This window comes from Saccoglossus kowalevskii, chromosome 7 (genome assembly GCF_978046115.1).
Source record: "Saccoglossus kowalevskii chromosome 7, keSacKowa6.1, whole genome shotgun sequence".
Lineage (NCBI taxonomy): Eukaryota > Metazoa > Hemichordata > Enteropneusta > Harrimaniidae > Saccoglossus > Saccoglossus kowalevskii.
The window spans coordinates 2416739-2488827 of record NC_140647.1 but is presented as its reverse complement, the minus strand read 5'-3'; positions in this window follow the sequence as shown (position 1 = coordinate 2488827).

Genomic DNA, 72089 nt, shown 5'->3' with positions numbered 1-72089 from the left:
AACATATGTATACATAGCATATCAGCGATATATGCGATAACAACTACATATGTATACACAGGATATCAGCGATATGTGCGATATCAATTACATATGTATACATGAGATATCAGCGATATGTGCGATAATAACTAGATATGTATACATGAGATATCGGCGATATATGCATAATGACTACATATGTATTCATGAGATATCAGCGATATGTGCGATAACAACTACAAATGTATACATGAGATATCAGCGATATGTGCGATAACAACTACATATGTATACATGAGATAACAGCGATATGTCCGATAACAACTACATATGTATACATGAGATATCAGCGATATATGCGATAACAACTACATATATGTACATAGGATATCAGCGATATGTGCGATAACAACTACATATGTATACATGAGATACCAGTGATATGTGCGATAACAACTAGATATGTATACATAGGATATCAGTGATGTATGCGATATCAACTACACATAGGATATCAGCGATATATGTGATAACAAATACATATGTATACATAGGATATCAGCGATATATGCGATAACAACTACATATGTATACATATGATATAAGCGATATGTGCGATATCAACTACATATGTATACATGAGATATCATCGATATTTGCGATAACAACTACATATGTATACATATGATATCAGCGATATGTGCGATATCAACTACATATGTATACATGAGATATCAGCGATATATACGATAACAACAACATATGTATACATATGATATAAGCGATATGTGCGATATCAACTACATATGTATACATGAGATATCATCGATATTTGCGATAACAACTACATATGTATACATATGATATCAGCGATATGTGCGATATCAACTACATATGTATACATGAGATATCAGCGATATATACGATAACAACAACATATGTATACATAGCATATCAGCGATATGTGCGATATCAACTACATATGTATACATATGATATCAGCGATATATACGCTAAAAACTGCATATGTATACATATGATATCAGCGATATATACGCTAACAACTACATATGTATACATATGATATCAGCGATATATGCGATAACAGATACAAATGTATACATAGGATATCAGTGATATATACGATAACAACTACATATGTATACATAGGATATCAGCGATATGTACGATAACAGATACATATGTATACATAGGATATCAGCGATATATGGGATAACAACTACATATGTATACATAGGATATCAGCGGTACATGAGATAACAACTACATTTGTATACATAGGATATATGGGATAGCAACCTACATATGTATACATAGGATATCAGAGATATGTGCGATAATAACTACATATGTATACATATGATATCAGCGATATATACGCTAACAACTACATATGTATACATATGATATCAGTGATATGTGCGATAGCAACTACATATGTATACATGAGATATCAGTGATATGTGCGATAACAACTACATATGTATACATGACATATCAGCGATATATACGCTAACAACTACATATGTATACATATGATATCAGCGATATATACGCTAACAACTACATATGTATACATATGATATCAGCGATATATACGCTAACAACTACATATGTATACATAGGATATCAGCGATATATACGCTAACAACTTCATATGTATACATAGGATATCAGCGATATATACGATAACAACTACATATGTATACATGAGATATCAGCGATATATACGATAACAACTACATATGTATACATGAGATATCAGCGATAAGTGCGATAACAACTACATTTGTATACATGATATATCAGCGATATGTGCGATAACAACTACATATGTATACATGAGATATCAGCGATATGTGCGATAACAACTAGATATGTATACATGAGATATCGGCGATATGCGCGATATCAACTACATCTGTATACTTAGGATATCAGTGATATGTGCGATAACAACTAAATCTGTATACATGAGATATAAGTGATATGTGCGATAACAACTACATATGTATACATGAGATATCAGTGATATGTGCGATAACAACTACATATGTATACAAAGGATATCAGCGATATATGCGATAACAACTACATATGTATACATAGGATATCAGTGATACATGTGATAACAACTATATCTGTATACATATGATATCAGTGATACATGTGATACAACTACATATGTATACATAGGATATCAGCGATATATGCAATAACAACTACCTAAGTATTCATAGGATATCAGCGATATATGAGATAACAACTACCTAAGTATACATATGATATCAGCGATATATGTGATAACAACTACATCTGTATACATATGATATCAGTGATACATGCGATAACAACTACATATGTATACATAGGATATCAGCGATATGTGCGATAACAACTACATATGTGTACATAGGATATCAGTGATATGTGCGATAACAACTACATATGTATACTTAGGATATCAGCGATATATGCAATAACAACTACATATGTATACATAGGATATCAGCGATATATGCGATAACAACTACATAAGTATACATATGATATCAGCGATATATGTGATAACAAATATATATATGTATACATAGGATATCAGCGATATGTGCGATAACAACTAAATCTATATACATGAGATATAAGTGATATGTGCGATAACAACTACATATGTATACATAGGATATCAGCGATATATGCAATAACAACTACATATGTGTACATAGGATATCAGTGATACATGCAATAACAACTACATATGTATACAAAGGATATCAGTGATACATGCAATAACAACTACATATGTATACAAAGGATATCAGCGATATATGTGATAACAACTACATATGTATACATTGGATATCAGCGATATATGTGATAACAACTACACATGTATACATAGGATATCAGCGATATATGCGATAACAACTACACATGTACACATAGGATATCAGCGATATATGCGATAACAGATACATATGTATACATAAGATATCAGCGATATATACGCTAACAACTACATATGTATACATAGGATATCAGCGATATATACGCTAACAACTTCATATGTATACATAGGATATCAGCGATATATACGCTAACAGCTACATATGTATACATATGATATCAGCGATATATACGCTAACAACTACATATGTATACATGAGATATCAGCGATATGTGCGATAACAACTACATATGTATACATGAGATATCAGCGATATGTGCGATAACAACTACATATATATACATGAGATATCAGCGATATGTGCGATAACAACTAGATATGTATACATGAGATATCGTCGATATGTGCGATAACAACTACATATGTATACATGAGATATCAGTGATATGTGCGATAACAACTACATATGTATACATGAGATATCAGTGATATGTGCGATAACAACTACATATGTATACATAGGATATCAGCGATATATGCAATAACAACTACATATGTATACATAGGATATCAGCGATATATGCGATAACAACTACATAAGTATACATAGGATATCAGCGATATATGCGATAACAACTACATATGTATACATAGGATATCAGCGATATATACGATAACAACTACATATGTATACATATGATATCAGCGATATGTGCGATATCAACTACATATGTATACATGAGATATCAGCGATATATACGATAACAACAACATATGTATACATAGCATATCAGCGATATATGCGATAACAACTACATATGTATACACAGGATATCAGCGATATGTGCGATATCAATTACATATGTATACATGAGATATCAGCGATATGTGCGATAATAACTAGATATGTATACATGAGATATCGGCGATATATGCATAATGACTACATATGTATTCATGATATATCAGCGATATGTGCGATAACAACTACAAATGTATACATGAGATATCAGCGATATGTGCGATAACAACTACATATGTATACATGAGATAACAGCGATATGTCCGATAACAACTACATATGTATACATGAGATATCAGCGATATATGCGATAACAACTACATATATGTACATAGGATATCAGCGATATGTGCGATAACAACTACATATGTATACATGAGATACCAGTGATATGTGCGATAACAACTAGATATGTATACATAGGATATCAGTGATGTATGCGATATCAACTACACATAGGATATCAGCGATATATGTGATAACAAATACATATGTATACATAGGATATCAGCGATATATGCGATAACAACTACATATGTATACATATGATATAAGCGATATGTGCAATAACAACTACATATGTATACAAAGGATATCAGCGATATATGTGATAACATCTACATATGTATACATAGGATATCAGCGATATATGCGATAACAACTACACATGTACACATAGGATATCAGCGATATATGCGATAACAGATACATATGTATACATATGATATCAGCGATATATACGCTAACAACTACATATGTATACATATGATATCAGCGATATATACGCTAACAACTACATATGTATACATAGGATATCAGCGATATATACGCTAACAACTTCATATGTATACATAGGATATCAGCGATATATACGATAACAACTACATATGTATACATGAGATATCAGCGATATATACGATAACAACAACATATGTATACATAGCATATCAGCGATATGTGCGATATCAACTACATATGTATACATATGATATCAGCGATATATACGCTAAAAACTGCATATGTATACATATGATATCAGCGATATATACGCTAACAACTACATATGTATACATATGATATCAGCGATATATGCGATAACAGATACAAATGTATACATAGGATATCAGTGATATATACGATAACAACTACATATGTATACATAGGATATCAGCGATATGTACGATAACAGATACATATGTATACATAGGATATCAGCGATATATGGGATAACAACTACATATGTATACATAGGATATCAGCGGTACATGAGATAACAACTACATTTGTATACATAGGATATATGGGATAGCAACCTACATATGTATACATAGGATATCAGAGATATGTGCGATAATAACTACATATGTATACATATGATATCAGCGATATATACGCTAACAACTACATATGTATACATATGATATCAGTGATATGTGCGATAGCAACTACATATGTATACATGAGATATCAGTGATATGTGCGATAACAACTACATATGTATACATGACATATCAGCGATATATACGCTAACAACTACATATGTATACATATGATATCAGCGATATATACGCTAACAACTACATATGTATACATATGATATCAGCGATATATACGCTAACAACTACATATGTATACATAGGATATCAGCGATATATACGCTAACAACTTCATATGTATACATAGGATATCAGCGATATATACGATAACAACTACATATGTATACATGAGATATCAGCGATATATACGATAACAACTACATATGTATACATGAGATATCAGCGATATGTGCGATAACAACTACATTTGTATACATGATATATCAGCGATATGTGCGATAACAACTACATATGTATACATGAGATATCAGCGATATGTGCGATAACAACTAGATATGTATACATGAGATATCGGCGATATGCGCGATATCAACTACATCTGTATACTTAGGATATCAGTGATATGTGCGATAACAACTAAATCTGTATACATGAGATATAAGTGATATGTGCGATAACAACTACATATGTATACATGAGATATCAGTGATATGTGCGATAACAACTACATATGTATACAAAGGATATCAGCGATATATGCGATAACAACTACATATGTATACATAGGATATCAGTGATACATGTGATAACAACTATATCTGTATACATATGATATCAGTGATACATGCGATACAACTACATATGTATACATAGGATATCAGCGATATATGCAATAACAACTACCTAAGTATTCATAGGATATCAGCGATATATGAGATAACAACTACCTAAGTATACATATGATATCAGCGATATATGTGATAACAACTACATCTGTATACATATGATATCAGTGATACATGCGATAACAACTACATATGTATACATAGGATATCAGCGATATGTGCGATAACAACTACATATGTGTACATAGGATATCAGTGATATGTGCGATAACAACTACATATGTATACTTAGGATATCAGCGATATATGCAATAACAACTACATATGTATACATAGGATATCAGCGATATATGCGATAACAACTACATAAGTATACATATGATATCAGCGATATATGTGATAACAAATATATATATGTATACATAGGATATCAGCGATATGTGCGATAACAACTAAATCTATATACATGAGATATAAGTGATATGTGCGATAACAACTACATATGTATACATAGGATATCAGCGATATATGCAATAACAACTACATATGTGTACATAGGATATCAGTGATACATGCAATAACAACTACATATGTATACAAAGGATATCAGTGATACATGCAATAACAACTACATATGTATACAAAGGATATCAGCGATATATGTGATAACAACTACATATGTATACATTGGATATCAGCGATATATGTGATAACAACTACACATGTATACATAGGATATCAGCGATATATGCGATAACAACTACACATGTACACATAGGATATCAGCGATATATGCGATAACAGATACATATGTATACATAAGATATCAGCGATATATACGATAACAACTACATATGTATACATATGATATCAGCGATATATGTGATAACAACTACATATGTATACATATGATATCAGCGATATATACGCTAACAGCTACATATGTATACATATGATATCAGCGATATATACGCTAACAACTACATATGTATACATATGATATCAGCGATATATACGCTAACAACTACATATGTATACATAGGATATCAGCGATATATACGCTAACAACTTCATATGTATACATAGGATATCAGCGATATATGCGATAACAGATACATATGTATACATAGGATATCAGCGATATATACGATAACAACTACATATGTATACATGAGATATCAGCGATATGTGCGATAACAACTACATATGTATACATGAGATATCAGCGATATGTGCGATAACAACTACATATATATACATGAGATATCAGCGATATGTGCGATAACAACTAGATATGTATACATGAGATATCGTCGATATGTGCGATAACAACTACATATGTATACATGAGATATCAGTGATATGTGCGATAACAACTACATATGTATACATGAGATATCAGTGATATGTGCGATAACAACTACATATGTATACATAGGATATCAGCGATATATGCAATAACAACTACATATGTATACATAGGATATCAGCGATATATGCGATAACAACTACATAAATATACATAGGATATCAGCGATATATGCGATAACAACTACATATGTATACATAGGATATCAGCGATATATGCGATAACAACTACATATGTATACATATGATATCAGCGATATGTGCGATATCAACTACATATGTATACATGAGATATCAGCGATATATACGATAACAACAACATATGTATACATAGCATATCAGCGATATATGCGATAACAACTACATATGTATACACAGGATATCAGCGATATGTGCGATATCAATTACATATGTATACATGAGATATCAGCGATATGTGCGATAATAACTAGATATGTATACATGAGATATCGGCGATATATGCATAATGACTACATATGTATTCATGATATATCAGCGATATGTGCGATAACAACTACAAATGTATACATGAGATATCAGCGATATGTGCGATAACAACTACATATGTATACATGAGATAACAGCGATATGTCCGATAACAACTACATATGTATACATGAGATATCAGCGATATATGCGATAACAACTACATATATGTACATAGGATATCAGCGATATGTGCGATAACAACTACATATGTATACATGAGATACCAGTGATATGTGCGATAACAACTAGATATGTATACATAGGATATCAGTGATGTATGCGATATCAACTACACATAGGATATCAGCGATATATGTGATAACAAATACATATGTATACATAGGATATCAGCGATATATGCGATAACAACTACATATGTATACATATGATATAAGCGATATGTGCAATAACAACTACATATGTATACAAAGGATATCAGCGATATATGTGATAACATCTACATATGTATACATAGGATATCAGCGATATATGCGATAACAACTACACATGTACACATAGGATATCAGCGATATATGCGATAACAGATACATATGTATACATATGATATCAGCGATATATACGCTAACAACTACATATGTATACATATGATATCAGCGATATATACGCTAACAACTACATATGTATACATAGGATATCAGCGATATATACGCTAACAACTTCATATGTATACATAGGATATCAGCGATATATACGATAACAACTACATATGTATACATGAGATATCAGCGATATATACGATAACAACTACATATGTATACACGAGATATCAGCGATATGTGCGATAACAACTACATTTGTATACATGATATATCAGCGATATGTGCGATAACATCTACATATGTATACATGAGATATCAGCGATATGTGCGATAACAACTAGATATGTATACATGAGATATCGGCGATATGCGCGATATCAACTACATCTGTATACTTAGGATATCAGTGATATGTGCGATAACAACTAAATCTGTATACATGAGATATAAGTGATATGTGCGATAACAACTACATATGTATACATGAGATATCAGTGATATGTGCGATAACAACTACATATGTATACAAAGGATATCAGCGATATATGCGATAACAACTACATATGTATACATAGGATATCAGTGATACATGTGATAACAACTATATCTGTATACATATGATATCAGTGATACATGCGATACAACTACATATGTATACATAGGATATCAGCGATATATGCAATAACAACTACCTAAGTATTCATAGGATATCAGCGATATATGAGATAACAACTACCTAAGTATACATATGATATCAGCGATATATGTGATAACAACTACATCTGTATACATATGATATCAGTGATACATGCGATAACAACTACATATGTATACATAGGATATCAGCGATATGTGCGATAACAACTACATATGTGTACATAGGATATCAGTGATATGTGCGATAACAACTACATATGTATACTTAGGATATCAGCGATATATGCAATAACAACTACATATGTATACATAGGATATCAGCGATATATGCGATAACAACTACATAAGTATACATATGATATCAGCGATATATGTGATAACAAATATATATATGTATACATAGGATATCAGCGATATGTGCGATAACAACTAAATCTATATACATGAGATATAAGTGATATGTGCGATAACAACTACATATGTATACATAGGATATCAGCGATATATGCAATAACAACTACATATGTGTACATAGGATATCAGTGATACATGCAATAACAACTACATATGTATACAAAGGATATCAGTGATACATGCAATAACAACTACATATGTATACAAAGGATATCAGCGATATATGTGATAACAACTACATATGTATACATAGGATATCAGCGATATATGTGATAACAACTACACATGTATACATAGGATATCAGCGATATATGCGATAACAACTACACATGTACACATAGGATATCAGCGATATATGCGATAACAGATACATATGTATACATAAGATATCAGCGATATATACGATAACAACTACATATGTATACATATGATATCAGCGATATATGTGATAACAACTACATATGTATACATATGATATCAGCGATATATACGCTAACAGCTACATATGTATACATATGATATCAGCGATATATACGCTAACAACTACATATGTATACATATGATATCAGCGATATATACGCTAACAACTACATATGTATACATAGGATATCAGCGATATATACGCTAACAACTTCATATGTATACATAGGATATCAGCGATATATGCGATAACAGATACATATGTATACATAGGATATCAGCGATATATACGATAACAACTACATATGTATACATGAGATATCAGCGATATGTGCGATAACAACTACATATGTATACATGAGATATCAGCGATATGTGCGATAACAACTACATATATATACATGAGATATCAGCGATATGTGCGATAACAACTAGATATGTATACATGAGATATCGTCGATATGTGCGATAACAACTACATATGTATACATGAGATATCAGTGATATGTGCGATAACAACTACATATGTATACATGAGATATCAGTGATATGTGCGATAACAACTACATATGTATACATGAGATATCAGCGATATATGCGATAACAACTACATATATGTACATAGGATATCAGCGATAAGTGCGATAACAACTACATATGTATACATGAGATACCAGTGATATGTGCGATAACAACTAGATATGTATACATAGGATATCAGCGATGTATGCGATATCAACTACACATAGGATATCAGCGATATATGTGATAACAAATACATATGTATACATAGGATATCAGCGATATATGCGATAACAACTACATATGTATACATATGATATAAGCGATATGTGCGATATCAACTACATATGTATACATGAGATATCAGCGATATATGCGATAACAACTACATATGTATACATATGATATCAGCGATATGTGCGATATCAACTACATATGTATACATGAGATATCAGCGATATATACGATAACAACAACATATGTATACATAGCATATCAGCGATATATGCGATAACAACTACATATGTATACACAGGATATCAGCGATATGTGCGATATCAATTACATATGTATACATGAGATATCAGCGCTATGTGCGATAATAACTAGATATGTATACATTAGATATCGGCGATATATGCGATAACAACTACATATGTATACATGAGATATCAGCGATATGTGCGATAACAACTACATATGTATACATAAGATATTAGCGATATGTGCGATATCAACTACATATGTATACATGAGATATCAGCGATATATGCGATAACAACTACATATGTATACATATGATATCAGCGATATGTGCGATATCAACTACATATGTATACATGAGATATCAGCGATATATACGATAACAACAACATATGTATACATAGCATATCAGCGAAATATGCGATAACAACTACATAAGTACACATAGGATATCAGCGATAAATGTGATAACAACTACACATATACAAATAGGATATCAGCGATATATGCGATAACAACTACATATGTATACATAGGATATCAGTGATACATGTGATAACAACTATATCTGTATACATATGATATCAGTGATACATGCGATACAACTACATATGTATACATAGGATATCAGCGATATATGCAATAACAACTACCTAAGTATTCATAGGATATCAGCGATATATGAGATAACAACTACCTAAGTATACATATGATATCAGCGATATATGTGATAACAACTACATCTGTATACATATGATATCAGTGATACATGCGATAACAACTACATATGTATACATAGGATATCAGCGATATGTGCGATAACAACTACATATGTGTACATAGGATATCAGTGATATGTGCGATAACAACTACATATGTATACTTAGGATATCAGCGATATATGCAATAACAACTACATATGTATACATAGGATATCAGCGATATATGCGATAACAACTACATAAGTATACATATGATATCAGCGATATATGTGATAACAAATATATATATGTATACATAGGATATCAGCGATATGTGCGATAACAACTAAATCTATATACATGAGATATAAGTGATATGTGCGATAACAACTACATATGTATACATAGGATATCAGCGATATATGCAATAACAACTACATATGTGTACATAGGATATCAGTGATACATGCAATAACAACTACATATGTATACAAAGGATATCAGTGATACATGCAATAACAACTACATATGTATACAAAGGATATCAGCGATATATGTGATAACAACTACATATGTATACATAGGATATCAGCGATATATGTGATAACAACTACACATGTATACATAGGATATCAGCGATATATGCGATAACAACTACACATGTACACATAGGATATCAGCGATATATGCGATAACAGATACATATGTATACATAAGATATCAGCGATATATACGATAACAACTACATATGTATACATATGATATCAGCGATATATGTGATAACAACTACATATGTATACATATGATATCAGCGATATATACGCTAACAGCTACATATGTATACATATGATATCAGCGATATATACGCTAACAACTACATATGTATACATATGATATCAGCGATATATACGCTAACAACTACATATGTATACATAGGATATCAGCGATATATACGCTAACAACTTCATATGTATACATAGGATATCAGCGATATATGCGATAACAGATACATATGTATACATAGGATATCAGCGATATATACGATAACAACTACATATGTATACATGAGATATCAGCGATATGTGCGATAACAACTACATATGTATACATGAGATATCAGCGATATGTGCGATAACAACTACATATATATACATGAGATATCAGCGATATGTGCGATAACAACTAGATATGTATACATGAGATATCGTCGATATGTGCGACAACAACTACATATGTATACATGAGATATCAGTGATATGTGCGATAACAACTACATATGTATACATAGGATATCAGCGATATATGCGATAACAACTACATAAGTATACATAGGATATCAGCGATATATGCGATAACAACTACATATGTATACATAGGATATCAGCGATATATGCGATAACAACTACATATGTATACATATGATATCAGCGATATGTGCGATATCAACTACATATGTATACATGAGATATCAGCGATATATACGATAACAACAACATATGTATACATAGCATATCAGCGATATATGCGATAACAACTACATATGTATACACAGGATATCAGCGATATGTGCGATATCAATTACATATGTATACATGAGATATCAGCGATATGTGCGATAATAACTAGATATGTATACATGAGATATCGGCGATATATGCATAATGACTACATATGTATTCATGATATATCAGCGATATGTGCGATAACAACTACAAATGTATACATGAGATATCAGCGATATGTGCGATAACAACTACATATGTATACATGAGATAACAGCGATATGTCCGATAACAACTACATATGTATACATGAGATATCAGCGATATATGCGATAACAACTACATATATGTACATAGGATATCAGCGATATGTGCGATAACAACTACATATGTATACATGAGATACCAGTGATATGTGCGATAACAACTAGATATGTATACATAGGATATCAGTGATGTATGCGATATCAACTACACATAGGATATCAGCGATATATGTGATAACAAATACATATGTATACATAGGATATCAGCGATATATGCGATAACAACTACATATGTATACATATGATATAAGCGATATGTGCGATATCAACTACATATGTATACATGAGATATCATCGATATTTGCGATAACAACTACATATGTATACATATGATATCAGCGATATGTGCGATATCAACTACATATGTATACATGAGATATCAGCGATATATACGATAACAACAACATATGTATACATAGCATATCAGCGATATGTGCGATATCAACTACATATGTATACATATGATATCAGCGATATATACGCTAACAGCTACATATGTATACATATGATATCAGCGATATATACGCTAACAACTACATATGTATACATATGATATCAGCGATATATACGCTAACAACTACATATGTATACATAGGATATCAGCGATATATACGCTAACAACTTCATATGTATACATAGGATATCAGCGATATATGCGATAACAGATACATATGTATACATAGGATATCAGCGATATATACGATAACAACTACATATGTATACATGAGATATCAGCGATATGTGCGATAACAACTACATATGTATACATGAGATATCAGCGATATGTGCGATAACAACTACATATATATACATGAGATATCAGCGATATGTGCGATAACAACTAGATATGTATACATGAGATATCGTCGATATGTGCGATAACAACTACATATGTATACATGAGATATCAGTGATATGTGCGATAACAACTACATATGTATACATGAGATATCAGTGATATGTGCGATAACAACTACATATGTATACATGAGATATCAGCGATATATGCGATAACAACTACATATATGTACATAGGATATCAGCGATAAGTGCGATAACAACTACATATGTATACATGAGATACCAGTGATATGTGCGATAACAACTAGATATGTATACATAGGATATCAGCGATGTATGCGATATCAACTACACATAGGATATCAGCGATATATGTGATAACAAATACATATGTATACATAGGATATCAGCGATATATGCGATAACAACTACATATGTATACATATGATATAAGCGATATGTGCGATATCAACTACATATGTATACATGAGATATCAGCGATATATGCGATAACAACTACATATGTATACATATGATATCAGCGATATGTGCGATATCAACTACATATGTATACATGAGATATCAGCGATATATACGATAACAACAACATATGTATACATAGCATATCAGCGATATATGCGATAACAACTACATATGTATACACAGGATATCAGCGATATGTGCGATATCAATTACATATGTATACATGAGATATCAGCGCTATGTGCGATAATAACTAGATATGTATACATTAGATATCGGCGATATATGCGATAACAACTACATATGTATACATGAGATATCAGCGATATGTGCGATAACAACTACATATGTATACATAAGATATTAGCGATATATGCGATAACAACTACATATGTATACATAGGATATCAGCGATATGTGTAATAACAACTACATATGTATACATATGATATCAGCAATACATGCAATAACAACTACATCTGTATACATGAGATATCAGCGATATGTGTGACAGCAACTACATATGTATACATGAGATATCAGCGATATGTGCGATAACAACTACATATGTATACATGAGATAGCGATATATGCGATAACAACTACATATATGTACATAGGATATCAGCGATATGTGCGATAACAACTACATATGTATACATGAGATATCAGTGATATGTGCGATAACAAATACATATGCATACATAGGATATTAGCGGTATGTGCGATAACAACTACATATATATTTTTAGGATATCGGCGATATGTGCGATAACAACTAGATATGTATACATGAGATATCGGCGATATGTGCGATAACAACTACATCTGTATACATAGGATATCAGCGATATGTGCGATAACAACTAAATCTGTATACATGAGATATAAGTGATATGTGCGATAACATCTACATATGTATACATGAGATATCAGTGATAGGTGCGATAACAACTACATATGTATACATAAGATATTAGCGATATATGCGATAACAACTACATATGTATACATAGGATATCAGCGATATGTGTGATAACAACTACATATGTATACATATGATATCAGCAATACATGCAATAACAACTACATCTGTATACATGAGATATCAGCGATATGTGTGACAGCAACTACATATGTATACATGAGATATCAGCGATATGTGCGATAACAACTACATATGTATACATGAGATAGCGATATATGCGATAACAACTACATATATGTACATAGGATATCAGCGATATGTGCGATAACAACTACATATGTATACATGAGATATCAGTGATATGTGCGATAACAAATACATATGCATACATAGGATATTAGCGGTATGTGCGATAACAACTACATATATATTTTTAGGATATCGGCGATATGTGCGATAACAACTAGATATGTATACATGAGATATCGGCGATATGTGCGATAACAACTACATCTGTATACATAGGATATCAGCGATATGTGCGATAACAACTAAATCTGTATACATGAGATATAAGTGATATGTGCGATAACATCTACATATGTATACATGAGATATCAGTGATATGTGCGATAACAACTACATATGTATACATGAGATATCAGTGATATGTGCGATAACAACTACATATGTATATATAGGATATCAGCGATATATGCAATAACAACTACATATGTATACATAGGATAATAGCGAAATATGCGATTACAACTACATAAGTACACATAGGATATCAGCGATAAATGTGATAACAACTACACATATACAAATAGGATATCAGCGATATATGCGATAACAACTACATATGTATACATAGGATATCAGCGATATATGCGATAACAACTACACATGTACACATAGGATATCAGCGATATATGTGATAACAAATATATATATGTATACATAGGATATCAGCGATATGTGCGATAACAACTAAATCTATATACATGAGATATAAGTGTTATGTGCGATAACAACTACATATGTATACATAGGATATCAGCGATATATGCAATAACAACTACATATGTGTACATAGGATATCAGTGATACATGCAATAACAACTACATATGCATACAAAGGATATCAGTGATACATGCAATAACAACTACATATGTATACAAGGGATATCAGCGATATATGCAATAACAACTACACATGTATACATAGGATATCAGCGATATATGTGATAACAACTACACATGTATACATAGGATATCAGCGATATATGTGATAACAACTACAAATGTATACATGAGATATCAGCGATATGTGCGATAACAACTACATATGTATACATGAGATAACAGCGATATGTCCGATAACAACTACATATGTATACATGAGATATCAGCGATATATGCGATAACAACTACATATATGTACATAGGATATCAGCGATATGTGCGATAACAACTACATATGTATACATGAGATACCAGTGATATGTGCGATAACAACTAGATATGTATACATAGGATATCAGTGATGTATGCGATATCAACTACACATAGGATATCAGCGATATATGTGATAACAAATACATATGTATACATAGGATATCAGCGATATATGCGATAACAACTACATATGTATACATATGATATAAGCGATATGTGCGATATCAACTACATATGTATACATGAGATATCATCGATATTTGCGATAACAACTACATATGTATACATATGATATCAGCGATATGTGCGATATCAACTACATATGTATACATGAGATATCAGCGATATATACGATAACAACAACATATGTATACATAGCATATCAGCGATATATGCGATATCAACTACATATGTATACATATGATATCAGCGATATATACGCTAACAGCTACATATGTATACATATGATATCAGCGATATATACGCTAACAACTACATATGTATACATATGATATCAGCGATATATACGCTAACAACTACATATGTATACATAGGATATCAGCGATATATACGCTAACAACTTCATATGTATACATAGGATATCAGCGATATATGCGATAACAGATACATATGTATACATAGGATATCAGCGATATATACGATAACAACTACATATGTATACATGAGATATCAGCGATATGTGCGATAACAACTACATATGTATACATGAGATATCAGCGATATGTGCGATAACAACTACATATATATACATGAGATATCAGCGATATGTGCGATAACAACTAGATATGTATACATGAGATATCGTCGATATGTGCGATAACAACTACATATGTATACATGAGATATCAGTGATATGTGCGATAACAACTACATATGTATACATGAGATATCAGTGATATGTGCGATAACAACTACATATGTATACATGAGATATCAGCGATATATGCGATAACAACTACATATATGTACATAGGATATCAGCGATATGTGCGATAACAACTACATATGTATACATGAGATACCAGTGATATGTGCGATAACAACTAGATATGTATACATAGGATATCAGCGATGTATGCGATATCAACTACACATAGGATATCAGCGATATATGTGATAACAAATACATATGTATACATAGGATATCAGCGATATATGCGATAACAACTACATATGTATACATATGATATAAGCGATATGTGCGATATCAACTACATATGTATACATGAGATATCAGCGATATATGCGATAACAACTACATATGTATACATATGATATCAGCGATATGTGCGATATCAACTACATATGTATACCTGAGATATCAGCGATATATACGATAACAACAACATATGTATACATAGCATATCAGCGATATATGCGATAACAACTACATATGTATACACAGGATATCAGCGATATGTGCGATATCAATTACATATGTATACATGAGATATCAGCGCTATGTGCGATAATAACTAGATATGTATACATTAGATATCGGCGATATATGCGATAACAACTACATATGTATACATGAGATATCAGCGATATGTGCGATAACAACTACATATGTATACATAAGATATTAGCGATATATGCAATAACAACTACATATGTATACATAGGATATCAGCGATATGTGTAATAACAACTACATATGTATACATATGATATCAGCAATACATGCAATAACAACTACATCTGTATACATGAGATATCAGCGATATGTGTGACAGCAACTACATATGTATACATGAGATATCAGCGATATGTGCGATAACAACTACATATGTATACATGAGATAGCGATATATGCGATAACAACTACATATATGTACATAGGATATCAGCGATATGTGCGATAACAACTACATATGTATACATGAGATATCAGTGATATGTGCGATAACAAATACATATGCATACATAGGATATTAGCGGTATGTGCGATAACAACTACATATATATTTTTAGGATATCGGCGATATGTGCGATAACAACTAGATATGTATACATGAGATATCGGCGATATGTGCGATAACAACTACATCTGTATACATAGGATATCAGCGATATGTGCGATAACAACTAAATCTGTATACATGAGATATAAGTGATATGTGCGATAACATCTACATATGTATACATGAAATATCAGTGATATGTGCGATAACAACTACATATGTATACATGAGATATCAGTGATATGTGCGATAACAACTACATATGTATACATAGGATAATAGCGAAATATGCGATTACAACTACATAAGTACACATAGGATATCAGCGATAAATGTGATAACAACTACACATATACAAATAGGATATCAGCGATATATGCGATAACAACTACATATGTATACATAGGATATCAGCGATATATGCGATAACAACTACACATGTACACATAGGATATCAGCGATATATGTGATAACAAATATATATATGTATACATGAGATAACAGCGATATGTCCGATAACAACTACATATGTATACATGAGATATCAGCGATATATGCGATAACAACTACATATATGTACATAGGATATCAGCGATATGTGCGATAACAACTACATATGTATACATGAGATACCAGTGATATGTGCGATAACAACTAGATATGTATACATAGGATATCAGCGATGTATGCGATATCAACTACACATAGGATATCAGCGATATATGTGATAACAAATACATATGTATACATAGGATATCAGCGATATATGCGATAACAACTACATATGTATACATATGATATAAGCGATATGTGCGATATCAACTACATATGTATACATGAGATATCAGCGATATATGCGATAACAACTACATATGTATACATATGTTATCAGCGATATGTGCGATATCAACTACATATGTATACATGAGATATCAGCGATATATACGATAACAACAACATATGTATACATAGCATATCAGCGATATATGCGATAACAACTACATATGTATACACAGGATATCAGCGATATGTGCGATATCAATTACATATGTATACATGAGATATCAGCGATATGTGCGATAATAACTAGATATGTATACATTAGATATCGGCGATATATGCGATAACAACTACATATGTATACATGAGATATCAGCGATATGTGCGATAACAACTACATATGTATACATAAGATATTAGCGATATATGCGATAACAACTACATATGTATACATAGGATATCAGCGATATGTGTGATAACAACTACATATGTATACATATGATATCAGCAATACATGCAATAACAACTACATCTGTATACATGAGATATCAGCGATATGTGTGACAGCAACTACATATGTATACATGAGATATCAGCGATATGTGCCATAACAACTACATATGTATACATGAGATAGCGATATATGCGATAACAACTACATATATGTACATAGGATATCAGCGATATGTGCGATAACAACTACATATGTATACATGAGATATCAGTGATATGTGCGATAACAAATACATATGCATACATAGGATATTAGCGATATGTGCGATAACAACTACATATGTATTTTTAGGATATCGGCGATATGTGCGATAACAACTAGATATGTATACATGAGATATCAGTGATATGTGCGATAACAACTACATATGTATATATAGGATATCAGCGATATATGCAATAACAACTACATATGTATACATAGGATAATAGCGAAATATGCGATTACAACTACATAAGTACACATAGGATATCAGCGATAAATGTGATAACAACTACACATATACAAATAGGATATCAGCGATATATGCGATAACAACTACATATGTATACATAGGATATCAGCGATATATGCGATAACAACTACACATGTACACATAGGATATCAGCGATATATGTGATAACAAATATATATATGTATACATAGGATATCAGCGATATGTGCGATAACAACTAAATCTATATACATGAGATATAAGTGTTATGTGCGATAACAACTACATATGTATACATAGGATATCAGCGATATATGCAATAACAACTACATATGTGTACATAGGATATCAGTGATACATGCAATAACAACTACATATGCATACAAAGGATATCAGTGATACATGCAATAACAACTACATATGTATACAAGGGATATCAGCGATATATGCAATAACAACTACACATGTATACATAGGATATCAGCGATATATGTGATAACAACTACACATGTATACATAGGATATCAGCGATATATGTGATAACAACTACACATGTACACATAGGATATCAGCGATATATGCGATAACAGATACATATGTATACATAAGATATCAGTGATATATGTGATAACAACTACATATGTATACATATGATATCAGCGATATGTACGCTAACAGCTACATATGTATACATACGATATCAGCGATATATATGATAACAACTACATATGTATACATAGGATATCAGCGATATGTGCAATAACAGATACATATATATACATATTATATCAGCGATATATACGCTAACAACTACATATGTATACATAGGATATCAGATATATGTGCGATAATAACTACATATGTATACATATGATATCAGCGATATATGAGATAACAACTACATCTGTATACATATGATATCAGTGATACATGCGATAACAACTACATCTTTATACATATGATATCAGTAATACATGCGATAACAACTACATATGTATACATAGGATATCAGTGATACATGTGATAACAACTATATCTGTATACATATGATATCAGTGATACATGCGATAACAACTACATATGTGTACATAGGATATCAGCGATATGTGCGATAGCAACTACATATGTATACATGAGATATCAGTGATATGTGCGATAACAACTACATATGTATACATGAGATATCAGCGATATATACGCTAACAACTACATATGTATACATATGATATCAGCGATATATACGCTAACAACTACATATGTATACATATGATATCAGCGATATATACGCTAAAAACTGCATATGTATACATATGATATCAGCGATATATACGCTAACAACTACATATGTATACATATGATATCAGCGATATATACGCTAACAACTACATATGTATACATATGATATCAGCGATATATACGCTAAAAACTGCATATGTATACATATGATATCAGCGATATATACGCTAACAACTACATATGTATACATATGATATCAGCGATATATGCGATAACAGATACAAATGTATACATAGGATATCAGCGGTACATGAGATAACAACTACATTTGTATACATAGGATATATGGGATAGCAACCTACATATGTATACATAGGATATCAGAGATATGTGCGATAATAACTACATATGTATACATATGATATCAGCGATATATACGCTAACAACTACATATGTATACATATGATATCAGTGATATGTGCGATAACAACTACATATGTGTACATAGGATATCAGTGATATGTGCGATAACAACTACATATGTATACTTAGGATATCAGCGATATATGCAATAACAACTACATATGTATACATAGGATATCAGCGATATATGCGATAACAACTACATAAGTATACATATGATATCAGCGATATATGTGATAACAAATATATATATGTATACATAGGATATCAGCGATATGTGCGATAACAACTAAATCTATATACATGAGATATAAGTGATATGTGCGATAACAACTACATATGTATACATAGGATATCAGCGATATATGCAATAACAACTACATATGTGTACATAGGATATCAGTGATACATGCAATAACAACTACATATGTATACAAAGGATATCAGTGATACATGCAATAACAACTACATATGTATACAAAGGATATCAGCGATATATGTGATAACAACTACATATGTATACATAGGATATCAGCGATATATGTGATAACAACTACACATGTATACATAGGATATCAGCGATATATGCGATAACAACTACACATGTACACATAGGATATCAGCGATATATGCGATAACAGATACATATGTATACATAAGATATCAGCGATATATACGATAACAACTACATATGTATACATATGATATCAGCGATATATGTGATAACAACTACATATGTATACATATGATATCAGCGATATATACGCTAACAGCTACATATGTATACATATGATATCAGCGATATATACGCTAACAACTACATATGTATACATATGATATCAGCGATATATACGCTAACAACTACATATGTATACATAGGATATCAGCGATATATACGCTAACAACTTCATATGTATACATAGGATATCAGCGATATATGCGATAACAGATACATATGTATACATAGGATATCAGCGATATATACGATAACAACTACATATGTATACATGAGATATCAGCGATATGTGCGATAACAACTACATATGTATACATGAGATATCAGCGATATGTGCGATAACAACTACATATATATACATGAGATATCAGCGATATGTGCGATAACAACTAGATATGTATACATGAGATATCGTCGATATGTGCGATAACAACTACATATGTATACATGAGATATCAGTGATATGTGCGATAACAACTACATATGTATACATGAGATATCAGTGATATGTGCGATAACAACTACATATGTATACATAGGATATCAGCGATATATGCAATAACAACTACATATGTATACATAGGATATCAGCGATATATGCGATAACAACTACATAAGTATACATAGGATATCAGCGATATATGCGATAACAACTACATATGTATACATAGGATATCAGCGATATATGCGATAACAACTACATATGTATACATATGATATCAGCGATATGTGCGATATCAACTACATATGTATACATGAGATATCAGCGATATATACGATAACAACAACATATGTATACATAGCATATCAGCGATATATGCGATAACAACTACATATGTATACACAGGATATCAGCGATATGTGCGATATCAATTACATATGTATACATGAGATATCAGCGATATGTGCGATAATAACTAGATATGTATACATGAGATATCGGCGATATATGCATAATGACTACATATGTATTCATGAGATATCAGCGATATGTGCGATAACAACTACAAATGTATACATGAGATATCAGCGATATGTGCGATAACAACTACATATGTATACATGAGATAACAGCGATATGTCCGATAACAACTACATATGTATACATGAGATATCAGCGATATATGCGATAACAACTACATATATGTACATAGGATATCAGCGATATGTGCGATAACAACTACATATGTATACATGAGATACCAGTGATATGTGCTATAACAACTAGATATGTATACATAGGATATCAGTGATGTATGCGATATCAACTACACATAGGATATCAGCGATATATGTGATAACAAATACATATGTATACATAGGATATCAGCGATATATGCGATAACAACTACATATGTATACATATGATATAAGCGATATGTGCGATATCAACTACATATGTATACATGAGATATCATCGATATTTGCGATAACAACTACATATGTATACATATGATATCAGCGATATGTGCGATATCAACTACATATGTATACATGAGATATCAGCGATATATACGATAACAACAACATATGTATACATAGCATATCAGCGATATGTGCGATATCAACTACATATGTATACATATGATATCAGCGATATATACGCTAACAGCTACATATGTATACATATGATATCAGCGATATATACGCTAACAACTACATATGTATACATATGATATCAGCGATATATACGCTAACAACTACATATGTATACATAGGATATCAGCGATATATACGCTAACAACTTCATATGTATACATAGGATATCAGCGATATATGCGATAACAGATACATATGTATACATAGGATATCAGCGATATATACGATAACAACTACATATGTATACATGAGATATCAGCGATATGTGCGATAACAACTACATATGTATACATGAGATATCAGCGATATGTGCGATAACAACTACATATATATACATGAGATATCAGCGATATGTGCGATAACAACTAGATATGTATACATGAGATATCGTCGATATGTGCGATAACAACTACATATGTATACATGAGATATCAGTGATATGTGCGATAACAACTACATATGTATACATGAGATATCAGTGATATGTGCGATAACAACTACATATGTATACATAGGATATCAGCGATATATGCAATAACAACTACATATGTATACATAGGATATCAGCGATATATGCGATAACAACTACATAAGTATACATAGGATATCAGCGATATATGCGATAACAACTACATATGTATACATAGGATATCAGCGATATATGCGATAACAATTACATATGTATACATATGATATCAGCGATATGTGCGATATCAACTACATATGTATACATGAGATATCAGCGATATATACGATAACAACAACATATGTATACATAGCATATCAGCGATATATGCGATAACAACTACATATGTATACACAGGATATCAGCGATATGTGCGATATCAATTACATATGTATACATGAGATATCAGCGATATGTGCGATAATAACTAGATATGTATACATGAGATATCGGCGATATATGCATAATGACTACATATGTATTCATGAGATATCAGCGATATGTGCGATAACAACTACAAATGTATACATGAGATATCAGCGATATGTGCGATAACAACTACATATGTATACATGAGATAACAGCGATATGTCCGATAACAACTACATATGTATACATGAGATATCAGCGATATTTGCGATAACAACTACATATGTATACATATGATATCAGCGATATGTGCGATATCAACTACATATGTATACATGAGATATCAGCGATATATACGATAACAACAACATATGTATACATAGCATATCAGCGATATATGCGATAACAACTACATATGTATACACAGGATATCAGCGATATGTCCGATATCAATTACATATGTATACATGAGATATCAGCGATATGTGCGATAATAACTAGATATGTATACATGAGATATCGGCGATATATGCGATAACAACTACATATGTATACATGAGATATGAGCGATATGTGCGATAACATCTACATATGTATACATAAGATATTAGCGATATATGCGATAACAACTACATATGTATACATAGGATATCAGCGATATGTGTGATAACAACTACATATGTATACATATGATATCAGCAATACATGCAATAACAACTACATCTGTATACATGAGATATCAGCGATATGTGTGACAGCAACTACATATGTATACATGAGATATCAGCGATATGTGCGATAACAACTGCATATGTATACATGAGATAGCGATATATGCGATAACAACTACATATATGTACATAGGATATCAGCGATATGTGCGATAACAACTACATATGTATACATGAGATATCAGTGATATGTGCGATAACAAATACATATGCATACATAGGATATTAGCGGTATGTGCGATAACAACTACATATGTATTTTTAGGATATCGGCGATATGTGCGATAACAACTAGATATGTATACATGAGATATCGGCGATATGTGCGATAACAACCACATCAGTATACATAGGATATCAGCGATATGTGCGATAACAACTAAATCTGTATACATGAGATATAAGTGATATGTGCGATAACATCTACATATGTATACATGAGATATCAGTGATATGTGCGATAACAACTACATATGTATACATGAGATATCAGTGATATGTGCGATAACAACTACATATGTATATATAGGATATCAGCGATATATGCAATAACAACTACATATGTATACATAGGTTATCAGCGAAATATGCGATAACAACTACATAAGTACACATAGGATATCAGCGATAAATGTGATAACAACTACACATATACAAATAGGATATCAGCGATATATGCGATAACAACTACATATGTATACATAGGATATCAGCGATATATGCGATAACAACTACACATGTACACATAGGATATCAGCGATATATGTGATAACAAATATATATATGTATACATATGATATCAGCGATATGTGCGATATCAACTACATATGTATACATGAGATATCAGCGATATATACGATAACAACAACATATGTATACATAGCATATCAGCGATATATGCGATAACAACTACATATGTATACACAGGATATCAGCGATATGTGCGATATCAATTACATATGTATACATGAGATATCAGCGATATGTGCGATAATAACTAGATATGTATACATGAGATATCGGCGATATATGCATAATGACTACATATGTATTCATGAGATATCAGCGATATGTGCGATAACAACTACAAATGTATACATGAGATATCAGCGATATGTGCGATAACAACTACATATGTATACATGAGATAACAGCGATATGTCCGATAACAACTACATATGTATACATGAGATATCAGCGATATATGCGATAACAACTACATATATGTACATAGGATATCAGCGATATGTGCGATAACAACTACATATGTATACATGAGATACCAGTGATATGTGCGATAACAACTAGATATGTATACATAGGATATCAGTGATGTATGCGATATCAACTACACATAGGATATCAGCGATATATGTGATAACAAATACATATGTATACATAGGATATCAGCGATATATGCGATAACAACTACATATGTATACATATGATATAAGCGATATGTGCGATATCAACTACATATGTATACATGAGATATCATCGATATTTGCGATAACAACTACATATGTATACATATGATATCAGCGATATGTGCGATATCAACTACATATGTATACATGAGATATCAGCGATATATACGATAACAACAACATATGTATACATATGATATAAGCGATATGTGCGATATCAACTACATATGTATACATGAGATATCATCGATATTTGCGATAACAACTACATATGTATACATATGATATCAGCGATATGTGCGATATCAACTACATATGTATACATGAGATATCAGCGATATATACGATAACAACAACATATGTATACATAGCATATCAGCGATATGTGCGATATCAACTACATATGTATACATATGATATCAGCGATATATACGCTAACAGCTACATATGTATACATATGATATCAGCGATATATACGCTAACAACTACATATGTATACATATGATATCAGCGATATATACGCTAACAACTACATATGTATACATAGGATATCAGCGATATATACGCTAACAACTTCATATGTATACATAGGATATCAGCGATATATGCGATAACAGATACATATGTATACATAGGATATCAGCGATATATACGATAACAACTACATATGTATACATGAGATATCAGCGATATGTGCGATAACAACTACATATGTATACATGAGATATCAGCGATATGTGCGATAACAACTACATATATATACATGAGATATCAGCGATATGTGCGATAACAACTAGATATGTATACATGAGATATCGTCGATATGTGCGATAACAACTACATATGTATACATGAGATATCAGTGATATGTGCGATAACAACTACATATGTATACATGAGATATCAGTGATATGTGCGATAACAACTACATATGTATACATAGGATATCAGCGATATATGCAATAACAACTACATATGTATACATAGGATATCAGCGATATATGCGATAACAACTACATAAGTATACATAGGATATCAGCGATATATGCGATAACAACTACATATGTATACATAGGATATCAGCGATATATGCGATAACAATTACATATGTATACATATGATATCAGCGATATGTGCGATATCAACTACATATGTATACATGAGATATCAGCGATATATACGATAACAACAACATATGTATACATAGCATATCAGCGATATATGCGATAACAACGACATATGTATACACAGGATATCAGCGATATGTGCGATATCAATTACATATGTATACATGAGATATCAGCGATATGTGCGATAACAACTACAAATGTATACATGAGATATCAGCGATATGTGCGATAACAACTACATATGTATACATGAGATAACAGCGATATGTCCGATAACAACTACATATGTATACATGAGATATCAGCGATATATGCGATAACAACTACAAATGTATACATGAGATATCAGCGATATGTGCGATAACAACTACATATGTATACATGAGATAACAGCGATATGTCCGATAACAACTACATATGTATACATGAGATATCAGCGATATATGCGATAACAACTACATATATGTACATAGGATATCAGCGATATGTGCGATAACAACTACATATGTATACATGAGATACCAGTGATATGTGCGATAACAACTACATATGTATACATGAGATAACAGCGATATGTCCGATAACAACTACATATGTATACATGAGATATCAGCGATATATGCGATAACAACTACATATATGTACATAGGATATCAGCGATATGTGCGATAACAACTACATATGTATACATGAGATACCAGTGATATGTGCGATAACAACTAGATATGTATACATAGGATATCAGTGATGTATGCGATATCAACTACACATAGGATATCAGCGATATATGTGATAACAAATACATATGTATACATAGGATATCAGCGATATATGCGATAACAACTACATATGTATACATATGATATAAGCGATATGTGCGATATCAACTACATATGTATACATGAGATATCAGCGATATTTGCGATAACAACTACATATGTATACATGAGATAACAGCGATATGTCCGATAACAACTACATATGTATACATGAGATATCAACGATATTTGCGATAACAACTACATATGTATACATATGATATCAGCGATATGTGCGATATCAACTACATATGTATACATGAGATATCAGCGATATATACGATAACAACAACATATGTATACATAGCATATCAGCGATATATGCGATAACAACTACATATGTATACACAGGATATCAGCGATATGTCCGATATCAATTACATATGTATACATGAGATATCAGCGATATGTGCGATAATAACTAGATATGTATACATGAGATATCGGCGATATATGCGATAACAACTACATATGTATACATGAGATATGAGCGATATGTGCGATAACATCTACATATGTATACATAAGATATTAGCGATATATGCGATAACAACTACATATGTATACATAGGATATCAGCGATATGTGTGATAACAACTACATATGTATACATATGATATCAGCAATACATGCAATAACAACTACATCTGTATACATGAGATATCAGCGATATGTGTGACAGCAACTACATATGTATACATGAGATATCAGCGATATGTGCGATAACAACTGCATATGTATACATGAGATAGCGATATATGCGATAACAACTACATATATGTACATAGGATATCAGCGATATGTGCGATAACAACTACATATGTATACATGAGATATCAGTGATATGTGCGATAACAAATACATATGCATACATAGGATATTAGCGGTATGTGCGATAACAACTACATATGTATTTTTAGGATATCGGCGATATGTGCGATAACAACTAGATATGTATACATGAGATATCGGCGATATGTGCGATAACAACCACATCAGTATACATAGGATATCAGCGATATGTGCGATAACAACTAAATCTGTATACATGAGATATAAGTGATATGTGCGATAACATCTACATATGTATACATGAGATATCAGTGATATGTGCGATAACAACTACATATGTATACATGAGATATCAGTGATATGTGCGATAACAACTACATATGTATATATAGGATATCAGCGATATATGCAATAACAACTACATATGTATACATAGGTTATCAGCGAAATATGCGATAACAACTACATAAGTACACATAGGATATCAGCGATAAATGTGATAACAACTACACATATACAAATAGGATATCAGCGATATATGCGATAACAACTACATATGTATACATAGGATATCAGCGATATATGCGATAACAACTACACATGTACACATAGGATATCAGCGATATATGTGATAACAAATATATATATGTATACATATGATATCAGCGATATGTGCGATATCAACTACATATGTATACATGAGATATCAGCGATATATACGATAACAACAACATATGTATACATAGCATATCAGCGATATATGCGATAACAACTACATATGTATACACAGGATATCAGCGATATGTGCGATATCAATTACATATGTATACATGAGATATCAGCGATATGTGCGATAATAACTAGATATGTATACATGAGATATCGGCGATATATGCATAATGACTACATATGTATTCATGAGATATCAGCGATATGTGCGATAACAACTACAAATGTATACATGAGATATCAGCGATATGTGCGATAACAACTACATATGTATACATGAGATAACAGCGATATGTCCGATAACAACTACATATGTATACATGAGATATCAGCGATATATGCGATAACAACTACATATATGTACATAGGATATCAGCGATATGTGCGATAATAACTACATATGTATACATGAGATACCAGTGATATGTGCGATAACAACTAGATATGTATACATAGGATATCAGTGATGTATGCGATATCAACTACACATAGGATATCAGCGATATATGTGATAACAAATACATATGTATACATAGGATATCAGCGATATATGCGATAACAACTACATATGTATACATATGATATAAGCGATATGTGCGATATCAACTACATATGTATACATGAGATATCATCGATATTTGCGATAACAACTACATATGTATACATATGATATCAGCGATATGTGCGATATCAACTACATATGTATACATGAGATATCAGCGATATATACGATAACAACAACATATGTATACATATGATATAAGCGATATGTGCGATATCAACTACATATGTATACATGAGATATCATCGATATTTGCGATAACAACTACATATGTATACATATGATATCAGCGATATGTGCGATATCAACTACATATGTATACATGAGATATCAGCGATATATACGATAACAACAACATATGTATACATAGCATATCAGCGATATGTGCGATATCAACTACATATGTATACATATGATATCAGCGATATATACGCTAACAGCTACATATGTATACATATGATATCAGCGATATATACGCTAACAACTACATATGTATACATATGATATCAGCGATATATACGCTAACAACTACATATGTATACATAGGATATCAGCGATATATACGCTAACAACTTCATATGTATACATAGGATATCAGCGATATATGCGATAACAGATACATATGTATACATAGGATATCAGCGATATATACGATAACAACTACATATGTATACATGAGATATCAGCGATATGTGCGATAACAACTACATATGTATACATGAGATATCAGCGATATGTGCGATAACAACTACATATATATACATGAGATATCAGCGATATGTGCGATAACAACTAGATATGTATACATGAGATATCGTCGATATGTGCGATAACAACTACATATGTATACATGAGATATCAGTGATATGTGCGATAACAACTACATATGTATACATGAGATATCAGTGATATGTGCGATAACAACTACATATGTATACATAGGATATCAGCGATATATGCAATAACAACTACATATGTATACATAGGATATCAGCGATATATGCGATAACAACTACATAAGTATACATAGGATATCAGCGATATATGCGATAACAACTACATATGTATACATAGGATATCAGCGATATATGCGATAACAATTACATATGTATACATATGATATCAGCGATATGTGCGATATCAACTACATATGTATACATGAGATATCAGCGATATATACGATAACAACAACATATGTATACATAGCATATCAGCGATATATGCGATAACAACGACATATGTATACACAGGATATCAGCGATATGTGCGATATCAATTACATATGTATACATGAGATATCAGCGATATGTGCGATAACAACTACATATGTATACATGAGATATCAGCGATATATGCGATAACAACTACAAATGTATACATGAGATATCAGCGATATGTGCGATAACAACTACATATGTATACATGAGATAACAGCGATATGTCCGATAACAACTACATATGTATACATGAGATATCAGCGATATATGCGATAACAACTACATATATGTACATAGGATATCAGCGATATGTGCGATAACAACTACATATGTATACATGAGATACCAGTGATATGTGCGATAACAACTACATATGTATACATGAGATAACAGCGATATGTCCGATAACAACTACATATGTATACATGAGATATCAGCGATATATGCGATAACAACTACATATATGTACATAGGATATCAGCGATATGTGCGATAACAACTACATATGTATACATGAGATACCAGTGATATGTGCGATAACAACTAGATATGTATACATAGGATATCAGTGATGTATGCGATATCAACTACACATAGGATATCAGCGATATATGTGATAACAAATACATATGTATACATAGGATATCAGCGATATATGCGATAACAACTACATATGTATACATATGATATAAGCGATATGTGCGATATCAACTACATATGTATACATGAGATATCAGCGATATTTGCGATAACAACTACATATGTATACATATGATATCAGCGATATGTGCGATATCAACTACATATGTATACATGAGATATCAGCGATATATACGATAACAACAACATATGTATACATAGCATATCAGCGATATATGCGATAACAACTACATATGTATACACAGGATATCAGCGATATGTCCGATATCAATTACATATGTATACATGAGATATCAGCGATATGTGCGATAATAACTAGATATGTATACATGAGATATCGGCGATATATGCGATAACAACTACGTATGTATACATGAGATATCAGCGATATGTGCGATAACATCTACATATGTATACATAAGATATTAGCGATATATGCGATAACAACTACATATGTATACATAGGATATCAGCGATATGTGTGATAACAACTACATATGTATACATATGATATCAGCAATACATGCAATAACAACTACATCTGTATATATGAGATATCAGCGATATGTGTGACAGCAACTACATATGTATACATGAGATATCAGCGATATGTGCGATAACAACTGCATATGTATACATGAGATAGCGATATATGCGATAACAACTACATATATGTACATAGGATATCAGCGATATGTGCGATAACAACTACATATGTATACATGAGATATCAGTGATATGTGCGATAACAAATACATATGCATACATAGGATATTAGCGGTATGTGCGATAACAACTACATATGTATTTTTAGGATATCGGCGATATGTGCGATAACAACTAGATATGTATACATGAGATATCGGCGATATGTGCGATAACAACCACATCTGTATACATAGGATATCAGCGATATGTGCGATAACAACTAAATCTGTATACATGAGATATAAGTGATATGTGCGATAACATCTACATATGTATACATGAGATATCAGTGATATGTGCGATAACAACTACATATGTATACATGAGATATCAGTGATATGTGCGATAACAACTACATATGTATATATAGGATATCAGCGATATATGCAATAACAACTACATATGTATACATAGGATATCAGCGAAATATGCGATAACAACTACATAAGTACACATAGTATATCAGCGATAAATGTGATAACAACTACACATATACAAATAGGATATCAGCGATATATGCGATAACAACTACATATGTATACATAGGATATCAGCGATATATGCGATAACAACTACACATGTACACATAGGATATCAGCGATATATGTGATAACAAATATATATATGTATACATAGGATATCAGCGATATGTGCGATAACAACTAAATCTATATACATGAGATATAAGTGATATGTACGATAACAACTACATATGTATACATAGGATATCAGCGATATATGCAATAACAACTACATATGTGTACATAGGATATCAGTGATACATGCAATAACAACTACATATGCATACAAAGGATATCAGTGATACATGCAATAACAACTACATATGTATACAAAGGATATCAGCGATATATGCAATAACAACTACTCATGTATACATAGGATATCAGCGATATATGTGATAACAACTACACATGTATACATAGGATATCAGCGATATATGTGATAACAACTACACATGTACACATAGGATATCAGCGATATATGCGATAACAGATACATATGTATACATAAGATATCAGCGATATATACGATAACAACTACATATGTATACATAGTATATCAGTGATATATGTGATAACAACTACATATGTATACATATGATATCAGCGATATGTACGCTAACAGCTACATATGTATACATACGATATCAGCGATATATATGATAACAACTACATATGTATACATAGGATATCAGCGATATGTGCAATAACAGATACATATATATACATATTATATCAGCGATATATACGCTAACAACTACATATGTATACATAGGATATCAGATATATGTGCGATAATAACTACATATGTATACATATGATATCAGCGATATATGAGATAACAACTACATCTGTATACATATGATATCAGTGATACATGCGATAACAACTACATCTTTATACATATGATATCAGTAATACATGCGATAACAACTACATATGTATACATAGGATATCAGTGATACATGTGATAACAACTATATCTGTATACATATGATATCAGTGATACATGCGATAACAACTACATATGTGTACATAGGATATCAGCGATATGTGCGATAGCAACTACATATGTATACATGAGATATCAGTGATATGTGCGATAACAACTACATATGTATACATGAGATATCAGCGATATATACGCTAACAACTACATATGTATACATATGATATCAGCGATATATACGCTAACAACTACATATGTATACATATGATATCAGCGATATATACGCTAACAACTACATATGTATACATATGATATCAGCGATATATACGCTAACAACTACATATGTATACATATGATATCAGCGATATATGCGATAACAGATACAAATGTATACATAGGATATCAGTGATATATACGATAACAACTACATATGTATACACAGGATATCAGCGATATGTACGATAACAGATACATATGTATACATAGGATATCAGCGATATATGGGATAACAACTACATATGTATACATAGGATATCAGCGGTACATGAGATAACAACTACATTTGTATACATAGGATATATGGGATAGCAACCTACATATGTATACATAGGATATCAGAGATATGTGCGATAATAACTACATATGTATACATATGATATCAGCGATATATACGCTAACAACTACATATGTATACATATGATATCAGTGATATGTGCGATAGCAACTACATATGTATACATGAGATATCAGCGATATGTGCGATATCAACTACATATGTATACATATGATATCAGCGATATATACGCTAACAGCTACATATGTATACATATGATATCAGCGATATATACGCTAACAACTACATATGTATACATGAGATATCAGCGATATATACGATAACAACTACATATGTATACATGAGATATCAGCGATATGTGCGATAACAACTTCATATGTATACATAGGATATCAGCGATATATACGATAACAACTACATATGTATACATGAGATATCAGCGATATATACGATAACAACTACATATGTATACATGAGATATCAGCGATATGTGCGATAACAACTACATTTGTATACATGAGATATCAGCGATATGTGCGATAACAACTACATATGTATACATGAGATATCAGCGATATGTGCGATAACAACTAGATATGTATACATGAGATATCGGCGATATGCGCGATAACAACTACATCTGTATACTTAGGATATCAGTGATATGTGCGATAACAACTAAATCTGTATACATGAGATATAAGTGATATGTGCGATAACAACTACATATGTATACATGAGATATCAGTGATATGTGCGATAACAACTACATATGTATACATGAGATATCAGTGATATGTGCGATAACAACTACATATGTATACATAGGATATCAGCGATATATGCAATAACAACTACATATGTATACATAGGATATCAGCGATATATGCGATAACAACTAAATCTATATACATGAGATATAAGTGATATGTGCGATAACAACTACATATGTATACATAGGATATAAGCGATATGTGCGATATCAACTACATATGTATACATGAGATATCAGCGATATATGCGATAACAACTACATATGTATACATATGATATCAGCGATATATACGATAACAACTACATATGTATACATATGATATCAGCGATATATGTGATAACAACTACATATGTATACATATGATATCAGCGATATATGTGATAACAACTACATATGTATACATATGATATCAGCGATATATACGCTAACAGCTACATATGTATACATATGATATCAGCGATATATACGCTAACAACTACATATGTATACATATGATATCAGCGATATATACGCTAACAACTACATATGTATACATAGGATATCAGCAATATATACGCTAACAACTTCATATGTATACATAGGATATCAGCGATATATGCGATAACAGATACATATGTATACATAGGATATCAGCGATATATACGATAACAACTACATATGTATACATGAGATATCAGCGATATGTGCGATAACAACTACATATGTATACATGAGATATCAGCGATATGTGCGATAACAACTACATATATATACATGAGATATCAGCGATATGTGCGATAACAACTAGATATGTATACATGAGATATCGTCGATATGTGCGATAACAACTAAATCTGTATACATAGGATATCAGTGATATGTGCGATAACAACTAAATCTGTATACATGAGATATAAGTGATATGTGCGATAACAACTACATATGTATATATGAGATATCAGTGATATGTGCGATAACAACTACATATGTATACATGAGATATCGGTGATATGTGCGATAACAACTACATATGTATACATAGGATATCAGCGATATATGCAATAACAACTACATATGTATACATAGGATATCAGCGATATATGCGATAACAACTACATAAGTATACATAGGATATCAGCGATATATGCGATAACAACTACATATGTATACATAGGATATCAGCGATATATGCGATAACAACTACATATGTATACATATGATATCAGCGATATGTGCGATATCAACTACATATGTATACATGAGATATCAGCGATATATACGATAACAACAACATATGTATACATAGCATATCAGCGATATATGCGATAACAACTACATATGTATACACAGGATATCAGCGATATGTGCGATATCAATTACATATGTATACATGATATATCAGCGATATGTGCGATAATAACTAGATATGTATACATGAGATATCGGCGATATATGCATAATGACTACATATGTATTCATGAGATATCGGCGATATGTGCGATAACAACTACAAATGTATACATGAGATATCAGCGATATGTGCGATAACAACTACATATGTATACATGAGATAACAGCGATATGTCCGATAACAACTACATCTGTATACATGAGATATCAGCGATAAGTGTGACAGCAACTACATATGTATACATGAGATATCAGCGATATGTGCGATAACAACTACATATGTATACATGAGATAGCGATATATGCGATAACAACTACATCTTTATATATATGATATCAGTGATACATGCGATAACAACTACATATGTATACATAGGATATCAGTGATACATGTGATAACAACTATATCTGTATACATATGATATCAGTGATACATGCGATAACAACTACATATGTGTACATAGTATATCAGCGATATGTGCGATAACAACTACATATGTATACATGAGATATCAGTGATATGTGCGATAACAAATACATATGCATACATAGGATATTAGCGGTATGTGCGATAACAACTACATATGTATTTTTAGGATATCGGCGATATGTGCGATAACAACTAGATATGTATACATGAGATATCGGCGATATGTGCGATAACAACCACATCTGTATACATAGGATATCAGCGATATGTGCGATAACAACTAAATCTGTATACATGAGATATAAGTGATATGTGCGATAACATCTATATATGTATACATGAGATATCAGTGATATGTGCGATAACAACTACATATGTATACATGAGATATCAGTGATATGTGCGATAACAACTACATATGTATATATAGGATATCAGCGATATATGCAATAACAACTACATATGTATACATAGGATATCAGCGAAATATGCGATAGCAACTACATAAGTACACATAGGATATCAGCGATAAATGTGATAACAACTACACATATACAAATAGGATATCAGCGATATATGCGATAACAACTACATATGTATACATAGGATATCAGCGATATATGCGATAACAACTACACATGTACACATAGGATATCAGCGATATATGTGATAACAAATATATATATGTATACATAGGATATCAGCGATATGTGCGATAACAACTAAATCTATATACATGAGATATAAGTGATATGTGCGATAACAACTACATATGTATACATAGGATATCAGCGATATATGCAATAACAACTACATATGTGTACATAGGATATCAGTGATACATGCAATAACAACTACATATGCATACAAAGGATATCAGTGATACATGCAATAACAACTACATATGTATACAAAGGATATCAGCGATATATGCAATAACAACTACTCATGTATACATAGGATATCAGCGATATATGTGATAACAACTACACATGTATACATAGGATATCAGCGATATATGTGATAACAACTACACATGTACACATAGGATATCAGCGATATATGCGATAACAGATACATATGTATACATAAGATATCAGCGATATATACGATAACAACTACATATGTATACATAGTATATCAGTGATATATGTGATAACAACTACATATGTATACATATGATATCAGCGATATGTACGCTAACAGCTACATATGTATACATACGATATCAGCGATATATATGATAACAACTACATATGTATACATAGGATATCAGCGATATGTACAATAACAGATACATATATATACATATTATATCAGCGATATATACGCTAACAACTACATATGTATACATAGGATATCAGATATATGTGCGATAATAACTACATATGTATACATATGATATCAGCGATATATGAGATAACAACTACATCTGTATACATATGATATCAGTGATACATGCGATAACAACTACATCTTTATACATATGATATCAGTAATACATGCGATAACAACTACATATGTATACATAGGATATCAGTGATACATGTGATAACAACTATATCTGTATACATATGATATCAGTGATACATGCGATAACAACTACATATGTGTACATAGGATATCAGCGATATGTGCGATAGCAACTACATATGTATACATGAGATATCAGTGATATGTGCGATAACAACTACATATGTATACATGAGATATCAGCGATATATACGCTAACAACTACATATGTATACATATGATATCAGCGATATATACGCTAACAACTACATATGTATACATATGATATCAGCGATATATACGCTAACAACTACATATGTATACATATGATATCAGCGATATATACGCTAACAACGACATATGTATACATATGATATCAGCGATATATGCGATAACAGATACAAATGTATACATAGGATATCAGTGATATATACGATAACAACTACATATGTATACACAGGATATCAGCAATATGTACGATAACAGATACATATGTATACATAGGATATCAGCGATATATGGGATAACAACTACATATGTATACATAGGATATCAGCGGTACATGAGATAACAACTACATTTGTATACATAGGATATATGGGATAGCAACCTACATATGTATACATAGGATATCAGAGATATGTGCGATAATAACTACATATGTATACATATGATATCAGCGATATATACGCTAACAACTACATATGTATACATACGATATCAGTGATATGTGCGATAGCAACTACATATGTATACATGAGATATCAGTGATATGTGCGATAACAACTACATATGTATACATGACATATCAGCGATATATACGCTAACAACTACATATGTATACATATGATATCAGCGATATATACGCTAACAACTACATATGTATACATATGATATCAGCGATATATACGATAACAACTACATATGTATACATGAGATATCAGCGATATATACGATAACAACTACATATGTATACATGAGATATCAGCGATATGTGCGATAACAACTACATTTGTATACATGAGATATCAGCGATATGTGCGATAACAACTACATATGTATACATGAGATATCAGCGATATGTGCGATAACAACTAGATATGTATACATGAGATATCGGCGATATGCGCGATAACAACTACATCTGTATACTTATGATATCAGTGATATGTGCGATAACAACTAAATCTGTATACATGAGATATAAGTGATATGTGCGATAACAACTACATATGTATACATGAGATATCAGTGATATGTGCGATAACAACTACATATGTATACATGAGATATCAGTGATATGTGCGATAACAACTACATATGTATACATAGGATATCAGCGATATATGCAATAACAACTACATATGTATAAATAGGATATCAGCGATATATGCGATAACAACTACATAAGTATACATAGGATATCAGCGATATATGTGATAACAAATATATATATATGTATACATAGGATATCAGCGATATGTGCGATAACAACTAAATCTATATACATGAGATATAAGTGATATGTGCAATAACAACTACATATGTATACATAGGATATCAGCGATATATGCAATAACAACTACATATGTGTACATAGGATATCAGTGATACATGCAATAACAACTACATATGTATACAAAGGATATCAGTGATACATGCAATAACAACTACATATGTATACAAAGGATATCAGCGATATATGTGATAACATCTACATATGTATACATAGGATATCAGCGATATATGTGATAACAACTACACATGTATACATAGGATATCAGCGATATATGCGATAACAACTACACATGTACACATAGGATATCAGCGATATATGCGATAACAGATACATATGTATACATAAGATATCAGCGATATATACGATAACAACTACATATGTATACATATGATATCAGCGATATATGTGATAACAACTACATATGTATACATATGATATCAGCGATATATACGCTAACAGCTACATATGTATACATATGATATCAGCGATATATACGCTAACAACTACATATGTATACATATGATATCAGCGATATATACGCTAACAACTACATATGTATACATAGGATATCAGCGATATATACGCTAACAACTTCATATGTATACATAGGATATCAGCGATATATGCGATAACAGATACATATGTATACATAGGATATCAGCGATATATACGATAACAACTACATATGTATACATGAGATATCAGCGATATGTGCGATAACAACTACATATGTATACATGAGATATCAGCGATATGTGCGATAACAACTACATATATATACATGAGATATCAGCGATATGTGCGATAACAACTAGATATGTATACATGAGATATCGTCGATATGTGCGATAACAACTAAATCTGTATACATAGGATATCAGTGATATGTGCGATAACAACTAAATCTGTATACATGAGATATAAGTGATATGTGCGATAACAACTACATATGTATACATGAGATATCAGTGATATGTGCGATAACAACTACATATGTATACATGAGATATCAGTGATATGTGCGATAACAACTACATATGTATACATAGGATATCAGCGATATATGCAATAACAACTACATATGTATACATAGGATATCAGCGATATATGCGATAACAACTAAATAAGTATACATAGGATATCAGCGATATATGCGATAACAACTACATATGTATACATAGGATATCAGCGATATATGCGATAATAACTACATATGTATACATATGATATCAGCGATATATGTGATAACAACTATATATGTATACATAGGATATCAGCGATACATGAGATAACAACTACATTTGTATACATAGGATATATGGGAAAACAACCACATTTGTATACATAGGATATATGGGATAACAACCTAAATATGTATACATAGGATATCAGCGATATATACGCTAACAACTACATATGTATACATAGGATATCAGCGACATATGTGATAACAACTACATATGTATACATATGATATCAGCAATATATACGCTAACAACTACATATGTATACATGAGATGTCAGCGACATATGCGATAACAACTACATATGTATACATAGGATATCGGCGATATATGCGATAACAACTACATATGTATACATAGGATATCAGCGATATATACGCTAACAACTTCATATGTATACATAGGATATCAGCGATATATGCGATAACAGATACATATGTATACATAGGATATCAGCGATATATACGATAACAACTACATATGTATACATGAGATATCAGCGATATGTGCGATAACAACTACATATGTATACATGAGATATCAGCGATATGTGCGATAACAACTACATATATATACATGAGATATCAGCGATATGTGCGATAACAACTAGATATGTATACATGAGATATCGTCGATATGTGCGATAACAACTAAATCTGTATACATAGGATATCAGTGATATGTGCGATAACAACTAAATCTGTATACATGAGATATAAGTGATATGTGCGATAACAACTACATATGTATACATGAGATATCAGTGATATGTGCGATAACAACTACATATGTATACATGAGATATCAGTGATATGTGCGATAACAACTACATATGTATACATAGGATATCAGCGATATATGCAATAACAACTACATATGTATACATAGGATATCAGCGATATATGCGATAACAACTAAATAAGTATACATAGGATATCAGCGATATATGCGATAACAACTACATATGTATACATAGGATATCAGCGATATATGCGATAATAACTACATATGTATACATATGATATCAGCGATATATGTGATAACAACTATATATGTATACATAGGATATCAGCGATACATGAGATAACAACTACATTTGTATACATAGGATATATGGGAAAACAACCACATTTGTATACATAGGATATATGGGATAACAACCTAAATATGTATACATAGGATATCAGCGATATATACGCTAACAACTACATATGTATACATAGGATATCAGCGACATATGTGATAACAACTACATATGTATACATATGATATCAGCAATATATACGCTAACAACTACATATGTATACATGAGATGTCAGCGACATATGCGATAACAACTACATATGTATACATAGGATATCGGCGATATATGCGATAACAACTACATATGTATACATAGGATATCAGCGATATGTGCAATAACAACTACATATGTATATATAAGATATCAGCGATATGTGCAATAACAACTACATATGTATACATGAGATATCTGTGATATATGCGATAACAACTACATATGTATACATAGTATATCAGCGATATATAAGATAACAACTACATTTGTATACATAGGATATATGGGAAAACAACCTACATATGTATACATAGGATATCAGTGATACATGTGACAACAACTATATCTGTATACATATGATATCAGTGATACATGCGATAACAACTACATATGTGTTCATAAGATATTAGCGATATTTGCGATAACAACTACATATGTATACATGAGATATCAGTGATATGTGTGATTACAACTACATATGTATACATGAGATATCAGCGATATGTGCGATAACAACTACATATGTGTACATATGATATCAGCGATATGTGCGATAATAACTACATATGTATACATATGATATCAGCGATATATGTGATAACAACTACATATGTATACATAGGATATCAGCGATACATGAGATAACAACTACATTTGTATACATAGGATATATGGGAAAACAACCACATTTGTATACATAGGATATATGGGATAACAACCTAAATATGTATACATAGGATATCAGCGATATATACGCTAACAACTAAATATGTATACATAGGATATCAGCGATATATGTGATAACAACTACATATGTATACATATGATATCAGCAATATATACGCTAACAACTACATATGTATACATGAGATGTCAGCGATATATGCGATAACAACTACATATGTATACATAGGATATCGGCGATATATGCGATAACAACTACATATGTATACATAGGATATCAGCGATATGTGCAATAACAACTACATATGTATATATAAGATATCAGCGATATGTGCAATAACAACTACATATGTATACATGAGATATCTGTGATATATGCGATAACAACTACATATGTATACATAGTATATCAGCGATATATGAGATAACAACTACATTTGTATACATAGGATATATGGGAAAACAACCTACATATGTATACATAGGATATCAGCGATATATGTGATAACAACTACATATGTATACATAGGATATCAGAGATATGTGCGATAATAACTACATATGTATACATAGGATATCAGCGATATGTGAGATAACAACTACATCTGTATACATATGATATCAGTGATACATGCGATAACAACTACATCTTTATATATATGATATCAGTGATACATGCGATAACAACTACATATGTATACATAGGATATCAGTGATACATGTGATAACAACTATATCTGTATACATATGATATCAGTGATACATGCGATAACAACTACATATGTGTACATAGGATATCAGCGATATGTGCGATAGCAACTACATATGTACACATGAGATATCAGTGATATGTGCGATAACAACTACATATGTATACATGAGATATCAGCGATATATACGCTAACAACTACATATGTATACATGAGATATCAGCGATATATACGCTAACAACTACATATGTATACATATGATATCAGCGATATATACGCTAACAACTACATATGTATACATATGATATCAGCGATATATACGCTAACAACTTCATATGTATACATATGATATCAGCGATATATACGCTAACAACTACATATGTATACATATGATATCAGCGATATATACGCTAACAACTACATATGTATACATATGATATCAGCGATATATACGCTAACAACTACATATGTATACATATGATATCAGCGATATATACGCTAACAACTACATATGTATACATATGATATCAGCGATATATACGCTAACAACTTCACATGTATATATATGATATCAGCGATATATGCGATAACAGATACATATGTATACATAGGATATCAGCGATATATACGATAACAACTACATATGTATACATAGGATATCAGCGATATGTACGATAACAGATACATATGTATACATAGGATATCAGTGATATATGGGATAACAACTACATATGTATACATAGGATATCAGCGATACATGTGATAACAACTACATTTGTATACATAGGATATATGGGATAACAACCTACATATGTATACATAGGATATCAGAGATATGTGCGATAATAACTACATATGTATACATATGATATCAGCGATATATGGGATAACAACTACACATGTACACATAGGATATCAGCGATATATGTGATAACAGATACATATGTATACATAAGATATCAGCGATATATGTGATAACAACTACATATGTATATATAGGATATCAGCGATATATGTGATAACAACTTCATAGGTATACATATGATATCAGCGACATATACGCTAACAACTACATATGTATACATATGATATCAGCGATATATACGCTAACAACTACATATGTATACATATGATATCAGTGATATGTGCGATAGCAACTACATATGTATATATGAGATATCAGTGATATGTGCGATAACAACTACATATGTATACATGAGATATCAGCGATATATACGCTAACAACTACATATGTATACATATGATATCAGCGATATATACGCTAACAACTACATATGTATACATAGGATATCAGCGATATATACGCTAACAACTTCATATGTATACATATGATATCAGCGATATATGCGATAACAGATACATATGTATACATAGGATATCAGCGATATATACGATAACAACTACATATGTATACATAGGATATCAGCGATATATACGCTAACAACTACATATGTATACATAGGATATCAGCGATATATACGCTAACAACTTCATATGTATACATATGATATCAGCGATATATGCGATAACAGATACATATGTATACATAGGATATCAGCGATATATACGATAACAACTACATATGTATACATAGGATATCAGCGATATATACGATAACAACTACATATGTATACATAGGATATCAGCGATATGTACGATAACAGATACATATGTATACATAGGATATCAGCGATATATGGGATAACAACTACATATGTATATATAGGATATCAGCGATATATGTGATAACAACTTCATATGTATACATATGATATCAGCGACATATACGCTAACAACTACATATGTATACATATGATATCAGCGATATATACGCTAACAACTACATATGTATACATATGATATCAGTGATATGTGCGATAGCAACTACATATGTATACTTAGGATATCAGTGATATGTGCGATAACAACTAAATCTGTATACATGAGATATAAGTGATATGTGCGATAACAACTACATATGTATACATGAGATATCAGTGATATGTGCGATAACAACTACATATGTATACATGAGATATCAGTGATATGTGCGATAACAACTACATATGTATACATAGGATATCAGCGATATATGCAATAACAACTACATATGTATACATAGGATATCAGCGATATATGCGATAACAACTACATAAGTATACATAGGATATCAGCGATATATGTGATAACAAATATATATATGTATACATAGGATATCAGCGATATGTGCGATAACAACTAAATCTATATACATGAGATATAAGTGATATGTGCAATAACAACTACATATGTATACATAGGATATCAGCGATATATGCAATAACAACTACATATGTGTACATAGGATATCAGTGATACATGCAATAACAACTACATATGTATACAAAGGATATCAGTGATACATGCAATAACAACTACATATGTATACAAAGGATATCAGCGATATATGTGATAACATCTACATATGTATACATAGGATATCAGCGATATATGTGATAACAACTACACATGTATACATAGGATATCAGCGATATATGCGATAACAACTACACATGTACACATAGGATATCAGCGATATATGCGATAACAGATACATATGTATACATAAGATATCAGCGATATACACGATAACAACTACATATGTATACATATGATATCAGCGATATATGTGATAACAACTACATATGTATACATATGATATCAGCGATATATACGCTAACAGCTACATATGTATACATATGATATCAGCGATATATACGCTAACAACTACATATGTATACATATGATATCAGCGATATATACGCTAACAACTACATATGTATACATAGGATATCAGCGATATATACGCTAACAACTTCATATGTATACATAGGATATCAGCGATATATGCGATAACAGATACATATGTATACATAGGATATCAGCGATATATACGATAACAACTACATATGTATACATGAGATATCAGCGATATGTGCGATAACAACTACATATGTATACATGAGATATCAGCGATATGTGCGATAACAACTACATATATATACATGAGATATCAGCGATATGTGCGATAACAACTAGATATGTATACATGAGATATCGTCGATATGTGCGATAACAACTAAATCTGTATACATAGGATATCAGTGATATGTGCGATAACAACTAAATCTGTATACATGAGATATAAGTGATATGTGCGATAACAACTACATATGTATACATGAGATATCAGTGATATGTGCGATAACAACTACATATGTATACATGAGATATCAGTGATATGTGCGATAACAACTACATATGTATACATAGGATATCAGCGATATATGCAATAACAACTACATATGTATACATAGGATATCAGCGATATATGCGATAACAACTACATAAGTATACATAGGATATCAGCGATATATGCGATAACAACTACATATGTATACATAGGATATCTGCGATACATGAGATAACAACTACATTTGTACACATAGGATATATGGGAAAACAACCACATTTGTATACATAAGATATATGGGATAACAACCTAAATATGTATACATAGGATATCAGCGATATATCCGCTAACAACTACATATGTATACATAGGATATCAGCGACATATGTGATAACAACTACATATGTATACATATGATATCAGCAATATATACGCTAACAACTACATATGTATACATGAGATGTCAGCGACATATGCGATAACAACTACATATGTATACATAGGATATCGGCGATATATGCGATAACAACTACATATGTATACATAGGATATCAGCGATATGTGCAATAACAACTACATATGTATATATAAGATATCAGCGATATGTGCAATAACAACTACATATGTATACATGAGATATCTGTGATATATGCGATAACAACTACATATGTATACATAGTATATCAGCGATATATAAGATAACAACTACATTTGTATACATAGGATATATGGGAAAACAACCTACATATGTATACATAGGATATCAGTGATACATGTGACAACAACTATATCTGTATACATATGATATCAGTGATACATGTGATAACAACTACATATGTGTTCATAAGATATTAGCGATATTTGCGATAACAACTACATATGTATACATAAGATATCAGTGATATGTGTGATTACAACTACATATGTATACATGAGATATCAGCGATATGTGCGATAACAACTACATATGTGTACATATGATATCAGCGATATGTGCGATAATAACTACATATGTATACATATGATATCAGCGATATATGTGATAACAACTACATATGTATACATAGGATATCAGCGATACATGAGATAACAACTACATTTGTATACATAGGATATATGGGAAAACAACCACATTTGTATACATAGGATATATGGGATAACAACCTAAATATGTATACATAGGATATCAGCGATATATACGCTAACAACTAAATATGTATACATAGGATATCAGCGATATATGTGATAACAACTACATATGTATACATATGATATCAGCAATATATACGCTAACAACTACATATGTATACATGAGATGTCAGCGATATATGCGATAACAACTACATATGTATACATAGGATATCGGCGATATATGCGATAACAACTACATATGTATACATAGGATATCAGCGATATGTGCAATAACAACTACATATGTATATATAAGATATCAGCGATATGTGCAATAACAACTACATATGTATACATGAGATATCTGTGATATATGCGATAACAACTACATATGTATACATAGTATATCAGCGATATATGAGATAACAACTACATTTGTATACATAGGATATATGGGAAAACAACCTACATATGTATACATAGGATATCAGCGATATATGTGATAACAACTACATATGTATACATAGGATATCAGAGATATGTGCGATAATAACTACATATGTATACATAGGATATCAGCGATATGTGAGATAACAAATACATCTGTATACATATGATATCAGCGATACATGGGATAACAACTACATTTGTATACATAGGATATATGGGAAAACAACCACATTTGTATACATAAGATATATGGGATAACAACCTAAATATGTATACATAGGATATCAGCGATATATACGCTAACAACTACATATGTATACATAGGATATCAGCGACATATGTGATAACAACTACATATGTATACATATGATATCAGCAATATATACGCTAACAACTACATATGTATACATGAGATGTCAGCGACATATGCGATAACAACTACATATGTATACATAGGATATCGGCGATATATGCGATAACAACTACATATGTATACATAGGATATCAGCGATATGTGCAATAACAACTACATATGTATATATAAGATATCAGCGATATGTGCAATAACAACTACATATGTATACATGAGATATCTGTGATATATGCGATAACAACTACATATGTATACATAGTATATCAGCGATATATAAGATAACAACTACATTTGTATACATAGGATATATGGGAAAACAACCTACATATGTATACATAGGATATCAGTGATACATGTGACAACAACTATATCTGTATACATATGATATCAGTGATATATACGCTAACAACTACATATGTATACATATGATATCAGCGATATATACGCTAACAACTACATATGTATACATATGATATCAGCGATATATACGCTAACAACTACATATGTATACATATGATATCAGCGATATATACGCTAACAACTTCACATGTATACATATGATATCAGCGATATATGCGATAACAGATACATATGTATACAAAGGATATCAGCGATATATACGATAACAACTACATATGTATACATAGGATATCAGCGATATGTACGATAACAGATACATATGTATACATAGGATATCAGTGATATATGGGATAACAACTACATATGTATACATAGGATATCAGCGATACATGTGATAACAACTACATTTGTATACATAGGATATATGGGATAACAACCTACATATGTATACATAGGATATCAGAGATATGTGCGATAATAACTACATATATATACATATGATATCAGCGATATATGGGATAACAACTACACATGTACACATAGGATATCAGCGATATATGTGATAACAGATACATATGTATACATAAGATATCAGCGATATATGTGATAACAACTACATATGTATATATAGGATATCAGCGATATATGTGATAAAAACTTCATAGGTATACATATGATATCAGCGACATATACGCTAACAACTACATATGTATACATATGATATCAGCGATATATACGCTAACAACTACATATGTATACATATGATATCAGTGATATGTGCGATAGCAACTACATATGTATATATGAGATATCAGTGATATGTGCGATAACAACTACATATGTATACATGAGATATCAGCGATATATACGCTAACAACTACATATGTATACATATGATATCAGCGATATATACGCTAACAACTACATATGTATACATAGGATATCAGCGATATATACGCTAACAACTTCATATGTATACATATGATATCAGCGATATATGCGATAACAGATACATATGTATACATAGGATATCAGCGATATATACGATAACAACTACATATGTATACATAGGATATCAGCGATATATACGCTAACAACTACATATGTATACATAGGATATCAGCGATATATACGCTAACAACTTCATATGTATACATATGATATCAGCGATATATGCGATAACAGATACATATGTATACATAGGATATCAGCGATATATACGATAACAACTACATATGTATACATAGGATATCAGCGATATATACGATAACAACTACATATGTATACATAGGATATCAGCGATATGTACGATAACAGATACATATGTATACATAGGATATCAGCGATATATGGGATAACAACTACATATGTATATATAGGATATCAGCGATATATGTGATAACAACTTCATATGTATACATATGATATCAGCGACATATACGCTAACAACTACATATGTATACATATGATATCAGCGATATATACGCTAACAACTACATATGTATACATATGATATCAGTGATATGTGCGATAGCAACTACATATGTATACTTAGGATATCAGTGATATGTGCGATAACAACTAAATCTGTATACATGAGATATAAGTGATATGTGCGATAACAACTACATATGTATACATGAGATATCAGTGATATGTGCGATAACAACTACATATGTATACATGAGATATCAGTGATATGTGCGATAACAACTACATATGTATACATAGGATATCAGCGATATATGCAATAACAACTACATATGTATACATAGGATATCAGCGATATATGCGATAACAACTACATAAGTATACATAGGATATCAGCGATATATGTGATAACAAATATATATATGTATACATAGGATATCAGCGATATGTGCGATAACAACTAAATCTATATACATGAGATATAAGTGATATGTGCAATAACAACTACATATGTATACATAGGATATCAGCGATATATGCAATAACAACTACATATGTGTACATAGGATATCAGTGATACATGCAATAACAACTACATATGTATACAAAGGATATCAGTGATACATGCAATAACAACTACATATGTATACAAAGGATATCAGCGATATATGTGATAACATCTACATATGTATACATAGGATATCAGCGATATATGTGATAACAACTACACATGTATACATAGGATATCAGCGATATATGCGATAACAACTACACATGTACACATAGGATATCAGCGATATATGCGATAACAGATACATATGTATACATAAGATATCAGCGATATACACGATAACAACTACATATGTATACATATGATATCAGCGATATATGTGATAACAACTACATATGTATACATATGATATCAGCGATATATACGCTAACAGCTACATATGTATACATATGATATCAGCGATATATACGCTAACAACTACATATGTATACATATGATATCAGCGATATATACGCTAACAACTACATATGTATACATAGGATATCAGCGATATATACGCTAACAACTTCATATGTATACATAGGATATCAGCGATATATGCGATAACAGATACATATGTATACATAGGATATCAGCGATATATACGATAACAACTACATATGTATACATGAGATATCAGCGATATGTGCGATAACAACTACATATGTATACATGAGATATCAGCGATATGTGCGATAACAACTACATATATATACATGAGATATCAGCGATATGTGCGATAACAACTAGATATGTATACATGAGATATCGTCGATATGTGCGATAACAACTAAATCTGTATACATAGGATATCAGTGATATGTGCGATAACAAGTAAATCTGTATACATGAGATATAAGTGATATGTGCGATAACAACTACATATGTATACATGAGATATCAGTGATATGTGCGATAACAACTACATATGTATACATGAGATATCAGTGATATGTGCGATAACAACTACATATGTATACATAGGATATCAGCGATATATGCAATAACAACTACATATGTATACATAGGATATCAGCGATATATGCGATAACAACTACATAAGTATACATAGGATATCAGCGATATATGCGATAACAACTACATATGTATACATAGGATATCTGCGATATATGCGATAATAACTACATATGTATACATATGATATCAGCGATATATGTGATAACAACTACATATGTATACATAGGATATCAGCGATACATGAGATAACAACTACATTTGTACACATAGGATATATGGGAAAACAACCACATTTGTATACATAAGATATATGGGATAACAACCTAAATATGTATACATAGGATATCAGCGATATATCCGCTAACAACTACATATGTATACATAGGATATCAGCGACATATGTGATAACAACTACATATGTATACATATGATATCAGCAATATATACGCTAACAACTACATATGTATACATGAGATGTCAGCGACATATGCGATAACAACTACATATGTATACATAGGATATCGGCGATATATGCGATAACAACTACATATGTATACATAGGATATCAGCGATATGTGCAATAACAACTACATATGTATATATAAGATATCAGCGATATGTGCAATAACAACTACATATGTATACATGAGATATCTGTGATATATGCGATAACAACTACATATGTATACATAGTATATCAGCGATATATAAGATAACAACTACATTTGTATACATAGGATATATGGGAAAACAACCTACATATGTATACATAGGATATCAGTGATACATGTGACAACAACTATATCTGTATACATATGATATCAGTGATACATGCGATAACAACTACATATGTGTTCATAAGATATTAGCGATATTTGCGATAACAACTACATATGTATACATAAGATATCAGTGATATGTGTGATTACAACTACATATGTATACATGAGATATCAGCGATATGTGCGATAACAACTACATATGTGTACATATGATATCAGCGATATGTGCGATAATAACTACATATGTATACATATGATATCAGCGATATATGTGATAACAACTACATATGTATACATAGGATATCAGCGATACATGAGATAACAACTACATTTGTATACATAGGATATATGGGAAAACAACCACATTTGTATACATAGGATATATGGGATAACAACCTAAATATGTATACATAGGATATCAGCGATATATACGCTAACAACTAAATATGTATACATAGGATATCAGCGATATATGTGATAACAACTACATATGTATACATATGATATCAGCAATATATACGCTAACAACTACATATGTATACATGAGATGTCAGTGATATATGCGATAACAACTACATATGTATACATAGGATATCGGCGATATATGCGATAACAACTACATATGTATACATAGGATATCAGCGATATGTGCAATAACAACTACATATGTATATATAAGATATCAGCGATATGTGCAATAACAACTACATATGTATACATGAGATATCTGTGATATATGCGATAACAACTACATATGTATACATAGTATATCAGCGATATATGAGATAACAACTACATTTGTATACATAGGATATATGGGAAAACAACCTACATATGTATACATAGGATATCAGCGATATATGTGATAACAACTACATATGTATACATAGGATATCAGAGATATGTGCGATAATAACTACATATGTATACATAGGATATCAGCGATATGTGAGATAACAACCACATCTGTATACATATGATATCAGCGATACATGAGATAACAACTACATTTGTATACATAGGATATATGGGAAAACAACCACATTTGTATACATAAGATATATGGGATAACAACCTAAATATGTATACATAGGATATCAGCGATATATACGCTAACAACTACATATGTATACATAGGATATCAGCGACATATGTGATAACAACTACATATGTATACATATGATATCAGCAATATATACGCTAACAACTACATATGTATACATGAGATGTCAGCGACATATGCGATAACAACTACATATGTATACATAGGATATCGGCGATATATGCGATAACAACTACATATGTATACATAGGATATCAGCGATATGTGCAATAACAACTACATATGTATATATAAGATATCAGCGATATGTGCAATAACAACTACATATGTATACATGAGATATCTGTGATATATGCGATAACAACTACATATGTATACATAGTATATCAGCGATATATAAGATAACAACTACATTTGTATACATAGGATATATGGGAAAACAACCTACATATGTATACATAGGATATCAGTGATACATGTGACAACAACTATATCTGTATACATATGATATCAGTGATACATGCGATAACAACTACATATGTGTTCATAAGATATTAGCGATATTTGCGATAACAACTACATGTGTATACATAAGATATCAGTGATATGTGCGATAGCAACTACATATGTATACTTAGGATATCAGTGATATGTGCGATAACAACTAAATCTGTATACATGAGATATAAGTGATATGTGCGATAACAACTACATATGTATACATGAGATATCAGTGATATGTGCGATAACAACTACATATGTATACATGAGATATCAGTGATATGTGCGATAACAACTACATATGTATACATAGGATATCAGCGATATATGCAATAACAACTACATATGTATACATAGGATATCAGCGATATATGCGATAACAACTACATAAGTATACATAGGATATCAGCGATATATGTGATAACAAATATATATATGTATACATAGGATATCAGCGATATGTGCGATAACAACTAAATCAATATACATGAGATATAAGTGATATGTGCAATAACAACTACATATGTATACATAGGATATCAGCGATATATGCAATAACAACTACATATGTGTACATAGGATATCAGTGATACATGCAATAACAACTACATATGTATACAAAGGATATCAGTGATACATGCAATAACAACTACATATGTATACAAAGGATATCAGCGATATATGTGATAACATCTACATATGTATACATAGGATATCAGCGATATATGTGATAACAACTACACATGTATACATAGGATATCAGCGATATATGCGATAACAACTACACATGTACACATAGGATATCAGCGATATATGCGATAACAGATACATATGTATACATAAGATATCAGCGATATACACGATAACAACTACATATGTATACATATGATATCAGCGATATATGTGATAACAACTACATATGTATACATATGATATCAGCGATATATACGCTAACAGCTACATATGTATACATATGATATCAGCGATATATACGCTAACAACTACATATGTATACATATGATATCAGCGATATATACGCTAACAACTACATATGTATACATAGGATATCAGCGATATATACGCTAACAACTTCATATGTATACATAGGATATCAGCGATATATGCGATAACAGATACATATGTATACATAGGATATCAGCGATATATACGATAACAACTACATATGTATACATGAGATATCAGCGATATGTGCGATAACAACTACATATGTATACATGAGATATCAGCGATATGTGCGATAACAACTACATATATATACATGAGATATCAGCGATATGTGCGATAACAACTAGATATGTATACATGAGATATCGTCGATATGTGCGATAACAACTAAATCTGTATACATAGGATATCAGTGATATGTGCGATAACAACTAAATCTGTATACATGAGATATAAGTGATATGTGCGATAACAACTACATATGTATACATGAGATATCAGTGATATGTGCGATAACAACTACATATGTATACATGAGATATCAGTGATATGTGCGATAACAACTACATATGTATACATAGGATATCAGCGATATATTCAATAACAACTACATATGTATACATAGGATATCAGCGATATATGCGATAACAACTACATAAGTATACATAGGATATCAGCGATATATGCGATAACAACTACATATGTATACATAGGATATCAGCGATATATGCGATAATAACTACATATGTATACATATGATATCAGCGATATATGTGATAACAACTACATATGTATACATAGGATATCAGCGATACATGAGATAACAACTACATTTGTATACATAGGATATATGGGAAAACAACCACATTTGTATACATAAGATATATGTGATAACAACTACATATGTATACATGAGATATCAGTGATATGTGCGATAACAACTACATATGTATACATGAGATATCAGTGATATGTGCGATAACAACTACATATGTATACATAGGATATCAGCGATATATTCAATAACAACTACATATGTATACATAGGATATCAGCGATATATGCGATAACAACTACATAAGTATACATAGGATATCAGCGATATATGCGATAACAACTACATATGTATACATAGGATATCAGCGATATATGCGATAATAACTACATATGTATACATATGATATCAGCGATATATGTGATAACAACTACATATGTATACATAGGATATCAGCGATACATGAGATAACAACTACATTTGTATATATAGGATATATGGGAAAACAACCACATTTGTATACATAAGATATATGGGATAACAACCTAAATATGTATACATAGGATATCAGCGATATATACGCTAACAACTACATATGTATACATAGGATATCAGCGACATATGTGATAACAACTACATATGTATACATATGATATCAGCAATATATACGCTAACAACTACATATGTATACATGAGATGTCAGCGACATATGCGATAACAACTACATATGTATACATAGGATATCGGCGATATATGCGATAACAACTACATATGTATACATAGGATATCAGCGATATGTGCAATAACAACTACATATGTATATATAAGATATCAGCGATATGTGCAATAACAACTACATATGTATACATGAGATATCTGTGATATATGCGATAACAACTACATATGTATACATAGTATATCAGCGATATATAAGATAACAACTACATTTGTATACATAGGATATATGGGAAAACAACCTACATATGTATACATAGGATATCAGTGATACATGTGACAACAACTATATCTGTATACATATGATATCAGTGATACATGCGATAACAACTACATATGTGTTCATAAGATATTAGCGATATTTGCGATAACAACTACATATGTATACATAAGATATCAGTGATATGTGTGATTACAACTACATATGTATACATGAGATATCAGCGATATGTGCGATAACAACTACATATGTGTACATATGATATCAGCGATATGTGCGATAATAACTACATATGTATACATATGATATCAGCGATATATGTGATAACAACTACATATGTATACATAGGATATCAGCGATACATGAGATAACAACTACATTTGTATACATAGGATATATGGGAAAACAACCACATTTGTATACATAGGATATATGGGATAACAACCTAAATATGTATACATAGGATATCAGCGATATATACGCTAACAACTAAATATGTATACATAGGATATCAGCGATATATGTGATAACAACTACATATGTATACATATGATATCAGCAATATATACGCTAACAACTACATATGTATACATGAGATGTCAGCGATATATGCGATAACAACTACATATGTATACATAGGATATCGGCGATATATGCGATAACAACTACATATGTATACATAGGATATCAGCGATATGTGCAATAACAACTACATATGTATATATAAGATATCAGCGATATGTGCAATAACAACTACATATGTATACATGAGATATCTGTGATATATGCGATAACAACTACATATGTATACATAGTATATCAGCGATATATGAGATAACAACTACATTTGTATACATAGGATATATGGGAAAACAACCTACATATGTATACATAGGATATCAGCGATATATGTGATAACAACTACATATGTATACATAGGATATCAGAGATATGTGCGATAATAACTACATATGTATACATAGGATATCAGCGATATGTGAGATAACAACTACATCTGTATACATATGATATCAGTGATACATGCGATAACAACTACATCTTTATATATATGATATCAGTGATACATGCGATAACAACTACATATGTATACATAGGATATCAGTGATACATGTGATAACAACTATATCTGTATACATATGATATCAGTGATACATGCGATAACAACTACATATGTGTACATAGGATATCAGCGATATGTGCGATAGCAACTACATATGTACACATGAGATATCAGTGATATGTGCGATAACAACTACATATGTATACATGAGATATCAGCGATATATACGCTAACAACTACATATGTATACATGAGATATCAGCGATATATACGCTAACAACTACATATGTATACATATGATATCAGCGATATATACGCTAACAACTACATATGTATACATATGATATCAGCGATATATACGCTAACAACTTCATATGTATACATATGATATCAGCGATATATACGCTAACAACTACATATGTATACATATGATATCAGCGATATATACGCTAACAACTACATATGTATACATATGATATCAGCGATATATACGCTAACAACTACATATGTATACATATGATATCAGCGATATATACGTAACAACTACATATGTATACATATGATATCAGCGATATATACGCTAACAACTTCATATGTATACATATGATATCAGCGATATATGCGATAACAGATACATATGTATACATAGGATATCAGCGATATATACGATAACAACTACATATGTATACATAGGATATCAGCGATATGTACGATAACAGATACATATGTATACATAGGATATCAGCGATATATGGGATAACAACTACATATGTATACATAGGATATCAGCGATACATGTGATAACAACTACATTTGTATACATAGGATATATGGGATAACAACCTACATATGTATACATAGGATATCAGAGATATGTGCGATAATAACTACATATGTATACATATGATATCAGCGATATATGGGATAACAACTACACATGTACACATAGGATATCAGCGATATATGTGATAACAGATACATATGTATACATAAGATATCAGCGATATATGTGATAACAACTACATATGTATATATAGGATATCAGCGATATATGTGATAACAACTTCATAGGTATACATATGATATCAGCGACATATACGCTAACAACTACATATGTATACATAGGATATCAGCGATATATGCAATAACAACTACATATGTATACATAGGATATCAGCGATATATGCGATAACAACTACATAAGTATACATAGGATATCAGCGATATATGTGATAACAAATACATATATGTATACATAGGATATCAGCGATATGTGCGATAACAACTAAATCTATATACATGAGATATAAGTGATATGTGCAATAACAACTACATATGTATACATAGGATATCAGCGATATATGCAATAACAACTACATATGTGTACATAGGATATCAGTGATACATGCAATAACAACTACATATGTATACAAAGGATATCAGTGATACATGCAATAACAACTACATATGTATACAAAGGATATCAGCGATATATGTGATAACATCTACATATGTATACATAGGATATCAGCGATATATGTGATAACAACTACACATGTATACATAGGATATCAGCGATATATGCGATAACAACTACACATGTACACATAGGATATCAGCGATATATGCGATAACAGATACATATGTATACATAAGATATCAGCGATATATACGATAACAACTACATATGTATACATATGATATCAGCGATATATGTGATAACAACTACATATGTATACATATGATATCAGCGATATATACGCTAACAGCTACATATGTATACATATGATATCAGCGATATATACGCTAACAACTACATATGTATACATATGATATCAGCGATATATACGCTAACAACTACATATGTATACATAGGATATCAGCGATATATACGCTAACAACTTCATATGTATACATAGGATATCAGCGATATATGCGATAACAGATACATATGTATACATAGGATATCAGCGATATATACGATAACAACTACATATGTATACATGAGATATCAGCGATATGTGCGATAACAACTACATATGTATACATGAGATATCAGCGATATGTGCGATAACAACTACATATATATACATGAGATATCAGCGATATGTGCGATAACAACTAGATATGTATACATGAGATATCGTCGATATGTGCGATAACAACTAAATCTGTATACATAGGATATCAGTGATATGTGCGATAACAACTAAATCTGTATACATGAGATATAAGTGATATGTGCGATAACAACTACATATGTATACATGAGATATCAGTGATATGTGCGATAACAACTACATATGTATACATGAGATATCAGTGATATGTGCGATAACAACTACATATGTATACATAGGATATCAGCGATATATGCAATAACAACTACATATGTATACATAGGATATCAGCGATATATGCGATAACAACTACATAAGTATACATAGGATATCAGCGATATATGCGATAACAACTACATATGTATACATAGGATATCAGCGATATATGCGATAATAACTACATATGTATACATATGATATCAGCGATATATGTGATAACAACTACATATGTATACATAGGATATCAGCGATACATGAGATAACAACTACATTTGTATACATAGGATATATGGGAAAACAACCACATTTGTATACATAAGATATATGGGATAACAACCTAAATATGTATACATAGGATATCAGCGATATATACGCTAACAACTACATATGTATACATAGGATATCAGCGACATATGTGATAACAACTACATATGTATACATATGATATCAGCAATATATACGCTAACAACTACATATGTATACATGAGATGTCAGCGACATATGCGATAACAACTACATATGTATACATAGGATATCGGCGATATATGCGATAACAACTACATATGTATACATAGGATATCAGCGATATGTGCAATAACAACTACATATGTATATATAAGATATCAGCGATATGTGCAATAACAACTACATATGTATACATGAGATATCTGTGATATATGCGATAACAACTACATATGTATACATAGTATATCAGCGATATATAAGATAACAACTACATTTGTATACATAGGATATATGGGAAAACAACCTACATATGTATACATAGGATATCAGTGATACATGTGACAACAACTATATCTGTATACATATGATATCAGTGATACATGCGATAACAACTACATATGTGTTCATAAGATATTAGCGATATTTGCGATAACAACTACATATGTATACATGAGATATCAGTGATATGTGTGATTACAACTACATATGTATACATGAGATATCAGCGATATGTGCGATAACAACTACATATGTGTACATATGATATCAGCGATATGTGCGATAATAACTACATATGTATACATATGATATCAGCGATATATGTGATAACAACTACATATGTATACATAGGATATCAGCGATACATGAGATAACAACTACATTTGTATACATAGGATATATGGGAAAACAACCACATTTGTATACATAGGATATATGGGATAACAACCTAAATATGTATACATAGGATATCAGCGATATATACGCTAACAACTAAATATGTATACATAGGATATCAGCGATATATGTGATAACAACTACATATGTATACATATGATATCAGCAATATATACGCTAACAACTACATATGTATACATGAGATGTCAGCGATATATGCGATAACAACTACATATGTATACATAGGATATCGGCGATATATGCGATAACAACTACATATGTATACATAGGATATCAGCGATATGTGCAATAACAACTACATATGTATATATAAGATATCAGCGATATGTGCAATAACAACTACATATGTATACATGAGATATCTGTGATATATGCGATAACAACTACATATGTATACATAGTATATCAGCGATATATGAGATAACAACTACATTTGTATACATAGGATATATGGGAAAACAACCTACATATGTATACATAGGATATCAGCGATATATGTGATAACAACTACATATGTATACATAGGATATCAGAGATATGTGCGATAATAACTACATATGTATACATAGGATATCAGCGATATGTGAGATAACAACTACATCTGTATACATATGATATCAGTGATACATGCGATAACAACTACATCTTTATATATATGATATCAGTGATACATGCGATAACAACTACATATGTATACATAGGATATCAGTGATACATGTGATAACAACTATATCTGTATACATATGATATCAGTGATACATGCGATAACAACTACATATGTGTACATAGGATATCAGCGATATGTGCGATAGCAACTACATATGTACACATGAGATATCAGTGATATGTGCGATAACAACTACATATGTATACATGAGATATCAGCGATATATACGCTAACAACTACATATGTATACATGAGATATCAGCGATATATACGCTAACAACTACATATGTATACATATGATATCAGCGATATATACGCTAACAACTACATATGTATACATATGATATCAGCGATATATACGCTAACAACTTCATATGTATACATATGATATCAGCGATATATACGCTAACAACTACATATGTATACATATGATATCAGCGATATATACGCTAACAACTACATATGTATACATATGATATCACCGATATATACGCTAACAACTACATATGTATACATATGATATCAGCGATATATACGCTAACAACTACATATGTATACATATGATATCAGCGATATATACGCTAACAACTTCATATGTATACATATGATATCAGCGATATATGCGATAACAGATACATATGTATACATAGGATATCAGCGATATATACGATAACAACTACATATGTATACATAGGATATCAGCGATATGTACGATAACAGATACATATGTATTCATAGGATATCAGCGATATATGGGATAACAACTACATATGTATACATAGGATATCAGCGATACATGTCATAACAACTACATTTGTATACATAGGATATATGGGATAACAACCTGCATATGTATACATAGGATATCAGAGATATGTGCGATAATAACTACATATGTATACATATGATATCAGCGATATATGGGATAACAACTACACATGTACACATAGGATATCAGCGATATATGTGATAACAGATACATATGTATACATAAGATATCAGCGATATATGTGATAACAACTACATATGTATATATAGGATATCAGCGATATATGTGATAACAACTTCATAGGTATACATATGATATCAGCGACATATACGCTAACAACTACATATGTATACATATGATATCAGCGATATATACGCTAACAACTACATATGTATACATATGATATCAGTGATATGTGCGATAGCAACTACATATGTATATATGAGATATCAGTGATATGTGCGATAACAACTACATATGTATACATGAGATATCAGCGATATATACGCTAACAACTACATATGTATACATATGATATCAGCGATATATACGCTAACAACTACATATGTATACATAGGATATCAGCGATATATACGCTAACAACTTCATATGTATACATATGATATCAGCGATATATGCGATAACAGATACATATGTATACATAGGATATCAGCGATATATACGATAACAACTACATATGTATACATAGGATATCAGCGATATATACGCTAAAAACTACATTTGTATACATAGGATATCAGCGATATATACGCTAACAACTTCATATGTATACATATGATATCAGCGATATATGCGATAACAGATACATATGTATACATAGGATATCAGCGACATATACGCTAACAACTACATATGTATACATAGGATATCAGCGATATATGCAATAACAACTACATATGTATACATAGGATATCAGCGATATATGCGATAACAACTACATAAGTATACATAGGATATCAGCGATATATGGGATAACAACTACATATGTATATATAGGATATCAGCGATATATGTGATAACAACTTCATATGTATACATATGATATCAGCGACATATACGCTAACAACTACATATGTATACATATGATATCAGCGATATATACGCTAACAACTACATATGTATACATATGATATCAGTGATATGTGCGATAGCAACTACATATGTATACTTAGGATATCAGTGATATGTGCGATAACAACTAAATCTGTATACATGAGATATAAGTGATATGTGCGATAACAACTACATATGTATACATGAGATATCAGTGATATGTGCGATAACAACTACATATGTATACATGAGATATCAGTGATATGTGCGATAACAACTACATATGTATACATAGGATATCAGCGATATATGCAATAACAACTACATATGTATACATAGGATATCAGCGATATATGCGATAACAACTACATAAGTATACATAGGATATCAGCGATATATGTGATAACAAATATATATATGTATACATAGGATATCAGCGATATGTGCGATAACAACTAAATCTATATACATGAGATATAAGTGATATGTGCAATAACAACTACATATGTATACATAGGATATCAGCGATATATGCAATAACAACTACATATGTGTACATAGGATATCAGTGATACATGCAATAACAACTACATATGTATACAAAGGATATCAGTGATACATGCAATAACAACTACATATGTATACAAAGGATATCAGCGATATATGTGATAACATCTACATATGTATACATAGGATATCAGCGATATATGTGATAACAACTACACATGTATACATAGGATATCAGCGATATATGCGATAACAACTACACATGTACACATAGGATATCAGCGATATATGCGATAACAGATACATATGTATACATAAGATATCAGCGATATACACGATAACAACTACATATGTATACATATGATATCAGCGATATATGTGATAACAACTACATATGTATACATATGATATCAGCGATATATACGCTAACAGCTACATATGTATACATATGATATCAGCGATATATACGCTAACAACTACATATGTATACATATGATATCAGCGATATATACGCTAACAACTACATATGTATACATAGGATATCAGCGATATATACGCTAACAACTTCATATGTATACATAGGATATCAGCGATATATGCGATAACAGATACATATGTATACATAGGATATCAGCGATATATACGATAACAACTACATATGTATACATGAGATATCAGCGATATGTGCGATAACAACTACATATGTATACATGAGATATCAGCGATATGTGCGATAACAACTACATATATATACATGAGATATCAGCGATATGTGCGATAACAACTAGATATGTATACATGAGATATCGTCGATATGTGCGATAACAACTAAATCTGTATACATAGGATATCAGTGATATGTGCGATAACAACTAAATCTGTATACATGAGATATAAGTGATATGTGCGATAACAACTACATATGTATACATGAGATATCAGTGATATGTGCGATAACAACTACATATGTATACATGAGATATCAGTGATATGTGCGATAACAACTACATATGTATACATAGGATATCAGCGATATATGCAATAACAACTACATATGTATACATAGGATATCAGCGATATATGCGATAACAACTACATAAGTATACATAGGATATCAGCGATATATGCGATAACAACTACATATGTATACATAGGATATCTGCGATATATGCGATAATAACTACATATGTATACATATGATATCAGCGATATATGTGATAACAACTACATATGTATACATAGGATATCAGCGATACATGAGATAACAACTACATTTGTACACATAGGATATATGGGAAAACAACCACATTTGTATACATAAGATATATGGGATAACAACCTAAATATGTATACATAGGATATCAGCGATATATCCGCTAACAACTACATATGTATACATAGGATATCAGCGACATATGTGATAACAACTACATATGTATACATATGATATCAGCAATATATACGCTAACAACTACATATGTATACATGAGATGTCAGCGACATATGCGATAACAACTACATATGTATACATAGGATATCGGCGATATATGCGATAACAACTACATATGTATACATAGGATATCAGCGATATGTGCAATAACAACTACATATGTATATATAAGATATCAGCGATATGTGCAATAACAACTACATATGTATACATGAGATATCTGTGATATATGCGATAACAACTACATATGTATACATAGTATATCAGCGATATATAAGATAACAACTACATTTGTATACATAGGATATATGGGAAAACAACCTACATATGTATACATAGGATATCAGTGATACATGTGACAACAACTATATCTGTATACATATGATATCAGTGATACATGTGATAACAACTACATATGTGTTCATAAGATATTAGCGATATTTGCGATAACAACTACATATGTATACATAAGATATCAGTGATATGTGTGATTACAACTACATATGTATACATGAGATATCAGCGATATGTGCGATAACAACTACATATGTGTACATATGATATCAGCGATATGTGCGATAATAACTACATATGTATACATATGATATCAGCGATATATGTGATAACAACTACATATGTATACATAGGATATCAGCGATACATGAGATAACAACTACATTTGTATACATAGGATATATGGGAAAACAACCACATTTGTATACATAGGATATATGGGATAACAACCTAAATATGTATACATAGGATATCAGCGATATATACGCTAACAACTAAATATGTATACATAGGATATCAGCGATATATGTGATAACAACTACATATGTATACATATGATATCAGCAATATATACGCTAACAACTACATATGTATACATGAGATGTCAGCGATATATGCGATAACAACTACATATGTATACATAGGATATCGGCGATATATGCGATAACAACTACATATGTATACATAGGATATCAGCGATATGTGCAATAACAACTACATATGTATATATAAGATATCAGCGATATGTGCAATAACAACTACATATGTATACATGAGATATCTGTGATATATGCGATAACAACTACATATGTATACATAGTATATCAGCGATATATGAGATACCAACTACATTTGTATACATAGGATATATGGGAAAACAACCTACATATGTATACATAGGATATCAGCGATATATGTGATAACAACTACATATGTATACATAGGATATCAGAGATATGTGCGATAATAACTACATATGTATACATAGGATATCAGCGATATGTGAGATAACAAATACATCTGTATACATATGATATCAGCGATACATGAGATAACAACTACATTTGTATACATAGGATATATGGGAAAACAACCACATTTGTATACATAAGATATATGGGATAACAACCTAAATATGTATACATAGGATATCAGCGATATATACGCTAACAACTACATATGTATACATAGGATATCAGCGACATATGTGATAACAACTACATATGTATACATATGATATCAGCAATATATACGCTAACAACTACATATGTATACATGAGATGTCAGCGACATATGCGATAACAACTACATATGTATACATAGGATATCGGCGATATATGCGATAACAACTACATATGTATACATAGGATATCAGCGATATGTGCAATAACAACTACATATGTATATATAAGATATCAGCGATATGTGCAATAACAACTACATATGTATACATGAGATATCTGTGATATATGCGATAACAACTACATATGTATACATAGTATATCAGCGATATATAAGATAACAACTACATTTGTATACATAGGATATATGGGAAAACAACCTACATATGTATACATAGGATATCAGTGATACATGTGACAACAACTATATCTGTATACATATGATATCAGTGATATATACGCTAACAACTACATATGTATACATATGATATCAGCGATATATACGCTAACAACTACATATGTATACATATGATATCAGCGATATATACGCTAACAACTACATATGTATACATATGATATCAGCGATATATACGCTAACAACTTCACATGTATACATATGATATCAGCGATATATGCGATAACAGATACATATGTATACAAAGGATATCAGCGATATATACGATAACAACTACATATGTATACATAGGATATCAGCGATATGTACGATAACAGATACATATGTATACATAGGATATCAGTGATATATGGGATAACAACTACATATGTATACATAGGATATCAGCGATACATGTGATAACAACTACATTTGTATACATAGGATATATGGGATAACAACCTACATATGTATACATAGGATATCAGAGATATGTGCGATAATAACTACATATATATACATATGATATCAGCGATATATGGGATAACAACTACACATGTACACATAGGATATCAGCGATATATGTGATAACAGATACATATGTATACATAAGATATCAGCGATATATGTGATAACAACTACATATGTATATATAGGATATCAGCGATATATGTGATAAAAACTTCATAGGTATACATATGATATCAGCGACATATACGCTAACAACTACATATGTATACATATGATATCAGCGATATATACGCTAACAACTACATATGTATACATATGATATCAGTGATATGTGCGATAGCAACTACATATGTATATATGAGATATCAGTGATATGTGCGATAACAACTACATATGTATACATGAGATATCAGCGATATATACGCTAACAACTACATATGTATACATATGATATCAGCGATATATACGCTAACAACTACATATGTATACATAGGATATCAGCGATATATACGCTAACAACTTCATATGTATACATATGATATCAGCGATATATGCGATAACAGATACATATGTATACATAGGATATCAGCGATATATACGATAACAACTACATATGTATACATAGGATATCAGCGATATATACGCTAACAACTACATATGTATACATAGGATATCAGCGATATATACGCTAACAACTTCATATGTATACATATGATATCAGCGATATATGCGATAACAGATACATATGTATACATAGGATATCAGCGATATATACGATAACAACTACATATGTATACATAGGATATCAGCGATATATACGATAACAACTACATATGTATACATAGGATATCAGCGATATGTACGATAACAGATACATATGTATACATAGGATATCAGCGATATATGGGATAACAACTACATATGTATATATAGGATATCAGCGATATATGTGATAACAACTTCATATGTATACATATGATATCAGCGACATATACGCTAACAACTACATATGTATACATATGATATCAGCGATATATACGCTAACAACTACATATGTATACATATGATATCAGTGATATGTGCGATAGCAACTACATATGTATACTTAGGATATCAGTGATATGTGCGATAACAACTAAATCTGTATACATGAGATATAAGTGATATGTGCGATAACAACTAC